At 52.3% G+C, this 70,518-nt stretch overlaps 1 protein-coding gene across 4 annotated transcripts; it reads right to left on the reverse strand.

The window, feature by feature from the left end:
• Positions 1-8,272: 8,272 nt before the first annotated feature.
• Positions 8,273-58,304, reverse strand: TLE3 (TLE family member 3, transcriptional corepressor). 4 transcript variants are annotated; one of them, XM_058541966.1, is made up of 20 exons: positions 57,224-58,304; positions 56,575-56,675; positions 55,997-56,060; positions 54,969-55,013; positions 35,881-35,943; positions 33,903-34,007; positions 25,572-25,776; positions 23,496-23,512; positions 19,767-19,886; positions 18,781-18,831; positions 18,146-18,298; positions 17,570-17,702; positions 16,865-17,049; positions 15,924-16,000; positions 14,865-15,114; positions 14,240-14,487; positions 13,214-13,361; positions 12,300-12,450; positions 11,413-11,489; positions 8,273-10,334 (listed from the first exon to the last, which is right to left on the reverse strand). In XM_058541966.1, exons 1-20 carry the CDS (start codon positions 57,245-57,247, stop codon positions 10,227-10,229), a joined length of 2,325 nt encoding a protein of 774 aa, XP_058397949.1. In that variant the 5' UTR covers positions 57,248-58,304; the 3' UTR covers positions 8,273-10,226. The 4 variants fall into 4 exon arrangements, with proteins under 4 accessions (XP_058397949.1, XP_058397948.1, XP_058397951.1 ...); XM_058541965.1 differs by having other exon boundaries at positions 16,850-17,049; XM_058541968.1 differs by having other exon boundaries at positions 33,933-34,007; positions 57,224-58,303.
• Between the last annotated feature and the right edge of the window lie 12,214 nt (positions 58,305-70,518).

The following is a 70,518-nucleotide window of genomic DNA, read 5'->3' on the forward strand; positions in this document are numbered from 1 at the left end:
TCAATAAATAAATGTGGGGGGGGGGCGGAGAGAGAATGAGATGTGAAAGAGGAACCTAAAAGACATATCAATTATAGTCACTTTGTATGGACCTTATTTGGATCCTAATTCAAACAAACAAATATTTTTTTCAAATTATGAGACAATTGAGGAAATTCGAATACAGATTGGATATTTGATAACACTGGAAATTTTCGTTATTTTCTTAGGTGGGCTAGTAGTATTTTGGTTATATTTTTAAAATAGATCTTACCTTTTAAAGACATGGAAATATTTACTAATTAAATGATGAGATGTTGGGGATTTACTGTATAATACTCCAGTGGTGGTGGCCAGGTAGAAAGAGGTGGGATGTAGATAAAACAAGATTAGCCCTGAGCTGGTAACTGTTGAAGCTGGATGATGGGCACGTGGAGATTCATCATCCTGTTCTCTCTACTTCGTATCATAATGAAAAGCTAAAAAATGTAACCCACGTTGTCTCTGTATATTTGCCCCTGCATACCGACAAAGTCATTAGAATCACAAACTATCTAGGCTGGAGGGGACCCAGAGATGGCTCATCCAGCCTTCAAGCATCACTCCACAGATGAGAAGACTGAGGACTGGAGAGTCCAGTGACATAGCTAAGATGACGTGGTGAACTTTGCTCCTGCCACTGGGCATGGGCACCCCTACCCCTGCCCTGTCTCCCGCCATGCCCAGAGCTCCCCCTCTTAGTCACCAGAAACTATGGTCAGGGTGATTCATTACCAAGTCTTGGTCTTTCTGGCGTGCTTTACTTAATCCTTAATTATGAAATATTTCAAACATGTAGAAAAGAACAGAAAATAACATGAAACGACTAAAGCCACCACACAGACTTTTAAAATGTGAACACTTTAACATTTTCTTCAGTTTTTTTAAGGTAATAAAATGTGATAGGTGTAGCTAGCTCCCACCTTGACCCTCATTTCCCTTCCTTCCCTCCCACAGATAACCATTATCCTGTGGCGTGATGTGTACTTTCCACTCATGTTGTTATAGTTTAATATATATACTCAAATTTAGAATAGTTTGGTGTGGATTTATATTTGCCATAAATAGTATCATATTGTATATTTCCTTTTGCAACTCGCTCTTTTCACACATTGTGTTTTTCAAATTTATCCAAGTTGATACATAAAGATCTAGTGCATGCATTTTAGTGCCTATATACAATTTCATTATAAGAAAATGCATAGATTTTTCTTTATCCATTTCCCCAATAATGGGCAGGTTATTTCCAGTTATTTTTGCTACTTCAAACAGTGGGGCAATGAAACTCTCCGCATATATCTCTGTGTGTACTTGTATCAGAGTTTCTCTAGGGTGCATACCTAGAAGTAGAATTACCAGGTCATAGGATTGTGTGGCTTCTACTTTACCAACTCTTGCCAATGCTCTACAAAGTGGGAGACCCAATTATGCTCCCACAAGCAGTGTTTGACAATACTAATCATTCCCCATCCTCATGGAAGCTTCGTATTATTAAACTCAAAAACTTGCCAATCCAATGGGAATGGGTTGTTCTGTTTCGCTTTGCTTTTCAATTTGCATTTCCTTGATAACTACTGAGATGGGGTATTTTCAGACGTTGACTGCATATTCATGCTTCCTCTCCTGTGAATCGCCTGTTATCCATCCTCTACCCATTTTTCTGGGTTGTTTGCTTTCACCTGATTTGGAAGAATTCATTACATATTCCAGATACCACTTCTTTGTCAGTTATAAGTATTATGTTTATATTTTTTCATGTTTTGTCACTGCATGGCATCTCTTGCTGTACAGGAGTTTTAAATTTTAATGTATTCAAATTGATCTCTCTCTTTTTTTTTTTTTTATAACTTTTGCTTTCTTTGTCTTGTTCAATAATCCTTTCCCTCCTCAGACTGCTAAGGTTGCTCTCCAACATTTTATCCTAAAAGTTTAAAGACTTTAAACCCACTAGAATTTATTTTGGGTATTGTGTGAGGTAGAGATCCATTTCCCACCCATAAAGATGGTCTATTGTCTCAGAAGTATTTGCTGAATAATGCTTTTCTTCATTGACACCTAATTCCACCTGTCATAATCAGATTCTCATCTACCTAGAGGTCTATTTATGAACTCTATTCTGTTCCATTGGTCTATTTGTATATACATGCACCAAGAGCTCTTTCCTGCTGACTGTAGCTTTACAATAAGTCTTGATATCTGGAGGATTAGTCCTCCTTTCTTATTCCTCTTCAAAATTATATTTGCTATTCTTGGTCCTTTACTCCTCAGATTAAGTTTAGCATCAGCTTATCAACTTACATAGAAAACATCCTATTTGGATTTTGTTTAACATTGCATTATAGATTGCTGGGAAAGGCAGCATTTTAAATGAAATTGAATTTTCTCATCAATGAATATGGTATAGCTTATGATCTATATAGATCTTTTAAAAAATTATTTCCTTTAATAAAATTTTATATTTTCCTCCATAAAGGTCTTGTGTAGCTTTACATAGATTTATTCATAGGTAGTTTTTGTTGCTATTGTAAATGCATTCTATTTCTTTACATTACATCTTCTAATTGGATACTGCTTATAAATAGGAATGCTATTGATTAATGAATGTTGATCTTGGATCCAGCAACTTGACTAAGCTCTCTTATTTGTCTTGTGTATTTTCTATGTATACAGTCATATCATCTGCAAATAATTACAACTTTCTTTCATTTCAATCATTGTACCTTGTTTATTTTTTCTTTTATTGTGTCATATTGCATTGGCTACAGCCTCCAGCACTATGTTGAATAAAAGCAGTAATAATGACTATTCCTGTTTTGTTGCTGACTTTAAAACAATGCTTCTAAAACTTAACCTTTATCTATTATTGGCTGCTGGTCTGGTTTAACTGTCCATTGTCAGATTAAAGACATTTTCTTTTATTCCTAGTTTGGTACTTTAATAAAAGTCGTGAATGGGTGTTGAATTCTGTAAAATGTCTTATCTGCTTCTTTTGATTGGTAAAACTAAGTCTTCCAGGTGTGCTGGAAAATAATTTGTGCTCTTCAATAGTTGGTTGTAGGGTTCTATGTCTCAAGCTTGGGAATTGCGTTGTTCAAATCTTCTATATCCTTATAAATTTCTCTCAGCTTGATCTACCATTTTCTGTTAGTGGTATGTTAAAACCTCCCATTCCTCTTTGTGATTCTGTCAATTTTTGCTTTATGTAGTTTTTGCTTATTGTTCTGAGCTAGGGAGCTCTCTACTCTACCTTTAAAATCTTTTATTTATGACATTAAAGGATTGCCCTTTCTTTCAAGGTAGGCTAGTAAAGTTGTTTTATTTTAATTTTATCCAACATGTTTGTCCACATGGTTAAAGGGAATCCTTATTAGCTTGCTGCTCCATTTGCCAGAATTGGAAATTCCAGACCTGCTTTTTTCAAGTCTTGTAACCTATTGTCAGTGAACACTTGCACAGGGCAGCTTCCATCTGTGATGCCCAGAAGAGACAAGGTCACAGCCCCCTCCCACTCTTTCATCTGGCCTCAGCAGTCCAGGAGGTCCCATGGGCCCACTTCTGAGCCATCAGCCCTGCCCTGTCAGATCTGCCTGAGAGGGGAGTTCAGAGTCAGGGTCAGGGTGAGCACACTGTGGAGTGTTCTGGGCATTGGCAAATGTACCTTAATGGATGTGAGGAAGGCCTAAGCTGGACAGGGGACACTTTTGCCTCTTGACTTCCCCTCCTATGCTCTTCATCTTGAGTCAGTGATCTCCTCTACCTATGGGATCAGTTCTTTCCATGCTTCTGAGCCAGTCCTAATGATGCAGCCATCCCACTATCCATTTATTGATTCATCCACCCCCCCCATCCATCCACCCATCCATCCAGCAAGGTCATAGAAACATTACAAGCTGTGTGACCTTGGGCAAGCTGGACTCCAGTTCCCTCATCTATAAAATGAGTATAATAATAGCATTGGCCTCATAGGACAGTTATGAGTATGGAATTAGCTAATATTAGCTATTATCTTCATCACACACTCACTGATTCATTCAACTAACATTTCCTGAGCACCTACTATGTGCTAAGTACTGGAGATACAAGACACAGTCCCTGTTCCTGGAGCTCACTGTCTGGTGGGAGGGTCAGGGGGACTTCAGGAGAGAGGATGATATCACTAACTTCACAGTCGCAATACACCATGCTTAGTATGTGCTACGGAGAGCTGGCAGAGGATGCTCCGAGGGCACAAAGGAGACACACTCAACTCAGACAAGAGGAGTGTGGGTCAGGGAAGGCTTCCTGGAAGAAGTGAAACTGAAGCTGAGTCCTAAACAATGAGCAGGGGTTGAAAAAAGGATGTGGGGCTCTCAGGCTGGAAGACAAGCACATACAAAACCTAAAATTGGAGGACACTGGAGGTGTGTGTGACTGGTGTGTAAAGTGCAGCAGGAGAAGAGGTGAGGGGTGACTCTGGACATGCAGGGCCCAGCCTGGGGACTAGTTAAGGAGTTTAGACACTGTGCTGTGCAGAGGGCCAGTGAGGGGCTCCAAGCAGGGGAGTGATGAGGACAGATGTGCAGTTTACAAAAGTAACTGTGAGGGACTGGGGAGCTGAGAATGGGTGTACCACCCAGAGAGGGACCAACCATGTCCAACGATCCAGTGCACAGATCCCCAGGTCTTCGAATGCCAATTGTGTTGGGGACCTACAGCCCTGGGGGTCATCACAGGCATTCTCTCGGTCCCTGAACTGCAGCCCACCGACTTCATTTCCTGCCCATCCCCCTGCCTCTTCTGGCTCAGGCCGGAACTCTGGCCTCTGCCCAGTTCCCCTCTCCTGAGTTTTACCAACCTGCCCGTCTGAATCCTAGCCTGGCTTCTGCACTGGAGACTGGTCAGGGGGAGGCAGCAGGAACTGGGATTTAAGCCAATTGGATTGGAGCTAGAGCAGGGGAGGAGCGAGAATCAGACAGGCTGGGCGAGGGGTACAGGGTAAGATCACACCCTCTCACCCCAGGCCTTAGCACATGCTCTTCCTCTACCCAGAACACTTCTCACCCACCTCCCTTTGGCATGGCAACTCTATTCCTCAGGTCTCAGCTCACTCCTTCCAGGAATCCCTCGCTGACTCTCCATACCCAGGTTAATGTCTGTCACGTGTTGTGACATCTTCTGGTTTGTGCCTTCACACATCTCATGGAGTGGCAGTTGTCAGTTTACGTTTCTCCCAGCTGGCTCAGAGCTCTGTGAGGGAAGCATTGTGTCTCATTGATCCTTGCATCCCACCACCTAGAACCATGACTGGCACATATTAGATTCTCACCATCCAAATGTTGGTTGGACGGATGGGTGGGTAGATGGATGGCTAGGTAGATGAGTGGATGAGTGGGTGACGGATGGATGGATGGATGGGTGGACGGAAGCATGGGCAAGATGGGTGGGTGAGTTCTAGGATTTTCTCAAGGCAGGAGGCTGGTTTCCATGACTATTGTGGGCCATCTCCCTTCCATGAGGAATTTCTTTTGGAGAAGGAGCAGGAGGCCTCATCCCCTGGATACTAATCCCCCAAACAGAATTATTCAGTCCTGCCCACTGGACAGCTCGCTCCTAGCTTCCTGTCCTCCCTCAAGGAGTGTGCCAGGGGTCCGGGGGAGGCGGAGGTACCAGACGTAATCTCAGCTCTGGCTGTGCGGCTCATGGTAAGCCACTTGCCTTTTCTGGGCCTTAACTGTCCTGTTTATAAAATCAGGGGCTGAGTATAAATGTCTCTTCAAATACAAAAGGTGCAATTTTGGTGTAATGTTTAAAAATGCTTCATGGGTACATTTTATATTGTTAACACAAAAAAATCATGATGCCTAACCATGCAAATAAAAAAGGTTAATCAGGTTTGTTTGCCATACTTTATATTAAAAATAATGTTCAATTTCAAACACTGTGTTCTTGAAAATAACATTTACACTCCATCATCACAGGATATCCCACGGCCAGTTCATAACATTAAACAGTCTTGTTAAGGACCCTTCGAGCTCCAGCATCCAGGTCCCAGTATCTCTGTACCTTCCCGTAAACCCTACCAGTTAGGACAGTCACTGCCGCTGCTGGGGCTGCCTAGGGGTGGGGAACAGGGATGGGCAGTGACTCAGACAGAGGCCAGAAGGGTGGCCTGGTCAGCCGTTGCTAGGAATGACCTGGACACTTGTACACAATCCGACGTGAACTAAAACCATGAAAGCTGGCTTCCGACAGCCACGCCCTCTCCATTTGTTTACACAGATCTCCTGGCTTTGAGCAAAGGCAGCACAACACAGCTGCAAGAACTCAGAAGTCATTTCATTTCTCTGGGCTTCAAGTATGAGCATCCACATGCCTTGCTCACCCTGAGAAATAGGAGGATAATCTCAAGCTAGTGAAAGCTCCTCCTCTATTCACTAGTACTGCCCTGGGTCAGTCCTGCGCACCGCCCTCCCGGGAAACTAGTCTAGCTGGGCAGACAAGCAAATCCAAATCGGTGCAGGGAGATGTTACAAATGTTATGATTGGTACGACCCTGGATTGTTGCAGAAAAAGTTAGGGAGTGACTTTCAAAAAGTCTAGAAAAATGGTGTCAAGGCCTCTGCCACCCTGTAGAGGAGGAGGCAGGGGCAGCCTCGGGGGATTAAGGATGGGAGTCGGAATGTTTACCACGTAGACTAGAAGAGCTTCCAAGTGCAGAGGAACCACCTGCAGATTATTAACATGAAAATTCGGCTTCTAAGAAGCTGAGTGGAAGGTGTTGGGTGGGAGCGGTGGGTGCAGGCCGAGGCAGAGGAGGAAGCATGCGCAGTGAGCATCAGCGTGCAGAGGCCTGGTGAGCAGGTGTAAGCACAGAGGCAGTGAGAACAGGCAGGAGTCGAGGCGCTGGTAGCTGCCGCTAAAGGATATGCCCTGACACCACTTACACAGGCCCAGTTAAGGGGCTGTATTGTCTCTCCCCACCCTCGACTGTGAGCCTCTACGACTGGGACCAAATCTTGGTCACCTGTGCACCCTTGAGTATGCCCAGAAAATGTTGGTATAACAGCCCTTCAGAGATTGCCTCCCCTTCTCGGAAATGGGAATAACGCTGGCCTTCACTCCCGTGGGACAAGACTGGAGGTGAGCATTCACCGAGGGCGATTTTCACCCACTGGGGCCGGCAAGCCCCAACTCCAACCCTATCTCGGCACCGACAGGCAATCCCGGGCAAGTCCTGGGTGCACACAGAATTTCCCGGCCAGAGCCTGCCCTCTGGCCCTCACTCCCGCTGCTGCAATGTGCAGACCTGGACAAATGAGACTAGTGTGGTCCAACGGGGTGACACTTTACCAAAGTCCATGCAACCATAGAAGACAGAGCTGTCAGCTGAACTGCAGCCTCAGATCAGCCTTCTTCCTACCTGCTGGAAGCTTCTCCTCGAGAAGCCTGCGAGGACAACCCCCTCCAGCTACATGACCCCTGTGCGTGCAGTCCAGCTGTCCTTTCTAGGCTTAGAATAAAGACGGTGCTTTATTCTGATTGTCACTCCTTTTTTTAAATGTTAAATTCCCTTTCTTGTATGAAATGACAGCAGGCAATTGTTTGTGCTGATTTATAATGACTTTAACAAAATAAGGAGTTGGAAACTATGTTAGGCCCCAGTTCTGGAGAGATTCTGCGAATGGGAACAAGAAATCCACAAGCCTGGGAACCCAGCCAGGCCCAGCCCTGCCTCTCTGGGGACCATGACCTGCATTGCCTGTCCTGCCCCTTTTGCAAAGCCCTCCTCCCGAAGACTTCAGGAGATTGAGGGTCCCCCCAACATTAAATTTGTTAAGATTAAAAAAAATGATGCGGGTTTTCAGGCCCCGACGTTCATAGACACTTTGCAATTTCACTTGAAGTTCATCACATTTCATTTTTTTCCAGAAAGTTTTGCACTTGACAGCTGTACAAGACTTTAGTGGTAATGGTGGTCTTCCCCTCAGGGAACCCTGTCTGCCCGGAGGACACCACCCCCCCACTCCCTGGTGCTGAGACTGGGGAGGTGGTGTAGAGCCGTATTGTGAACAGCCCCCTCGCTGTCCTGCACAGTCAGACTTAGGGGTGGGGGCAGCATGGGAAGTGATCTGAGACGAGATGAGCTCATGTTTACGGATGACAAAGGAAACCGCCCAGGATCCAGGACATGAGGGTGACAGCAGCCCTGGCTCCCTTCTTGGAGAGGACTGAGAAAATGCGGGGGAGGGGGCAATTAACACACAACAATCAAACCAACCTTTAAATAGTAACTTTTAAAAATATAAAAACAGCTCATTACAATGACTTTTCATTTTTTTCTTCAGGAATCAACTTTCTTCTACCCTCGCCCTCCCTTGTGGCTAGAGCCTTCACAAGAGGGAGCAGACGAACATTTGAGAGCCAGAGAGAGAGAGAGAGAGATTCTAGACACCCTCCACTTCCGAAAAGGTACAGGGCGCCTTGCCAGGCGGTGGCCTCCACGTCCCTGAAGACGGCCGTTTTCACCGGGGCTCCTCCTTCCTTCTCACCAGACAGAATCACACATTATAAAATAATCCATAAAAATGCAGTATAAAAATTATCTTCCATATGCTACATCCACGGAGAGCCCACCACCAGGACTCACAACGGCCTTTAGCTTTTCCTTAAAAGAAGGAAAAAAAAAGACCAAAAGGAAAAAAAAAAAAGCAACCCAAATCCTAATACCTCAGAACATTTTGGTACCAATAAGTGGTACCTGCAGAAGACAATATTCTACCTGTAACCTGTCTGGGCTCCAGAGAGAATGAAAGTGGCCAGAAGTCACCACAGTGTGCCGGGACTTGTGCCCCACCCCCACCCGAGCCCTCAGCCCCCGCCGCCAGCCCAGGTGGGTTGGGGGGTAATCCTTTCAGACCCACAACCCTGCAGGTTAACACACTTTTCCCCTCCAGGGAGCGAGGATGGGGGCACAGGCAGGAAAAGGGGAGAGGCATTTTATAAAAGGACATCACTTCTAATTCTTTTTATTCAAATTAAAAAAAAAAAAAAAAGCACCCACATCAGTTGCTATTTTTCTCTGGTAGCTCCCTGAGCTGAGTTGCTATGCTTTCCTCTAACTTTTTGTCCTTTTTAGGTTGTGTCTGAAGATTAAGGGCCGGAGATGGAGTTCCTGTGAACTTCCATTTCTCATCACGATAACCAAGTGTGCACTACAGAGAGAGACCAACGAAGCCAGGAGGAGAGAGGGGAAGAGGGGGAGAGAAAGGGAAAGGGAGAGTGGGGAGAGAGAGAGAGTCAGACACCTGAGAGAGGGAGAGGACAGAGGGCAAGAGGCAGGCAGACAGAGGAGCTTGAGAGGCCACAGAAGAATCTGACCGTTTCTCTTGATGTCAGCCCAGGCTGGCCCCGTCTCAAGCACTGTCCGTCTGTCTCAAGCACTGTCCATCCATCAGTCTGCATGGCGCTCAATCCTGACGCTTCTCAGACCCAAGTCCCTAAGTCCCCGGGGAGGGAGGCACACTCATTCCAGGGGGTACCTAATGCTCAGTCTGGCAACCAGCTACAGCTCCCTTCCTCCACCCCAAGATTTTCTCCCCATTCTATCCCCTCTCCATTGTGCTCTCCCTCTCTGCCTCCCCTTCCCAGATGGGAGCTTCTGTTTACAAAAAAAAAAAAAAGCCACCACCGCGAGTGGATTACAAATACAGCAGGCGAATACACGGCTCGCGTTTCTGGTGGGAGGGGGCCTCCTCCCCCACTGACCAGTCCGCGATAGGAGTCTATTTACACTTTTCACAAATCTTGTGCGCTGCACAATCGGGAAAATGAGGGCCCCCAGCACAAATGTGTGGTCCACTCCAGCGTCCCCGACCCCGGGCAGGGGGACAGGTCAAAAGAAAGGGGAAGGAAAGACAGAGATTCATGAGGGTGTCTGTGGGGAGCTGGAGCCACGAGCCTCCAAATAAATCTATTGGTAGCATCTGCCAGGATTGTCAACGGGGAGGAAGAGAAGAGAAATCCATCGGAGTCCGTGAGACACATCAATCCATGCCCAGGAGTCCGGACCGTGACGGGGCATGTGCCCCCCAGCCTGCCAGAGCGCAGCCCCGGAACGCTCAGCTGCTCGCCGCCTGTCCTCCGCCATCCTCGGGGCCCCTCGCCGGGGTCTCCCTGTCACAGCCGAGTCTGTTTCTCCCAGAGTTTGACAGCCCTGTTAGAGTCCTTGTTTAATAGATGACCTCATAAACCGTGGCCTTCTTGTCACCAGAGCCTGTTACAATATATTTGTCATCCGCCGAAATGTCACAACTCAAGACAGACGAGGATTCCTTAGACTGGAGGAGGAAGACGAGGAGAAGCAGCGGGGTGCGGGGAGAAAAAAGACAGGAATCACTTTCCCGGTAGTCGATACCATTTCTACGCTCTCGGAATTAAATTGAATTGAATCGCCCTCTACCCGCCCTGGGGCTCTGACCTTCAGCACACAGAGCATGGTCACACAGATCGAGGCCTTAACACCCAGCCCAGAGAGGCGCTCGCAGTTCAAGATGCTCCTCCCACCTGCTCTTCTATAAGGAAGAGCTCATTCACAGGGTCCAAGGTGAACTTTAAGGAAGTTCTAAGGATCACACAGAGCACTTTAGCACAAGCTTCTCTTCTGAGTGTACAAATAGGAGGAAGCATCTCCGAGCTGGGAGCAGGAGTCGGCAGGCCAGCTCTCAGTCTGGTGAGCTAAGAAAAGGATTTGCACCTGAGCTTTGAAGTGTCACTAGAGAGACTCTGAAAGTTACGTGTGTGACACACTGGACACCAGACATTTCCAGCACGGATCCAGAAAGTGGCGTGTTGGCCGTGAAAGCGAGAGTGCGACTGTATGTGTGTGTCTGTGAGCATGTGTGTGAGTGAGAGAGTAGGAGAGGCCCCAGATCTTGAAAAATCATAAAAAGCCTCTCCCCTCTCTCCTGTCTTGTTCTGGACCTTTTTCTCCCGCCCCACCTCTCTCCTTACATGGAAGTGTTGAGATGAGATACAAACTGACTTGAATATTAGGTAACACTGCTCTGAAAGAAGATGCTCAGTTACGCTCGGCAGCCAGCGCCCCTCGGCGAGCACTGAGCATGCGGGCCAGGGCCAGGAGCACACTTTACTTCTCCTTGCTCTAGAAATCCTACAAGGGCCCCTGCTGAAAAGCCCTCGCTCTCAGGGGTCAGATGCCATCAGCAGCAGAGTGTGTGTCCCACGGATGTGCCCAAGTCCTCGTCTCTGGAGAACCCATCATGGACCCCCATCAGGTGGGGGCCGGAAGGCGCCAGGGCAGCTCTTGTTCTGCCTCCTGCTCTCCAGCGCCCATCACCACGGACAGGCCCTGACTCTGGGCGGAATCAAGAGGGGCCCTAGGATGGTGGGCGGTACCTGGAATATGCTGGCTCCATATGGCGTCCTCCAGGCATTGAGAAGGTTATCTTTCCCAGTGCTCACAAACCATTTGCCTGCAGGTGGGAGGCAAAGGAAGTGTCAGGTTGTGGCCTGCTGCCCTCCAAAGCAAGACCCACCCCAGACGTGGCCAGCTGCCATGGAAACGCGAACCGCTAATGAGTGCCTAGCTGACTCTCTGCTTATGAGAGGCACTTTGTAAGCAAGACACATAACAGACACATGGACACCCAGAGAACGCCCTCCTCTGCAAACAAGGGGGAGGGTGGGTGGGGCCGGGACGGAAAAAGGTAGGATTCACAGTTAATCGCAGCAATTACACTTCCCCAAAAGATTCTTTTTAAAGCCACTAAGGTGGACTGGCCCTTCTCAATTCTACTGGAAGACAGCAAGAAGTACTGGAAATGGTGAAGCCCTGAGGGTCTGGAGACCCAGCTGAAGACCGCGGTCAGGGGGCACCCTTACTCTGCCAGGGCTCTGCCCATGTTCATGCACTAATGCTCCCCCAAACCACGTGGCGGGCGCCGTGCTATCCCTGGTCCACAGAGAAAGACCCACGGGGTTCAGAGAGGATGAGAGGTGTCCAAGGCCGCACAGCTGTTCAGTGGAGGAGCAGGTATTCCACTCCAGGGCCACCAGCCGTCAAAGCTGGTCGTTTCAACCACCTGGAGGGATCGCCTGCAGGGCTGCGAGTCCTGTTCCTTTTCCCTAGGCCAGCAAGGACCAGCTCTGGCCTGGTCATGAGTGCTAGGCACCCTCTGGCAGTATCTGCATCCGAGGGACAAGGGTGGGGGGACACTGGTCGGGGTCAGGAGGCCTGGTCTCGGGACCCGGCTCACTTGGGGCTCCCGCCCCCCGAGGCTCACCGCAGTAGGCGAACTTAAGGGAGAGCACGCAGCTCTCATGCAGGTGTAGCTGGTACTTGTCGGGCTTGGTGTGGTGCAGCACCTCCACATTGCTGCTCTCCATGCCCACGGCCAGCCACTCCCCGGTGGGGCAGTAACCCAGCGAGAAGATCTGTGGGCAAGAGGCAGACCCAGCTCAGCATCCTCTGCCTCCAGAGCCCTCGGGTCCTCAAAGGCCCTGCTCAGGGACCCTGAGGGCTCGGAGACCCCCTCCCTCAGCCCAATAGCCCAGGGGTGTGGGATGTCACTTTTCACCCCCATTTTACAGGTGAGAAGTTGAGGCTCAGAGAGCTTGCTGACTCTAGGAAGTAAGTGGGCGAGCCAGAATTCAAACGCAGAGGTGCCACAGGTATTTTACTTTCAAAGTCACTCTCCATCTTTGTGACTTTTGCCTTTCATTAAAAAAAAAGTGAGTAAATAACACTAAAATATTAAACGTGTAAGATTAAAATATTAGAGTAATACAAATAACAACAAAACATAATAACTAGCATTTACAGAATGCTTTCTATGAGCCAGGCTTATGGCTGAGGCTTTTAGAGGGACCCTCTCAGGTGCTCCCGGTAAACCTCTGAGAGATCTACTATGACTGCCAGCCCATGAAGGAGAAAACTGAGGCCACACTGCAACAGGAGGGGAGCTGGGAATCAGATCTGAGCAGTTGGGTCACATGTGTCCAACTCCAAGACCTTGGTGAATCTATTTCATTGCCGCTTCCCCCAGGAAGCCTTTCCACATGGCTCAGGTTGGTCTCAAGTCCATTTGCCATGACCACCTGGGAGGGCCCCTTCGTCCCCTGACCGGGCCACGAGGACCCCGGGAGGGAAGGGAACACGCTGCTCTGGGGGAGGGGAGGAGAGCCTCGGGCCGCACACCTGGGAGGTGAAGTCATGCTGCTGCAGTTGCCGGCCCTCCCGCAGGTCCCAGGAGCGCACAGTGTTGTCCAGGCCCCCAGTCCACAGCTTGGTCCCGTCGTGGGAGATGTCTATGCAGCTGGCCCCATCCGTGTGGCCCTGGAACTGCCTATGAAGGCCAAGCAGGGAGCAGGGGTGAGCCCCAGGGAACCACTGACTGCCAAGCTGGTAGCCATCCCACAGAGCAGGCCAGCTCTGCCTCTAAGCCGAAGAGGAAACCAAGGCCCAGAAGCGGGTGCACTGTCCACCCGCGGTGCCTTAGTGAGCTTGCAGCAGAGCCAGGCCTGGGCCCTCTCCCACTCCACTCAAGGGTCGTGTCCAGGGGCAGGTCCAGGGGGTGGGCGCCTAACAGGGGAACCTCCTTAGCCCCACACTCCATGCCTCCTCAGCTTGCATTCTTAATCCACTTGCCTCACCCTGCACGAACTGGGGGGCTGAGGCCATACACAAGCCGAATGGGAATACAACTAACAAAGACGGCAATGGGTACTGATAGCCGACTCGGCCAGGCACTGCAGCTTCTGCACTGCGGCCCAGCTCTGAGGATGGTGCCTCACCATGCCTGTTCCACACAAGGGAAACTGAGACACAGGGGCTAAGTGACTGCACGAGTTTATAGTGGAGGCAGGATTCAGACCCGGCAGCTCTGTGCCCGACGACACTGCTCCTATATTCCAGTCTCGACGCCTGGCTTCCTCAGCTCTCCCACCCTCCTCGCTGCTTGTCTCCACTCCCCCCAGACCTGCTCTAGCTCTACCTCTCCCAGAGCCTGCTGCACGCTCCTGCACCAAGGAGCCCTCCCTCCTCTGCCCACACCAAGCATCTGGCACACAGCTTCCCCCACACAAGGCAGGCCAAGCTGTCTTCTCACCTGGGTGGCCCTCGCCCGCACTGCTCTGGCCACCCCACAGTCCCAGCAACACTGCCAGGCACGACCAGCACAACCTTCCCGAGGACAGGGCACCCCCACTTGCCGCTTGGCCTCACCTGACCAGCGTCTGGTTGTGCAGGTCCCACACCGCAATGTTCCCATCGCTGCAGCAGGAGAAGCAGACTTTGGCGTCGGGGCTGATGGCCAGGGCATAGCAGGCGGGAGCTGAGGATGTCAGCTCGGCCTTGATGCGGGGCGTGGGCGAGGCCAGGTCCCAGATGGTGAGCGTGCTAGCCTCGCCGCCCACAATGAGCGTGCGCCCGTCAGGGAGCAGCTTGCAGGAGCGGATGTAGTTGTCCCTGTTCTGGAGGGAGGAGGGACAGTGTTGAGAGCTGCCCACCTGCCCTCCCGGGGACCAGCACAGCCACGTCCAGCGCCACCAAGCACCCCCCACACCAACGCTCACAGCCTGCCCTCGTACATGGCAGCTGCCAGGCCGTCCCTTTCCTCACTCACAGCCCTTCGATCTTTCACACATTTCTCCACAAACCCTCTGAGGTCAGTATCATCCCCACTTATAGATGGCAAAACCAGGGCTCACAAAGGTTGGCCAGCCCACCCAAAGTCGCCCAACCAATACAGGGCCGAGCCAGGCCAGGTTGACGGGCTCTCTCCCTGTCCCAGGCTGTCCCACTCTCCCAGGCCAGCTAGAGGAGATGCCCGCAGCCCTGAGACCCTCACCAGGCAGTCCAGCTGGGAGATGGGGCTCTTGCTGCCCGGCTGGCTGATGTCCCAGATCTTCACGCAGCCCTTGCCCCCTGTGTAGACGTGCCGCGTGGGGTTGCTGATCGTCACAGCACATACCACCTCCCCGTGGCTGAGTGTGTTGATCTGCCGGGCATGCCTGGGGATGCCGGGGCCTGCCAGGGCGTCGTGGGGGAAGGGCACGGGCTGCATCTGGCCGTCGGCGCTCACGTGGAAAGAGTATGCTCTGAAAGATCGAGAACCATCACTTCTGCCGTCCCCAGTCCTCTCACGGTGCCCATAGGCCCTGCGCAGTTCAACCCCCATGACCGCCAGACTGGCCTCCCTGACTCCAGGTCCCCCTCCCCAAGTCTTAGGGAACCCAGGAACCCCAACCTCTTTGGCCTGGCTCCACAAGGGTGGGGACTGCTTAATATTCCAATCTTAACTTCTGCTCCCACTTATATATCCTCGCTCCAGAGTAGGCTGCTAGCCCCACAGGGGCCCTGGAATGCCCCTTCCCACCACGTACGAAATCCCTGACGTGCCGACCCTGGAAAGGACCCAGCTAGAATGCCACCCCTCCTTCAAGAGCCAGGGGTATTAGGGAGGGAAATCTGTTCGCCCAAAATGAACCGTGGAGTACACATCAGAGCCAGGGCGTGAGCCAGGGTGGTCTGTTTTAGGCCATTGTGCATGCCAGCTGGGGGTGTCTCCAGTAGGTAAACCCCAAGGAGCCCCAAGGTCAGGGCAGCTCCATGTCGTCTGGTTAGGAGGCACCAATGTCTGAAGTGCTCCTTCTCTCCCAGAGCCCAGTGACCGTACTCTCAACCCCTGTTGGTTCCCCTTTTAGAGGGAGCCTGGGCTGATCAGGAGTGTGGCCAGACAGCCATTTCCCGGGGTTGCAACCTGGCTTCCGAGTGCCTCTAGAGGGGCAGACACCTTCCCCAAGGGGAGGTCCACCAGAGCTGGAGGACGGGGGCGGGAGGAGGTGGGGGTTGTGTGCTCTCCCCTGTCCTCCCCAAGAAGCATACAACGAGTATAGCCAAAGCTTACGGTTTTCCGCCAGGAATGGAGGCGAGGCTTGAAGGCAGGCCTGTGGCCCGCATCGGGGGGTGAGGGTCAAAACCAACCTGTAAGGCAAGACACAGCCAGCCCTTAGTGAGGGAGGCCGTCATACATCCCCCCTCCCCTGCCTCCTCCTCCTCCTCCCCCACTTCCTGGGCTCTGCCCGCACAGCACTGCCTCTTCAGACCCCAGGAAACAGCCAAACAGAGCAGAGCCCATAGTTTCAGAGCATTCACAGGCCCAAGGGGCGCCAAGTGCTTTGCTCAGGACAGTGGCAGGGATAGGGTGACAGTCCAGACCCCCCAACTCTGAGCCAGTATCCTCCACCCCCACGCCCAGGTTCCGCTGCTGCACAAAGCAGAGCCGGCCCCGCCCCATTTTGTTCCCTCCTGGTGTCCCAGGGGGCCTATCACGCGGAGAGGAGGCCACCCCAGGTACAGGAGGTAAAGAGAGAAATCATCTCCTGATAAAGGACCCTTGCTCTGCCAACCCAAATCTGAACTGCCGTCAATAACCACAGACAATTCTTGTCATGACAACCAGCCCCACCTGCAAACCCCTGCTAAGTGGAGATCACCTGACTCGTTCTGGGATTCCCAGCCCACAGAGCCCAGAGGGCAGGGATCGCCCCACTTCCCAGATGTCTGGAAAGGGGCCGCCCAGGGAAGTGGCATTCTGTGAGGTCACATAGTGACCACTGAGCAAGCAGGGCGTGCGACCCAGGTCCCCTGACCCCAGTGTGTGTCCTTTCAGCCAAGTCCATTGGTTTCTGATAAATACTCTCTCCCAAGGGCGGCTGCCTGTCGCGAGACCCCCCAAGGTCCCCTTCGGTGTGCAGGGAGTGCCTCTCCAACCCCCACCAGCTCCCGACTCCTTGCCCAGTCCCCCAAAAAGGAGCCAAAAGGTCTACGTACAGCTCCAAAGCTCACCATTGGTGACCGGCCATAGGCGGCAGCAGCGGCGGCGGCAGCCGCACTCATCTGCGGCGGGATGTTGTGGAGGCCGGCGTAGGCACTGGGGCTGGTGAGGGAGCCGTTCATCTCATGGTGGCTCATCATGGCGAAGGGCGCCGCGTAGGAGCTGGTGATGGAGATGGGCGTGCGCAGGGCCGAGGCTGTGAGGAGGCGGGTGTCAGCCGGGGTGGCCATCAAGGGGAGTGGGCCCCACCCCTCCTTCCGGGACAAAGCTACCTCGCCGCCTGGTGGGAGAGCAATCCCTCCTGCATTCTAAAGCTGCCTGCTCCAAGCAGTCCTCTCAGAGTAAACCCACCCAACTGGGATCGCTGTCTTCATAGCCCAAGAAGGGTCAAGCTGAGATGTGCCCACCTATTTTTACAGAGCAGGACGTGGAGGCCCAGAGAAGGGGGCTGTTCAGTGTCCTGACCTGTCTGAAGCAACTTCCACATGCCTAGCCCAGCGTGGCCCCAGTAAGCCTTGACATCAGTGCTGAAGCACCAGGTGTCCATCTCCTCCTCAAGCCTGACCATGAAGGCCCCCAGGGCAGGCCCTGGGAGAGCCCCAACTCCAACACAGCCCCTGGTGCTCAGCCCATGTGTGTGGCACCAGCCCTGGCTGGGGGCAGACCCGTCCCCTCAAGCCCGGTCAACCCAGCCCCACTGTGCCTACCCATTATACCTATCGGGTCCATGCCTGGGGGTTTGCCCGGCATCGACCGGAGCCCTGGGGTCGTGCTGGTGCCTGGAGTCGGAGCATCGTTCCTGGGAGTTGGCGTGTTGGACTTGAGCCCAGGGGTGGAGGATTTGTCATTCTGAAAAGGCAAGACACAGAGACCAAGGGAAGCCATGAAGACTCCTTTCTCCCCAAAACTGGACGCTGTGTGCTGGCCACAGTGCCCAGCGCCGGTCACCACATGAAGCCCAGTGCCAGCTCCAGTTGGAATCTACTGCCCGACAGCCCCTCAATTCTTGCCCAGCCTTGTTTGGCAGGGACTATGGTGATTGGTCCCATTTTACAGATGCAGAGATCAAGGCTTAGACACCTTAACCAACTAGCACAGGGTCCAGGCAGTAAGTGGTAAAACCAGGATTTGAACCAGGGCCTAACTCCAATGCACGTTCTTTCTACTCCACCCCTCTGCCCTCCAACTGGCACCACCTTAGTTCCAACCCCTTTTCCAGAACCACTTCCCCCACCCCCACGCTCCCCAGCCCTCTCCCAACCTCAGCGACGCCAGGGGCAGACCCCACATACATGACCAAGGTCTTTGGTCTTGGAAGAAGGTGTGCTGCTGGAGGAGGCCACCGAGGCTGGGCTGGTGGGGGCATCCTTTTTCAGGCCACGGGCCTTGTCCAGCCCATTTTCAGGAGGGGAGTGTGCCGGGCTAACCCGAGGCGTCGCTGGGTCCTAAAAACACAAGTGATGTTGAGATGCAGTAAAAGTAACAACTAGCCTAGAGTCTTCCCTGTGCTGGGAATGGAAGGGAGCAGGTATGGGAGATGGGGAGGAGCTTGGCTGAAAGAGACGGGGGCAACTAGGTCTTAACCATTTAGTCTGACCCCTTTGCCCCACGGATGGGGAGACTGAGGCCTGGGGTTGGGGTAAGTGCCTGGAGGACCAAGGGGAATGAGAGCTGGCCCCTTCCCTGGGATCTTGGGGGTCTCTCTCTGGAGATCCAGCCTAGGAACCCCTCAGTGCCCACGGATGCCCAGCCACAATGCAGCAAAGCCCTGACCAGCCTGATGCCCCAACCCAGGGGCCTCGTCGCCCTGCTCAGGCTGCCAGTAAAGTTGGTGCAGCAGCTGTGACACTGCAGCTCCCACCTGGGGAGGAACAATCTCCAGCCACCCCAAACTGAGAGCTGCCCCACAACCTGGGCCTGCCCTTACCTCATTGGAAACATCCACCACCAGATCATCACTCTTGTCCCCGTCACTGTCCTGCAACCAAGGGAGAAGCCGGTAAGAGACCATGCCCTTCCCACCCCAGACTGAGCCCGAACCCCTGCCTGCTTCCACCAGCCAGGATCTGAACCTGGGACAAACCCCAAAGTCCATGCTCTCTCCACTCTCCCCACCCAAGTCGGCCTTCCCCCGAGGCTGTTTCCCAGCCCAGCCCCCCGGCTCTGGGGTCACTCTGCTCCCATGCCCATTGGCAGCCTCACCGACAACTGGCCCCTGCCCATTATAATATTTCTAAGAACTCTTTAACTTGGCTCTCTGAAACCAGACACCTCTTTCCAGCTAATTTTATATCTGCCATCATTCACGAGTAAGCACGCTAGTCTCATTTTGTCATTTCCACCACTCTGCGTGGGATGGGTGATCAGCCTCATCTCCCAGAAATGAAGCTGAGGCTTTGGGTGTGCAACCTGTTCACAGCCACAGAGCAGCCTTGTTCACGTGGCTGAACGAGGCTTGGCTCAAGACCACAAGTCCCAGCACCATGTCGCCCCCTTCCCTCTGTCCCAACCATCACCCCTGCACGGCCTGGCGCAGAGCAGACACCATGGCCATGTGTAGGGTCGGAGTGTGGGGACAAAGGGACAGCCCCCTGGAGCAGACTGGGGATTCTGGGAGGGCCGTGATGGCAGCCAGGGTGGTTGGCCACCTGTGGGAGGAGCCCACAGCTTTCCCGAAAACCCACGGAGGCTGGGACAACCTCCCTATCCACTCCTGCCAGGCTGTGGCCCACATGCTCCCAGCGTGTGTATGGCCCTCTCACTACAGGCCACCCACCCTCCTCTGTGGGGCCGCCTCTCCTGACCCCACCAGTGCCCCTCTGTCCCACTTCCCGACTACCAAGAGGGCTCAAGTCACGACTCAGGCTCTGCGGGGTCTCCACCAGCCCCAGCCCGCCACACTCTCAGACATACGTATCGGCTCAGGCTGTCCTTCTCCTCTGCTTTCCGCTTCTTGGCCTCCATGCTATAGTCTGCGGAGCCTCGGTGCTTCTCACTGGCCCGGAGGCTTTCCGAGGGGGACACTGAGTTATTCTGGAAGCAAGAAGGAGATTCAATGTGAACACTCCACGCACGCAGAGACATAGCTAAGTGCAGGCAACTCAGGCGGTCAGCCGAAGTGTCCTGTGTGTCCTGCAGGTCTCAGCTCCACTGGAGCCTCACCAGGAAGCCCTCCCAACTCCCAGACTAGGTCCCCCAGGAGGCCTTGGGAGCATCCCAATTTTCTTTTGTAGCCATACTGCTGCTAATAAATAATTAATTTGCAATGAGCCATTTGCCTTCAGACAGACTGTACACTCCATGAGGGTAGGGGCATATCTGTCTCCTTCACCACCCATCTCGTGCCTGCCAACAATACTTGCTCAAAGAAGGAATAAGCAGAATTTGCACTGAGTCTCAAGAGATGGATGTGAACTGACAAACTGGGGCCATGAGCAATACTCCATCTGCTGAACTGGACAGGAATGGGAGACTGACAGGGAAGGAGAACGTCGGCTGCCAGCAGGCAGCCTGAGCGTGGATCAACAACCTGGCATTGTGTGTGGATGCCCTACTATCCAGTGCGTGGCCTCTGCAACTTCAGAGAAATACCAGGGTTACAAAGAGACAGAAAATGCAACGCTGTGAAGGCTTTCCCTCTGAAAGCCAGAAAAAGTATAAGAGCAGGTAGAACCGTCCCCTCTGTAATGATGGGAAAGGAGGGGCCCCAAGAGGTTGGGAAACATGCCCAAGGCCCCCTAGCAGGAGGAACATGAAGGAAACCCACATTTTTCAGGCTTGGAGTTGCCTAATGAGTTCTCCTTCCAACTATAAAGCCAATAGGGAGGAGTATAGTTTGGAATTCGAGGCCTGGGAAGAGGGAAAATGGGCCAACAGCCAAGGCAGGAGAAGCACTCACGGGCGGCCTGGGAACAGAGCTGTCCTAGAAGGTGAGAGACTGCCCACAGAGGAGGACCTGCTGGACCATGGTGTTCTTGGTGGCCAGGTTCTTGGGGGGTGTGGCTAGTGTGGCTTACTCCTGTCTAAGTGTCCCACCTACACCCTCCCTCACTCCCTCACCACTCCCCCACCCTTTCTGAGCACCTGCCCTGGATCAGGCCTGGGCTGCATACCAGGGATGGAGGAATAAGCAAGACATAGTCCCTGTCCTCCAGGAGCTTAGAGCCCAGCTGGAGGGAAGGCCAGTCAATCAACATCCCCATGCAGCGCAGAGGTGCATGACGAGGCCACATGGGGACACAGAGGGACGTCTGTCCAGAAAAGAAGGGCATTGAAAGGCAGGCGCGATGAGCCTTCACCTCCCGTCTCCCCACTTTCCTGGACGCCAGTGCCGGCTGGGGGCAAGGGTCACTCGGAGGAAACAGGCATGGATGGCCGGTGGGCAGCATCTGGGGGGCATGGTGTGGGAACCAGCCACAGAACTTAATTTCCTTTCCTAAGCTGGTTTCTGGGCAGCCCTTCCCTGCCAAGTTTCTGCCTGAAGCAAATTAAAATGGCAGAGTTATCAAGCCTTGAAGAAAAAATGGAGGTTATAATGGAACTGCAGCTCAACCTTCCCCACAGCAGAGTGGGAGCAGTGGCGATGCACGCACAGCCGCAATTCAATTAGCTGCTACAAGCGCCGGCAGAAAAATCACCGTCATTTCATTTCCTCCAACGGTGGCCACCCGGCGCTAAGCAGAAATGCTCCCAGCCCCTCTCCTCTCGGGTGGGCGGGGGCGAGGGAGTGGAGGGGAGAGGGAGGTGTGCGGCTGCTCGTGTTTCTCCCTGCACCCCAGTCCGCGGTGCAGAGAACAGCGAGCCCTTTCTTCTCATGCAATCAGGCTGAAAACCCTCGCCGCTACCGGAGAGTCATGTCAGGCATTTAGCGGCATCGATCCAGCCCGCCTCTGGCTGGCAGGCGGCCAAAAAACTAAGTATTTTTTATTGCTTCGGCTAGGCAAGGAAATATGAATGAAGTTACCTCTAATTGGACTCCAGACTAACCCCTCTGGGACAGCTTCCAGCCCGTCCCCCCGGCCCCCCTCCCGCCCTGCCGCAGCCCTGTCCTTCCTGCCGTGGGCCTCATCTGTTGACAACCTGGTTTCCAAAGGGCTGACTACTTCAGTCTACACCCCCTCCGACAGCAGCGCCACATGCACACGGCCCTACCGTCTCTCCCCCGAGCTGCCCACCCGGCCCCGGACGGCATCTTGATTCACCCCCAGTGGACGCTCCAGGGGCCTGACTGTGCTCGCTCTGCTCTGTGAGTCTGCCGTGCATACATGTAGGGCGAGCGTCGCAGAGTGAAGAGCTCCGCCCTCGGGAGTTCCCCACGGGTTTCTTTCAGCAGAAAGCTTTCACAGACTGGGGCACAAAGCCAAAAGCAAACAGCAATGAGGATGAGGACGATGTGAGGACAGGGAGGGTGTTGCACTTGCAACACCCGTTTCGCTCTGCAGCAGGTCCCTGTGAACCAGGCAATCTCCCAGATCCTGGGTCCTGTTCTGACGGGGTCTTCCTAACTAAGCCGAGAGATTGGCTGGGCAGGGATTACGCCTGTGTTACAGATAAAGAAACTGAGGCTCGGACAGGCGAAGAGATCTACCCCATGTCCCACGAAGCTGGGATCGGACATAAGCCTTGAGGGGTCCAGTGCAGCCCTCCTCCTCTCGAGGCAAACCATCGCTCCAAAAACGTCACCTTTGGGGGATCAACACGAAAGCACCCGAAATGGATTTTCAGCTTCAATTATTCCTTCCTTATGTCCCTAGCCATTCCTGGGCCCCAAGATGGACCTGGACATCTGAGCACACAGCAAGCTGAGGGGACGCACGCACTGCTGCTGATGGGAGGTTTAACAAGTCAGCGGGTGGAGGGCTGGGAAGGGAAGGTGGGTCGAGAGGGAGGAGCCGCCCGAGGAAGCTGCTGTCTAGATGGTTAGTTAGCTGCCTGACCTTCCAAGTCCTACTTAACACGAAGTAATAACCAAAGCCATCCTAACAGATTAGATGGCCCCAGATACAAGGATGGCGATGAGGAATAAAATAGCTTTGCTAATCGCTGGAGGATTTTCTTTATTCAGACTCCACTGCGCTTACTTAGAAGGCTTCTTCACTTGAAACAGAACCTCTGAGCCTCAGTGTGATCAGAAAGACTTGCAACAAATCAGAGCTGGCACACACGCAGGCAGCCTGGCCTTAACGCTTGCTTGCTAGCACTTTCTTAGACCGAGTTAAAGCCAAGAATAGGGAGAAACCTCAGGCGTTTGGAGGAAAGGAGGATACAGGATCAGACGGGGTGGGGGGGGGGGTGGAACCTGGGGCAGCACCCTGACCCAGGACGAGGGACACCTGGGTCCTAAGCCCTGGGTTCAGCCCAGGGACTCCACAAAGCCCCTTGGAGGACCCCAGCCTGGCCAGTTGACCGCTGTGGTTAATCACCTCTCATACAAAAGGGAGTCAGAGCTCATTTAGCCCAAGCTCTTCATTTGACAAATGATGGAACTAAAGCCTGGAGAGATGAAGGCTTCCCCAACTGAAGGCCACTCTCAACAGGTGACAGCAGCTCCTATTTCATGACAACAATCGCCCCCCCAACCGGGTCCCCTCCTCCTTCCAGCACCCCAAACACACTCCATGTGTCCAGAGTGCTGACACTTACCGCACTGGATTCTCTCTCTTTGGGGACAGAAGGCCAGGACAGGAGGAAGGTCAGGCCCCCCAGGACAAAAAGACAAAAAAAGAAAGGAAAAAGGTCAGTCTCATCCAGCTGGCTTTTATGCGTTGCTAGTTTACGGGTTTTAAATCGGGCAACAGGCCTGGCTCTCTGAGTCACCGCGGGTCAGCCAAGGCAGGGCCATTAGGTGACGTTACTCAGTTTGGAAATTAACTGCCCGAGTTCCAAAGCTTCCCCCACTTTGGAATTCGGGCAGGTGGGGTAGAGGGAGGCTGTGTCCTAGCTCTCCCTGACAAGTCAAGAAGGGCACCAAGATGATTGGTGAGGAGTTTTTAAAGCGATAAGCTTGGGAAGGATCATGCTATGCAAAATATCCGTAGGATCTGGGAGCTGAGAATATTATTGTTAAAAAAAAAAAAAAGGAAGTATAGGAGTGTTTTTGTTGTTGTTTTTTAATTAACACCATTCTCTGTTTCTTTGCCAAGAAGCCTCTGGAAGCTGAAGCCTCTGATTATCTGCCCAGCCAAGCACTAGCTCCCTGATTCTCCTGTCCTCTGTGGGAAGGCTCTCTTGCCCTGCCAAGAGGACCATCCCACTGCAGGAACAAAATACGTGGCCTCTGGTTCTCACAACCTGCTACAGCCCTATGGCCCAAGCCAGGGCAGGACAGTGACACTCCAGGCTCCCAGTGCCCCAAAGTGTGGTGCCCAGAGAGGCTCAGAGGGCATTGGCTGTATGCCCCGGTAAATATCTAAGGGCAAATCAAATCATCACTTTGTACACCTGAAACTTACATGATCTTATATGTCAATCATATCTCAAGAAAGCTGGGGAAAAAAAACCTAAGGGCAGACCACACAAGGTGGCAACTTTTGAAAAGGGTCTGCCAGGGAGCCAGGATCTTTCCTTTCCCGATCAAACTACGCCTTCCTGAGCCCCTCCCTGGGGCAGCTTCCTGTGTCCTCACTGTGAGCCTGGGGGGAAAGTCTGATTCCAGGTCTTTCCAATCATCTCCCTGTAGTAGTATGATTGCTACCTGAACTTACAGGCAGTCAACTAACAGGTCTTTACTTGAGCGCCGACTGTGTACCTTTTCCAAGGCACATGCGTTGGTGAGACACATGTGAAGTTAAAGGAACTTCACCTAGGAACTTGGCTCCTGTCCTTGGAGGACTAATGATCTTCGTGAGGACAAAACATTGTCCAGGGGTGGGATACAGGAGGCCAGCCCTGGTGGTCTAGTGGTTAAGATTCAGTGCTCTCACTGCTGCAGTGGGGTTCATTTCCCCGTCAGGGAACCACACCACCCGTCTGTCAGTCGTCATACTGTGACAGCTGTGTGTTGCTGTGATGCTGAAAGCTATGTCACTGGTATTTCAAATACCAGCAGGGTCACCCATGGTGGACAGGTTTCAGCAGAGCTTCCAGACTGAGATAGACTAGGAAGAAGGACCTGGCCACCCACTTCCGAAAAAATTGGCCATGAAAACCCTATGAAGAGCAGCAGAGCACTAGCTGATATAGCGCCAGAAGAGAGAGAGAATGGGGCAAAACAGCAACAACAAGAACAGGCAGGGTTCCATTCTGCTGGATGCAGGGTCGCTAGGAGTCGCAATCGACTGGACGGCACTAACGACAAAGGCTACAAGAGGACAGCAACAAAGGGCTCAGTGTTGGGACCTCAACTCTTCAACTCTTATGGAAATTTGAAAAAGACCCCCTACCTGGCCAGCAAGTCATCCCAAAGGCGGGGGATGGGGCTGGCCCTTGAAGGACGGGCAGGGGGTAGCTGGGAAGATGGGAGGGTTCTGTGGGATGAAGGGACAGGATGTCCTCAGGGCAGAGAACAGCGGGTACACATCAGGAGTTAGGAGTTGGGGGATGGGGGATGGGACGCTGGGTTTCTATGGACCAGGGATTCAACCGATGGCTCCAAATCTTATGCTAACTCCTGGTCCTAGGGTGACAGCATTTGCTGTGTCCACTCTTGGTGGGGCCCACAGGACCCTTGCCCCCAGCCCACCCCTGCCCTCTGCCCCAAGCCCCAGCTCCAGGCCGCACCTCTGTGGTCCAGCTCATGGTGGTTCTTCTCGTCCTTCACCGTCAGGTGGGCCTGGCTGCCCAGGGCACCAAGCGCCAGCAGCCCCGAGCTGCTTCCCGTCACCGGGGGGATCCCTGGAGGCTGGAGGCCTGACGGGTGGGGTGGCAACTGGACCGGGGGACCGTGCGTGGCGTGGGAGAGGTGCTGCGCCTGGAGCTGCTGTTGCTGCAATGAAGGTGGGGGTGAACACGGCTGAGCTGGAGAGGGCAGGGGAGGCCCCAGGCCATCCCTCTTACCCCTTCTTCGGGCGGCAGGGGTAAAATGCCCCTAAAACCTTTGCCCCCAGCTCAGTGTCCAAATGCTGTCTTGCTGAAGGAAGTCTGTTAATGGCCCACAATTTAGATACAAGATTTATGGCTTCAAACACTCCACCCATCCCCCCCACCCAGCTCAGGACGGACTTTCTCAGTGTACATTTCCAAGCCCAAGATAAATACAGCATGCATTTAAAAACCAGCTGGTCATGGGGGCGGGGGGGGGGCCCTCCCTCTCAGCAGGGGGTCCATTTTTAAGCAGTCACACCTTTGCTCATGCTTACATGCCTTCACACGTGAGCAGCCAGCGTTTCCCCCTGGGAAGGACTCCTTAATTGTGGGGAAGGAAGAATTCCTCAGAAGACTCCCCATTCTGAGGAACTCCACGCCTGTCTTACAGAGCCAAGGCAGGCCACGGTAGAGAAAAACTCACAACAGGAGGAGCCTGGGGCCAGTGGAGTAAGAGCCAGCATCACTAGACATCAGAGTGGACAAAGGGTAACAAGACCAGTCGAGGATCAGGAACCAGACAGATCAGGATTCAAATCCCAGCTCTGGCGCTTACTAGCTGTGTGACCTTAGGTTACTTCAACTCTCTGGGCCTCAAATTTCTTTATCTGTAAAAGGGGGGATGTAGCACCCACCTCAGAGCATCGCTGTAAGATAACATATGTAGCAGCCACAGTATAGCACCCACTCATTCTGTGATCATGACAGTAGCTAACATTTACCCAGGGCTTACAACGGGCCCCCCACTGTTCCAGCATCAACTCAGTATCACCATCAACAGCAACTAGTATTAACAATCCTCCTGCCTTGCTCCACCCCCAAGCAAAGATTCTGCTCCACTACTCCAGGGGCCCCAGACCTCCCTACCTAACAAGAGCCTCAGGGTCTTCTCTTTTCCTCTCCCTTTCCCACTCCCAAGTGACTGGCTTGGGCAGCCTTAGGTCTCCCCGGAGCAGCCACGACAGAACACCCTTTATCATTCCTAAGACTGTGCCCAGAACCTTGGGCAACGTGGGGCAGGCTTCACCACAGCCAAATATCTCCTAGGGATTGAAATATTCTTAGCAGTGGCTCGGGCCTTGGATACGCGGATATCCACTTACACATACATCTTTCTTCTCACCTAGCACAATAAAAGGGAACCAGCATTTACTGAATGCCTCAGTGAACGCCCAGGCACTTCCCAAACATTATCTGTGACCTTTGCGACCACCTGGCAAAGGAGAGGTTGTGCCCATTTTATAGACAGCAAACTAACGCTTGGGGAGCTGCAGTGGGCAGCCAGTAACTAGCCAAGACGCCCCATGAGTGAGTGAGATCTAGACTCATCTGTCAACCACCAACTTCATCCAAAAAATGTTCCAAAGGAGACCCCCAAATCAAGAAGAGCTAGTGGAAGGTGCCAGAGAACAAAGATCTGACAGGCTTCCAGATTTCACTCCTGACTAAGGGAACTCAGCTTGCCTGGCAGTGTGAACGGGCTTTCTGGCCACTGCTGACAGATGACAGAACATGGTAAGGGCCCACAGCCCTGTTGGGAGGCGAGGCCCTTGAGGCAGTGAATGTTTGAGGTCAGGGGTCAAGGGCCACAGTCTCTCCCAACAAAGGTACACACTGCCACCCCAGCCCACCCCAAAGTTAATGGCAGCCACAGCCACTCCTATGCTCCTGGTCCTGGAGGACTTGTTTCTCAGCTCTGGGTGAAAGGCTGGGACCCGCCACCATCACTCAAGACCATCAGTGCAATAAACAAACGCATAGAGACAGATTGGATTGGTGGTTACCAGAGGGGAAGGGGGGAGGAAGGAGGGCGACAGGGATAATTCGGCACATGTGTTGGTGATGGGTTGTAATTAGTATTTGGGTGGTGAACATGAAGTAATCTATGCAGAAATAGAAGTATAATGATGTACACCTGAAATTTATACAATGTTATAAACCAATGTTACTGCAATAAACAAAAAATTAAAAAAAAACAAAAAAAAGACCATCAGTGCAGCTCTGGGACTTCTGTTGCTAGGCAGTTTACAGAAGCTGCTGGTGGGCATTAATCCCAGTGTGGCCTGACCCCAGATCCTCCTGAGACACCAGAGCAGAAACAAAGCCCGGGAGCCCCTGCAACTGGCATCACAGGAGCCCAATGCAGAGATCCAGCCCACCCCAGCCGGGGGCCTCAGGCTCTTCTCAAGACAGCTCACACCTGAGCTCCCTCACCTTTTCTTTTCAAAGAAAATATAATTTTTATATCTTATTACAAAAATAATACATGCTCATTATCAGAAAATACTAAAAATAAGTATGGATTTAAAAGTTTTTCTGAAAAATTACCCTTCAATCCCACTCCCTAGAAGATTCCACTGTTAATCTATCTAGATTTTCCTTCACAGAAATCTATAAATTGTAAATGTATTCTATACAAATGGGCTCTTGTTCACCTTACAGCTATACAACTGGATTTTAATTTGAGAGTGTTCTGAACAAATCAATGTGTCCTTTTTAACGGCTACATAATATTCCCTGGTGTGGCTGACCAGTCCAACTTTATCTAGGTGCCCAATTTTAAAATGAGCCTCTGCCAGGGGCCCTGTGGGTTTAGACCAGTTGCTGGTAGGTGCTTTAATTCTGCCAGAATTAACTGTTTAGTAAAATTCCAGAAGGCAAGGACTGTGGTATTTAATCCAGTTTTTATAGTGAACAGCCAACAAGATGACTGCAGGAAGAGAAGAGAAAGAGGAGGAAGAGGATGGCTTCAAAAGAGGTAGCTTTGCTGCCTGGGTTCAAGGCTAACCCCTTCCACGGCCAATTCTGTTTCTAGAGAAAGAGCTGAGTAAAGATTTGTGCCCGCGGAAAGACAGAGCTGAATAGTTCCAAACACCCCGATTCTGACCTTACCAGGGAAGGTCTGCCCCTCCCCCAGCCTTCCAGGCTCAGCCTCGCCCAGGTCACATGCCCGCTCCTCTGGAAGCCCTCCCCATCATCCTGGTCAGAAAGGGTTTCTCCCTTCTAAGAGTTCCATCAGCTCAGACTCTGGAGCCAGACAGACTAAGGTGGGCACCTAGCTCTATCCTTTATCAGCTATGAGACCTTAGATGAGTCAGCTGTCTTCTCTGGACCTCAGTTTCCTTAACTGCAAAATGGAGAATAGAATGCAGCCCGTCTCTTTGGGTTGTGCAAGGATCACATGCATTACTACACGTCAAGGCAAAGTAGGAGCTCAGTTAACATTAGCAAAAACGATGAATGGCGGGGCCAGCCTGGTGGGTGTAGCAGTTAAGTTCGCGTACTCCACTTCAGCGGCCCGGGATTCACAAGTCTGGATCCTGGGCACAGACCTACACACCGCTTATCAAAGCCATGCTGTGGCAGGCGTCCCACATATAAAATAGAGGAAAATGGGCACAGATGTTAGTTCAAGGCCAATCTTCCTCAGCAAAAAGAGAAGAGGATTGGCAATGGATGTTAGCTCAGGGCTAATCTTCCTCACCAAAAAAAAAAAGAAAGAAAAAGAAAAAAAAAGATGAACAGACTGCAAATACAACCATTTCCTTCATCTTTACGTGCTGCTGAGCAACTCATGAGCTCCAGGAAGACAGGACCTTGTCTTATCCATCCCAGCACCTCGAACAGCGCCTGGCACGTTGCTCAGTACACATTTGCTGGGTAAGTAAGTGAAAATGTTGGAAAAGGTATATGTGGGGAGACTGGGAAGTAAGTCAGTGGGGTGGCTCTGTCCAAAAGTGACCATCTGCCTCCCATTTCCATGCCTCCTCTCTAAGTCCTGCTGAGATACAGCCAGTTGGGACAAGGAGCATCAGTGGGGCGTCCTGCTTTCCCAAAACTTGAACCAGTGAACCAGCATCAGAAACTTGGGACAAAGGCTGGAGTGGCTGTTTGCAAAACAATGGCTTTCAAGGCTTTTGAGCTTCTGAGATGGAGAGGGTGGTTTTCTGCCATAGTGTGTCAAGCAGGAGTGTCTTCTTTGCAATAGAGGAAACTTCCGTGTACTTCTCCTCTTCAAGTACAAGAGCACCCCCGCACAGCCAGAAACTGGCCCGAGGTCTCCTTGGGTGGTTTGAAGGCTCAGTGGGGGTGGCCCAGCAGGCTCCGGGAAGCAGGGACCGACGAAGGAGTCAAGCTGCAAGGCTTCACTCTGGGGTGACAGCAGATGCCGGGGCTCCTCGGGCAGAGGATCTGCTGACAACAGTCTTGGGTGTAATAGAGTGAAACCAAGTTTTCTCCCTGGCAGGGCAGGAGGAGCTGGCTGGCAATGAGCCACCAGTCCCGCAGCCCCAGCCACTCTGAAGGCAGAGCATGGCCTTCCTCAGGCTGCTTTTCTGTCCCCTGTGACATATGCCTGACTTCAAAGGATGATGTATTGAAACACAGTGACATCTGAGTGGGAGGGTGACAGTGTTTTCAACTGGAGAGAAATGGAATCAAGTCCACAGTCGGAGGAGAGCCCTGAGCTCATCGCTTTGCAGTCCTGTCTCCAGCTTCTACGATTCCTTCCAATACCAGGACTTCTCCATCCGTGATATGAAAGGAAATCAACAATCCCCACTTCAACCCCAAAAGAGACGCTAGGAGGCTGGAACCAACTCCACTCATGAGCTCTCACTTGTCCTTCTAACATTCCATGCCAGAACACAAGCATGTCAAAGAATGTGTCCCGTGGGGCATACATGTCCCCCGTCTTCCACACGTGTGCCAAGTGCCCGTGTCCAGGCTCAGAAGGTCTGGCCACTTACAGGAGAGGCTGTGGGGCAGATCTTGTTGGCAGAGTACATGTAATTGGATTATGCACACCTCAAGCTTTCTGCCTTTGCTAGCTGACTTAATGCTTTACTTCTCAGGTTCATGATTTGGGTTAAACTTAGTGAAGTTGTCTAAGCATTTCCAGAGCCACGCCTAGGCTCCCTCTACCTGCCCCTCTTCCTCTCTCCCCACACACCAACCTGAGGCTGGATCCTGGCCTTTCTCACCAGGAGGGAGACCCTAGAAATACTCTAATCCATGCAATAAATGGGCCACTAGCCACAGGCAGGCCCATGCCAGATACACCCAACTGAGCTCTCTCTGAGGTGAGCCAAGACACGACCTCAGAATTCTTCCACTCCATGCCCGAGAGCCTTAAACAACCGACTGAAGTGGGCACATCACATGGAACCTGCCTAGCCCTTCTCCATCTTGTCACAAATGGAGAAACTGAGGCCTGGAGCAATGAAGTGACTTCCCCCAAAGCCCTCTTAACTCTCAGACCAGAGGACCAGGCGACTTCTCCCTCCATAGTGGTGACTGCAAGGCACCATGGGGGCAGCCACTAGTTGCTAAGAGCCTCCCGGGACCTTCTCTTCACTGCTCTTTACTGCTGGGACCAAGACTCCTACCCTTTCGTCACCGGCCCATGGCCCTCCCGGCGCCTGCCACCCTTCTAACCTCGCTCTCCCGAGGCGGCTCCCGACCAGAGGAGCCGCCCCCTCACCGAGTGCCGCCAAGCCCGGCTCCCCGGCGCCAGCGCCTCGGCCGTCCCTAATTCCTGCCTCGCGAGCCTCCGTCAGGCACTGCGATTAGAGGCCGCCTGCCTAATGACGGGGCGACGGCAGCATTCACTCAGAGCCGCAGAAGCAATTACCTTGAAAATGGGGGTCACAGGCCCCACTCGTTGGCTTTAATTGAATTCCAATATCTGCCGCGAGCTGCCTTCACCTAACTTGTAGCTTCCTAAATACTACTCACAGGAAGTGGAGCTAATCCAAGCAGTGCTTCTTCCCCAGTTTCTCTCCTTCCTTAGAGCTTAAAACAATTATTTTCAGAAGAGGATTTTAATTCCAAAGAGGGAGGCAGACGGGGAGAGGGGACCCCACTGTGGCCACTGCAGCGATGGGAGGGCTTGGCCTGGAAACTCAGGAGCTGCCTGGAAGGGGATGGGGACAAGGAGCTGGAAGAGGAGAAATTTCAGAGGACAGAACTCGGCACACTTCCCACCCTGCGTCCCCCTTCTGCCACTATCAGCAGAGCCACCAAGCTGTGAACCGGTCACTGAGGCAGAGGACACAGGCCCCACCCTAGGGCTGGACAGGTGGGGTGGGGGAAGAGCCCTGGGCTGGGAGTTGGCCCCTGAGCTTTGGCCTGGCTTTGCTGCTGGTGCATGTGACTATCTATGAACCACTTCCCCTCTCCGTGAAATAAGGGCATTGCCTAAGATCAGTGGTTCTCCACTAGGAGCCATTTCACGCCCCCTCAGGACATCTGACAGTGTCTGGAGACATTTTTGGGGATCACAACTACGTGTGGGGGGTGCCATTGGCATCCAGTGGGAAGAAGGCTGCGCCGAACATCCCACAATGCCCAGGACAGCCCCTCAACAAAGGATCTGGCCCCAAATTTCACCAGTGACGAGCCTAAAGAACGCTGGGCTAGATGACCTCCGAGGAGACTTTAAACTTATGATATTATGACTTCCCCTGGGGGGAGTGCCTCCCAGCTCAACGGCTAAAAACTCTGACCACTTACTAATGCTCCCCTTTCCGGACTCCTCTCTGCTCCTCCCACACAGCAGGTGAGGGTCTGTTCCTCCCCCAACACTGCCAGGATTCAGACCAGGCGAATGCTTCCACGCCCCCCACACACCCCAGCAGCTGCCACGGGGCTCAGGCCAGAAGGGCAGAACCACGTAACCATCACGGATCCCAGTGGCGTGATGGAGGGTCAGGACCCACCAGCATCACTCTGTCACTCCGACCCCGCCTCCCAGCATTCCCGGCCCAGAGAGATGAGCTGGTCCACCCCTCATTTAACAGAGGCAGAAACTGAGGCCTGAGGAAGAGATGGGACTTGCCCAAGGTCACACGGCAAGAACCATAACTAGAACACATCACTTATCCCACCAAGCAGAACATTCTGGGGCCTTCAGTTCCACCTAGAAATAATGACCTCAAATAACAAAAAAAGGACTGAAGACCACCCAGGGTCCCATAATATTAGAGCTGAAGGGACCTCAGTCAACCAGTCCACTGCTCCCCAGCCTGACTACCCTTCAGAGGGATCTGGAAAACTTCAGAAACACAGATTCCCAGTCCCACCCCCAGATCTATGGAAAGAACACTGGGGCGAGTGCCCTGGGATCTATATTGTTCAGAGGCCCCCTGGGGGACTGTGACCTCCACCGTCTGTGGATGGGAAGCAGTGATTCCTTCATTTTAGGGACTGAGGTAGACGGGACACCCTGAGGCTAAGAGCCTTGCCCAAAGTCACATGAAAAAATGATTTTTCCCCAGATGCTTATCTTAACTATCCTCAGCCTCCCAACAAAGCAGCGAGCAGGAGAAAGAAGCTATGTGAATCCAAGAAATGCACTAAAGATGCAAGCCAGGTACGGCTGCTAAAGGGGAGAAACCTGGCCTCCTCCCTTCCCTGAGGGCTCAGACCAGAAGTGGGCCTCACAAAGCACTCTTGGATATTTTTTCCTGTTCCAGGATGAGACAGGGCTTCTAGAAGGTCAGGAAGACCTGTCCAGGGACCCGACTAGAATTCACACATGACGAATGCTCAGCCAGGCAGCTCAGCGCGTGAGACAGCACGGCCCAAACCCAAATTCACAGCGCCATTCACATCAACAGTACAGCAGAGACAGTTCTGATCTCAGGTGGCCAAAGAAAGGCAGACCTTTGCCAGGCAGGGGACACAGGGCAGACAGGCACCCGAGGAGGTATGAGGAGGCTGGGTACCCTCATCAGTCAGCACGGCCCTGAAGGTGATGCCGGAGCCCACCCCCTCAACGGTGGGGACACCAAAAGCCAGGAGAGAAGAAGGCTGGTGAGTTTAGAGGTGATTTGAGGCATCGGGCACCCCTTTAATTAGGGACTGGGAGGCAACTGGGGAGCCAATGGGGAGAGAGCCCCAAATGGGTCCAAGCCCATGAGATGTTCAGGGAAGCTGGAGGCCTGGGGCCGCCATTCTTTGAGGCCAGCTAAGGTCAGGTCAATCTCTGGTTATGGTAAACGAGAGGAATAAAAGGGCTATACACACGGTGAGAGGCAGATTGGGGAGTCCACGTACCCCGATGATGGTGTTCAGCTCTGTCATGGTGACCTGCTTGGCACGTTCCACCGCCTGCGCCACCTGCTGCTGGTGCTGGGGGGAACAGGGCGAGGGTTAGATGCGGCCCCTTCCCCAACAGGGAGGGCCGCTGGGGACAGGCAGTCAGAGCCCCTCAGAGAAGGCAGAGGAAGTCCACTAAACCGGAGCAGGACACGGGTGGGATGGGGGACAGGGCATTTTTACTTTCTTCTTTAAACGCTTTTCAATGAGCATGTATTACTTTCGTAATCAAAACTTCCTTTGAATTAAGTTAAAATATAAATGAGCCAAAAGATGGCTATTAGTCATCACTCACACAAAGAAACCTCTTTCTATGCATCTGAATGAGCTGAACATTAGTTGACACTAGTGACTGATTATGAATTTTCTGAATGCGGTAACGGCACTGTGGTCACGCGGGAGAGTGGCCGTTTTTAGGAGACGGGCTGGAGCAGTGAGTGGTGGGTTGTCTGGATGTCTGCAACTGACGTTCAGAGGGTTCAGAATAAAAGTACGTGTGTCTATATACACTCATCTATGTCTATCTAAATAGAGAGCAAACAACAAAAAAGTATGTGTCAGATTAGGAAGAGACAGATTAGGAAGAGAAAGAAAAAGTGGCAAAATGAACCCTAATTAATATAAACTATGGACTTTGGGTGACAATGGTGTGTCCATGTAGGTTCACCAATTGTAACAAATGTACCACTCTGGTGCGCGATGTTGATAGTGGGGTAGGCTGTGGGAAATCTCTCCATCTTCCACTCAATTTTGCTGTGAACCTAAAGTTACGCCAAAAAATAGTCTATTTAGGGGCCAGCCTGGTGGTGTAGTGGTTAAGTTTGTGCGCTCCACTTTGGTGGCCCAGGGTTTGCATGTTCAGATCCCAGGCGCAGACCTACACACCGCTCATCAAGCCACGCTGTGGCAGGCGTCCCGTGTATAAAACAGAAGAAGATGGGCGTTGGATGCTAGCTCAGTGACAATCTTCCTCAAGCAAAAAGAGGAAGTTTGGCAATATATGTTAGCTCAGGACCAACCTTCCTCCCAAAAATAAACAAATAAATAAATAAATAAAAGTCTCCTAATGTCCAAAAATTCCTCTAAAAAAAAAAAGTCTACTTAAAAAAAAATTTTTTTTTTGGTGTCTTCATTCCCTTCAGCCTCGAGGTAGCACCTGCTCCGTGTACAGCTGTCTCCCCACTGGACTGTAAGCTGGGAGGACATCCCTCTGTCCTGTTCTTCCATGAATTCACGACTACTACTTATTGGTCACTTCTCTGACTCAGAGATGCCCGGACTCCAGGAGGGAGCTGTTGCTGGAGTGAGCTCTGCTGGGTGGCAACAGGCCCCTTTCAGTCGGCCCGCCTGTCTCCCCTGCACCAAGGAGCCTCCTTGGAGATGCTTCCCTCATATCACCTGTCAGCCCAGCCCCTGCCTCAGGGGGGGTCCCTTGGAAAGTGTGCTGAGAAGGTGATGTGACTGACCGGGCATGCCTCCGCTGAGGGCACTCTGTCCTGCGGGCTGGGGTCTCCTTTGGGTATTGGTTCCCCTCAGGGGGTCTGGCCCATGGCACTGACTGGCAGGCTTCCTTGCTCCTAGACGCTTCCAGGTGTGGAAGTTGGGGCACGGAGAAGCCAAGGCTGGGAATGCTGGTTTGATGGGGCATGGGGGGCACAGAGGCACCCCCTGCCCATTGTTAGCCTCGTCACAGACCAGGACCCTCCTCTCTGGTCTCAGGCAGTGGCAGAGAACCAGTTCCGCCAGAAGAACGAGCAAATGGTCCCTCTGGTGAGCTGGAGAAGGTGCTGTAAATCCCAGGCCATCCACCTCAGTAAGTATGAACGGACAGGAGTGGGCTCCGTGGGACCCCGCCAGCCGCTGGGCTGCTTTGGAAAGAAAAGGAGGACACAGCAAAAGGCCTTACCTCTTGTGACAGGAAAGGCATGATCTGTGCTAAAATCGTGTTCAGTCTCTTCGCAATCTCTGTCTGCAAAAGAAGAGAGTCCGCGTGAAGCTCAGGCACATCAATCAGGCCGCGGAAATGTCCGACAAGTGCAAGTGCGAACTGCCCCCAAACCACAGACCCTGCGACGGGCTCCATCCTGTCCACCCTCCGGCGGCCTCCTGCCAGGAGGCCTCGCTAAACCCACAGCATCGAGAAATCTCTTCCAACTCCCCCAACCAGGCTGCCTACACTTTGGGGAGCTCCGACTTCCTATCAGAGGTTGTCTATGTGTTTGGTTCAGTATATAGTTTGCCTCCTCTGGATGGAAGCCCCAATTAAAAATACAGCAAAACAAAACAAGAACAACCCCCATACTGCACACCCCAGTAAAACCTCTTACAAGAGTGAAACGCAGTGTGGTGCCCGACGGTGCCCAATGGCGATAGCAAGACAGGCTCTCAGACGAATCAGGAGGTTAATGGGAAGCCCCCAGGGCACATACGCCAAAGGGTTCCCTGGGGCCACGTAGAGGGTCTCCCTCACCCCCCACTTTTCTCTGCTGCCTCTCCCCAACCAGACCAATCCCTCCCCCATGTGTGTGCTGCCCAGCCTGAAATCCACCATTAATGCTTCATTTTTTACTGTAAAGCACTGCCTTCTCTAAGATGCTGCTCGGGAGCTAACTCACTGCATTCCTAACCCTTCACGTAAGTTGATCATAGAAAGGCTGATCAATTCTCTGCCCCACCTCAACACTCCTGAAAAGATCACATTTAGAAAAACATCAGGGCCAGCCCCGTGGCTTAGCGGTTAAGTGCGTGCGCTCCGCTACTGGCGGCCCAGGTTCCGATCCCAGGCGCGCACTGACGCACCGCTTCTCAGGCCATGCTGAAGCCGCGTCCCACATACAGTAACCAGAAGGATGTGCAACTGTGACATACAACTATCTACTGGGGCTTTGGGGGAAAAAAAAGAGAAAAGAAAAACATCAACTGTTTTTGCCACTTGCGTCCTACATGAATCCCAGGATCTCAGACTAAGAGGGGCTGAAAAAAAGAAAAGAAAAAAACAGTTGTGCTAAATGGTTAACTGAGTCCAGACAGGAAGGCCCAGAACCACTGATAGACAAGGCTCAGAATTGCTTTTCTTATCTCATTCTGAATCCCGAGGCCGCCAGGACCGAGGTCCCAGAGCTGGCTTCAAAGCTCTCACCAGCACAGAGCAATCTTTCAGAGACAAAACCATGACAACAGGCTCAAAAAGTCTGTGATCATCTGCATGTCAAATGATTCTGGATGAGAAATCCTTGTGCACTTAAAATAAAAACAATGCTGTCTGAAGGCTTACCAACAGACCCTAGACCTCAGGAGAATTCCTGGGGCCGGCACCCCCACCTCCCTCCAACCACAAGCCACTGATGAGGACGCCTCTGGTTTGTGAAGATAGGCCATCGACTAGGAATCTGAAGGGCCCTTGTGGCCTGCCATCCTGAGGCTGCTGGCTGCAGTGGTGAGCTCCAACTCAGATGGCCTGTCCACTACATCGGGGGCTCCTGGGTGGGGATGAGGGATAGCTTCTTCCTCCTGGAACACTCCAGATCCTCAGGAACAGGGCTAGCGTCTCCCACCGTGGCATTTGGGGTAGAACAAGTCTTTGTTGCCTAAGACTGTCCCTCGTATCCCAGACCAACTGACTGTCAATAATGGTCCCCACTTCCAAACTTGCAGGAAGGAGGGGAGTATCACCCCTAGCTGAGACCCACAGCCACATGTTCACATCTGGGGGATACTCCAGCAAAGACATAGTACATCCAGGTTTGTCAGCCTCAGTGCTATTGACATTTGGGGCCAGATAATTCTTCATTGTGTGGGCTGTTCTGTGCATTGTAGGGTTTTAGCAGCATCCCTGGTTCCACCCACTAGATGCCCGTCATTCACACTGGAAGGAACCTGGGAAGATTACTAAGTAATTATTGTATAAATTACTAATCTAGGTAAGCGGGAAGAGTTCTACTCCAAAATAGGGTTTTTTCTCATTTCTGTTCATTTTTCCCTCCTCCAAATTGATTGATAGTGGGGAAGGGGAATGAAATATGAGTCAGGGTTGTATATGGCAGGAGTCCTAGAAACAATCAGCTACTCTTCATCCTAGTCCAAACCTGTATAGAGCAACACGGTCACTCAACTGTCACGTTTTTGTGCTAAATAATAGAAAGATACATTAAAAACAAAAAAACAGAAATAAAATAAGCCAGCCTCACTGCTTAGGAAGCTCACTGGTCCAAGGTCTCTTACCTCAAATGCCTAGCACAGCAGAGCCTGGCACATAGTAGATGGTCAAGAAATGTTTGGCCAAAAGAATCTCACCAGCCTCCCTGCATCTATTTTGTGGGACTTAATAATGTGGTATCCCCCTGGCCACGGATCTGGGCCTGCCCCAGTGTGGGCAGCATCTATGGGAGGGGCCGTGGTGGACAGAGTGTTGACAAACAACGGGGAGGTGGGGTGGGCAGCAGCCCAGGCCCTTGCCAACAGAGTGAGGTAGTGTGGTCAAGCCAGACCAACTGCAAGCCACCTCGGTGGGTCTCTGGCTGCTGCCCCCTCTCCACAGCCAGAAAGGCAGGAGGCAGGCTCTGCACCTTCCCAGTCACTCTGGCCTACTCAGCAACTACAATTCTCTCAATTTCTGGCGTGGGTGGTTACAAAAGGGTTCCCAGCTGTTGCCTACTTCCTCTAGCAAATAGGTCAAATGTCAGGGTCTTGGTAGTTAAAGGAAAAAAATGAAAAGTAGCTGACCTTCTCCTTCCCCACACCCTTTAGCAGACGTGGCCACAGGCTTCCCCTAGGTGGGATCTTCCTGCAAGGCCTGGTCCAGAGCCCAGCATCCTCTGCTTATGAGGAAAAGGGAGCTGCCAGGATTTCACGTAGCCATGCCCAGTTCAAGGCTTGGCATTCGGGCCACCAGGCAACCACGGGCTGGGCTGCTCAGAGCAAGTTCCCTCTCATTCTCACCCCTCCACCCCACCCCAGTTCCTGCCTCCTTCACCAACCTCCCAAGACCAGAAACATCAACCAACGGCCATTAGAACAGCTCCATACAGATATGGAACATTCCAGAGGCGTGGGTACTGGCATTCAGGCTCTCTCCTGGGGCCCAAAGGCAATGAAGAGACGCCTCGCTGAGTGGCAGGAAGGACTCTGGCATACCACGAGATGCGACTGTACAGAGTTGGGGGGCGGGCAGAGGCAAGGCAGAGAAGGGAAGAGGTTGGTTTTACACTTGAGGAGCTTTTATAATAAACCAGGGCTTCTCTGTCTTTGGGTCTGGTGTTTTTTCTGGGGGAAAGGGGGTAGAGAGAGCACGCAAATTCCACCTCTCCCAGCTGCAACTGGGCTATCAGCTGCTGCTGAGTAGAACGCCCCTCAACAGTGGAAGCAGGGACTGAGCGCTACCCACCTCTACACAGGCCACCAACCCTGAGGACAGGCCCAGTATGATGGTGAGTCAAAGAATGAACAGGAAAACTGTTCACTAAACGGTTGTTTCTAATGTTTATTTTTTTGAGGGTGGTGATTGCGGGAGGGGAAGCTCCTGGAAATAGAAAGTTGGCCGGACAGAACCACTCTTAACAACAACAGTAATAATAATGGCTAACATCCGCTGACCCAGCTGTTCCAAGCATTTAACATGTGTGAGCTCTCAGTAACCCCATAGGGAAGGCACTTATTAAAATCTCCATTTTTCAGATCGAGAAACTGATGCTCAGCAATTAAGCAACTTCACTAAACGACTTCCTACCAAAAAGCCAAATTTTGACATTTTGAGCAAGCTTGGAGAAGTATTTTTGAAAGAAAAACGACTGTCAGGGTTAATAATTGACAGCATTTCCGATTAGAACAGCTGTTACAACAGCATTTGATCCAATTCAAACAAGCTCTAAACATCAGTTCCAAGAAAGGAAGGAAAAAAAAATCAAGACGTGTGACTTCAACCATCGGGACAGGTCACAACTCACAAATTGGAACTAGATCATACGTTGGAAAACTCCTTTTGGCGATTCAGGGCACTGTTATCAATAAGGCAGCTGTGGTTCACAAGGCAGACCTCCATCCTTCCCTCCATCTTGGTCCCGCAGAGCCACCTCCTTTGAGCCAGATCCTCCGATGCAAACCTGAGAGGTGGGGGGCGCCGGGCAGCAGGAAGACGGCTTCCTTTGGAAAAAAGGTGTTTGGGGAGCCTGTTGCTGCCTTTGAAAGTTTCTTTTCAAGTGTGGTTCAAAGAAGGCAAGGCTTTGCTGGTGCAAAAACATTGTTCCTTGGAAGGAACTAATCTACTAGACACGGACAGAGAAGCAGTTCAAAGAAACGTGCACAGAGATTCTGCGAAATTCAGAATGTGCGCTCCCAACTGGGCGCTGGGAGTAACATGTGCCCTGCGTCTCTATCAAGACTGTTAGGCAAATAAATGATGGAAAACAAGATAGTGGGGGGGCAAGGGTAATTTCCCAAAGAGCAAGCTGCTCAGTGTGCCTTAGTAGCTCCCATTTGCACGATCATCTCCTCATTAAAGCAGGACCTCTAAACATCTTGCTGTAAACTGAGGGTACTTGAGCATTCTAAGAAGTGTATTTCTCTAAATACATTCTAGCACTCACATTTGCTGCGGCTCACCATCCTCGGGCCTCTGACCCAGGACACTGAATTAAGGGAGATGCAATCTGCTCTCGGCCGTCACCCCCAGCAACCTCTTGCTCCTGGCCTTCAGCACCCAGCCAGTAGTTGGCCTTTTTTTTTTAATTTAGCTGACTACTCAAGAAGCAGTTGACAGCCACTTCCACCAGACGGTCTCTCCGCTATTTAGTTTTAAACCGCCCAGCCGTCTGTACCCGTCAGCTCTCGAGAACCCACACTTCATTTTAACCTCAGCCAAATACAAACAAGGAGAGGGAGAAACTTGCCACTTTAAAGAGCATGTTATGACCCAAAGCCACACAGAAAAGCCCCAGCTTCTATTCCCAGCTCTGACTCCATCTAGCTGCGGGGCTTTAGGCAAATCACTTTCCTCATCTGAGCTTCAATTTTGTTGTCTGCAAAACGGAGGGATGAACTGGATCACTAATAAGATCCAGGAGCCATCATTTAGAGTTTCAGAATGTTCAACATTCCTGAGTTGCTCTGTGACATATCATTTCCTCCATAAAGCTCAGTGAAATAGAGCCTGGCATGAGCTTCAAGGACAAGCAAAGAGGCAAGCCATCTCCAGACATGGATGGACACCGGGTGAGACGGGCTAGGCTGGCGCTGGCTGGGGCTCGGTCCCGAGGACCAGTCTTAACACCACGAACCATTCAAATGTGTCCATCGGCAAAACTGCACACAACTGTCACAGAGCAGGCAATAGCAGTGATGTCCTATCTGTAAGTGTCAAGCAGCTACTGTCCAGGTTCTGTGATTCACAAGGAAAGGCTCGCTGTGAGCTAAAGACAGGCAGGCAGGGGCCGGCCCAGTGGCTTAGCCGTTAAGTGCGCGCGCTCCGCTATTGGCAGCCCGGGTTTGGATCCCGGGCGCGCACCGACGCACCACTTGTCCAGCCATGCTGAGGCCACGTCCCACATACAGCAACTAGAAGGACGTGCAACTATGACATACAACTATCTACTGGGGCTTTGGGGGGAAAAAAAAAGGAGGAGGATTGGCAATAGATGTTAGCTCAGAGCCGGTCTTCCTCAGCAAAAAGAAGAGGATTAGCATAGGTGTTAGCTCAGGGCTGATCTTCCTCACACACACACAAAAAAAGACAGCCAGGCAAGGGCTCTTCGAGACACTTCGTTTAGTGGGAAGTAACAGCAACTCCACATCTGTCAGACAGCCAAGGGGCCGCTGCTAGGCTCCTGGTTTCATATCTAAAACCAGGATTTCTTCCTGGGACAATCAGGGCAGTGTCTTGGAAAGAGCAGTGTGTTGGGAATCTGAAGACCCATTTGTGGAAGTGAGCGAGAAAATGACACGAGGGAAAGACGCCTGCTTGGGCAGGCCCCGTGGCTTAGCGGTTGGGTGCTTGCACTCCGTTGCTGGCGGCCCGGGTTCAGATTCCGGGCGCACACTGACGCACCGCTTCTCCGGCCATGCTGAGGCCGCGCCCCACATACAGCAGCTAGAAGGATGTGCAGCTATGACATACAACTACCTACTGGGGCTTTGGGGGAAAAAAAAAATTAAAAAAAAAAGACGCCTGCCTATGTGAAACACGAGTTACACCCCCAAACCATGAGAAAATGGTGGTGCTCAATCCAGCTCTGTCTGGCATGCCATGTGGCCTCTAGAAAGACATCCCAGTGGCTGGGCCTCACGTTACTAATCCTCTAGAACCATGTATGTTTGGGGTGGGGACTGGGTTGCTCCGGAGTTCTTGAATTTTATTCAGGTTTTACCTGGTTCTCTGACTCAAGCCCTGGGGTATTCAAAGTGAATCTGCTTCATCTTGAATTAAAATCACAGGAGCACAGGGAGAGGTTGGGGGGTGTGCAGAAGGAGGCGGCTCCAGCAGCCGGGTGCCACAGTCACCCCGCAATCAAATATTGCAAGATTCCGGAACAATGTGTCCGGGCAATTTTAACTTAAAATATCCCATTGCATTTCCTAGGCAATTCTAAATTGATAGGCCCTCAATTACTGGACTACAAGATGAAATTCCTTGCCAGGCAGTTTCTCCTTGGACCAAGCTCAGGGAGCACTGAAATAAAGTGGGTATTTTATCGCTGGTGGGAGGGAAGTCCAGGGACAGAGACCTCCAGTACAAGGCAGCATGGGGTTCCCAGGCCCCACTCCATGCCCCCAAGGGCTCTAGGGGAAAGCAGCGCCACAGTGTCTTCAAGAAGGGGGCAAATAAATGATCCACTTAGCAGCCAAGGGAGATAATGACCCCTGCTCCTGGTGGAGCTGGGGAGGTTTACATCACAGATCACTCAATGATAGCCGAGCCTCCTTAAAGGCCCTTTTAGCGCTGACATATTGATCAAATTATATATAACTACAACGCCATAAAATATTTATGCTTCCGAGGAAGCCTACTGAATTCTTTATGCCGGGAGGGCTGGGTACAAGAAAAGGCCCAGCCCTGGCATGACCCTGAGGATCTGTCTCCCGGAGGACGGAATGGGATGCTGGCTGGGGCCGGCCTGTGATGGACGTTCTATGCACCAGCCCCCATGCCCTTCTCACAGGCTAAGGATGGCAGGGAGGATACAACACATGCACCCTTACCCAGCTAGGAAGGATGAAAGGCAAGGGAGTCTGAGAACTGAGGCTGTGACATGACCCTTCCCTGTGCTTCCCTGAAAGGAATTCTGCCTTCCCTTTCTCTGCCCTCCAGAAATCTCAGACATTTTCTGCCAAGAGTCTAGGAGTGAGGGAATTGGGAATGGTGAGGCTGAGTGCGGAAGCGGAGAGTGGCAGGGGAGGGGGAGAGAGGAAGCATCCAGGCCACTGACCCTGGAAAGAGCTGGCAACTCAAACTCTAGAGACCTGCACTCCAGGCCCAGGTACGTCCTGCACTTGGGCTTCAGTTGCCGTTGCACGACGGAGGCAGATCTGGGTCCAGTATAATAGTCAGGGCTCTCAAAAATGAATTAGGTCTGTATGCAAGGGAGTGCCCCGTCCTCAGGAGCATTCAACGGCAACCCAACAGGGACACGGGGGGAGACCCCACTCCATGGGAGGGACCTGGGCCTAGATGACAGCCAAGTCCCTGCCTGGCTCTAAGATTCTAAGACTTTCATTTCTCAGACTCGCAGTGTCCATCCACCAGGCTTCCTGTTAACAAGATCCAATAATCTTTAAATATTTGTTCACTTTAATTTCTTGGTTCCCAAAAACATTAAACTCTGCTTGCCTCCCACCCACACTCCAGGGGATGGCCCTCAAAGAGCTTGCTTGTGTAGACAGAACAGGGAAAGCCTTTTCAGATTACACCTCCCCCAACAGTGCCCATTCATCCCAGGCTCAGCCACCCTCCCATCCCTCCCTCCCCTCAGATAACCCCCTGCCCCCCTCCCCAACCTTCCCAGACTCCACTGGCCAGCTCTCACCAGGAGGGAAAATTCTCAATTCATCCCTGTGGGGTTGCCATGGCAACCCCCAGCCACCTAATCCCCCTTGGAATATTATGCAAATCTCCCCTCACCCCTCAACAGGCTGTAAAAGTCACATTACCCTTGCAGAGGCAGCTGGTTAAATTTTGGGGGTCTCCCCATAAAGGTCAGTGCTACAAATGAAATACTGGCTATGACTTAAGGACAGGGGTGCTCTGGGAAACCTAGGTGGCAGGGAGGGAAATGAGGTGTCAAAGAGGGGAAAGACTGACTGTGGGCAGAACAGAGCCCCATTTTATCCACCCACCACCAAGTTCACAACCAAAGAGCATGTCCCTTCCTGAGATTAAAAGGGTCAGAGTCCTCTCTCCCCAGACAAGGATGGCAGGAGTGGTGGCATTTCACAGGCCATAAAAATCAAGATCAGTTGTTTCTAGGATCGGCTCCCCCTCAAACCGACCTCCTCCCAAACCACCACCGAGTTCAACCTCTCAGTTTACAGAGGAGGAAATGAGGCCCAGTGAGGGAAAGGGGCAAGACAGTGGCAACCAAGTCTCCCAGCTCTAGAGCCAGAATTTTCCTCCCCACATCAAGGCTTCTCAGCCAGGGGCGATATTGCTCCCGAGGGGACGTTTGGCAATGTGTGGAGACATTTTGGGGTGTCACGACGGGAGTGGCGCTACTGACAGCTAGGGGACAGAGGCCAGGGGTGCTGTTAAACATCCTGGGATGCACAGGCCAGCCTCACCACAAAGAACTACCCAGCCCCAAACGTCAGTAGTGCCCGGGCGGAAAAACCCTGATCTACAGATCGCTGACGCTTGTGTTTGACGGAATTCTTGAAGGCTTTGTCTGGGGACTTCCCAGCACTGGAATCAAAGCCCTGCGGGTGCAGGCAGGTCTGGGGGTGGGCTTGTGGGGAGACCACGAAAGACCACACCTCCATATGGCCTATAGATAAAGACCACTGGTCCACAAGTGAAACAGACCTGGTTTCCAGTTCCGAACCTGCCCCAGTCCCCTGAGAGACCACGAGTGAGTCACTAACCTCGTTACACGTCAGCGTCCCTATCTATCAGGTGGTGCTCGTGAGGCCCCCACTGCAGGGCTGGCACGTGGAGACAGCGAGTAAAATGAGACAGGGCTCTGGGAAGCACACGCAACACCAAGATCTTGTCCTCGCTCTCTGAGGCCCCGGCAACTTTGGGGACTCCGTCCCACCGTGAAAATACCTTGTCGAGGTCTCCCGATGTGCACGGTGGGTGCTGTGCCAACAGTTAATGTGCATCATCTCGTATAATCCTTGAAACGCTCCTTATAACCACACAGTCCAACATGTGAACCCACCAGCCATGTGTGGCTAGCTAACGTTAATTAAAATTCAATTTAAAACTCAGTTCCTCAGTCATAGTAGCCACATTTCAAGTGCTCAATAGCTACATGCAGCTGGCGGCCACCATACTGGACAATAAGACATACATTTCCATGATGGCAGTAAGTTCTATTGGACAGCACGGCTCTAATACGTGAGTGTTATCATCGTCCCCGTTACAAACTGAAGTTCACAGAGCTCAGTCTGCCCTGAGTCACCAGTCCCTGAGTCTTGACCTAGGACTCACACCCAGGTTTGTCTGACCTCAAAGCCTGTCTCTTAGCCATCAGACACACCACCTGCCAGCTCCTGGTGCTCTGACCTAACCTCCCAGGATCCCCCTGAGAACCAGTTGACTTCTGATGGAGAAACTCTGAATCTACTGGCACACAGGTGCCAGTAAAAACAGGCTTACCAGGGACCCACCCTACCCGCCACCAGGAGGTCTGGGAAATGCCCAATGCTCCAGCAGCATCATGGGAGTCTAAAAAAGGGGCTTGGTCAGGGGTAGAGGGAGGGAGAACAAGGTGGAGGTCCCTTGAGAAGTGGGGTAAGAACCAGGCAAGAGAACAGACCGAAACCCAACGAGCTAAGAGAGAGGAGGAGTATCTACTTGGTCCCCCTTAAGAAGTTCCTGCAGGCTGGGCTCCTTGGGGCCACACACAAGTGCCAGGGACATGGAGGCCAGTGCCAAGCCAACAGTGGGAGGACCCTGGCAGGGCAGGGCAGCTCCTGGAGGGCCCTAACGCTTCTCCCCATTCCAAGCTGGCTTCATAAGTGTGAGGTCTTAAGGACTGAGGCTGGGAGACAGGGCAGCACTGTCAACCTCACTTCCTCCAGAGTCTTTCCCTAGGACTTCTGCTCTTAGGTAAAGCAAGGTAAGAACCAGACTGCAGCCCTCTCCACTGGTGAGGGAGCTCAGAGGAAGGGCCCCCTTCTCTTCTCAGAGTGAGGGCCTAAGGAGAAGCTAAAGACCCCAACGACCCGTCAGTCCTGGCCAGCTCACCGCCTGTCTGCCCGATCTCACCCTTACTCTTTCTCACCAGGCCGTTTACCCCCTGGCTCTAGACCATGTGGCATCGCCTGTGGCATCTCCTCGGCCCAGTGAGTCTGCCCTACCTCTCCCCGGACAGAAGTCTGATAGTTCCTGTACCCCACCCCACCCCTGGATCAAGGACTGACTCCCACCCCCGCCTACTAGTCTACACCGAACCGCATGCCCTTCCCCAGCAGAAATCACCACTGTTCACAAAGCATGCCCGACAGGATTCTCCGTTTCAGACATGGGGTTAGGACTGCTCTGCCAAGGGCTCTCCCCAGGGAAGTATTTGGGGAGTGAGTAGAGGGCCTCCTCCTCCAACTCTTCGCTCACACACTGGCTGAGTGGTGGAGGAGTCTAAAACCAAAGCCTTCAGGCCAACCAAGAAGGGAGAGGCCCCTCCCTGCCCCAAGCTGCTCTTGGTGTTCCCAGTGCTGCAGGACTGGTGGGAAAAACTCTGGCTGCATTTGAGGGAAGATGTGGCATTCCAGTGCCAACTAAAAAGGAACTTCTCCCATTGGGCTAGCAGAGTTCTTATTCAGAATTAGAAAAAAAAAAAAAAAAAAAAAAAACAGTTGAAGAGCTGTGAACAATGGTTATCAAGGATTTAAAGGGCAAAGAGATAAGGCCATAACACTTGGAACTCCAGGCCCAGACAGACAGCCAGGGCATGACAAGCACCGTTTACTAGGGCATGACAAGCACCGTTTACTAATTTACCTCTGAGCCATTGACACTGCTTCCTGATACGCAGTTCCTTCCCGTAATCCAAACTCAGCACGTTTTACCCATCTCTTCCCCATTCCTCACTCCCCCATACCTCTGCTTTATCATCTCTCCTCCCAGCTAGCTCTTTCCTCGTGCCTCTCCTTTCTTCGTCTCACAAAAAAATGCTTAGGCTATATTAAAGACACTTTAAAACAAAGGTTTATGACACGTTTACATTTCGTTCTACAATCACGACTTTCGCAGCCAACCCGAGAAAGCCTTGTAACCTTCCCAGAAAGTCCATAATGCTATACTGGGTCAGAGAGAACCCCAACCTGGAGCGTAACCTGAGTCCCCCACAAAGTGCACAGGGTGCACCCAGTATGGGCCAAGCCCCGTGCTGGGCTCAGGGGCCTCAGTGAACACAAACTGGTCCTGTCCCTCAGGAACTCACGGCCCAGTCATTCCAAGCCCCTCCGCCCCAGCCCACCCCCAATTTAAGAACACAGCCCTCCAGTGCCCTGGAAGGATGCGCGTCATCTTCATACCCCAGGCCTTTCATGCCATGCTCTGAGGCTTTCATCCTGATGTTTGTTGCTCCTGGACCCCAGTGCCCCTCATTGTAGGTTCTTCAGAAGAAAATGTCTAATCTGCTTTGCAAACAGTTAAGGGCTCTATTATTATCATCCATAATAGTTGGAAGATCAAAATTTTCACTCTTTATTCTCAGTAAAGGCCTTCTCTTGGGATTATCTGGTGGTGGTGGCAGCTGCCTCAGGACCCCGGACCCCCATCTGTGTCACTCACATGGTGGGTAAATGGAGGACCACCTCCCACACACAAGCCAAGCCCATCCACGCTCCCAGCCTTTGCCACGACAGCTGGCCTCTGAGAGAACAGGGCAACAGCCACAGCCAGACTCCAGGCCCCGAGACAGCTTCCCCAGCCTCTCAGCCCCACTCCTCGTTTTTCTCAACAATGGGAACTCGGTTCTTTCTTCATCCTTCGAAGGACGCAAAGGGTAAAGGGAAGCTTTGGTGACAGCGGGTGAAGGGAGCCTCTTCCTGAAAGCGTGTTGTTGTTTGAAGTCGGCTGGGGTGAAGGGGAGGGAGGTATTCCTTCTCAGGGAAAATCTTCAAGGCTGAGTAGATGGGACCCCTGGTTAACCCCCTAAGCCTGGGATGAAGTTCCACTTAAGACTGTAAGTCCCTGCCCCACCCACCCTCACGGTTTCAGAGGAACCTCTGCCCAAGAAGAGCCTCCTGGAATCTCATCTGAAAGGGGCTTAGGGGTCCCTGATCTGAGTCTCCAACAGGTGGACCCCTCCCCCAAGTCCCCCACTGAGGTGGCCTGTGCCTAAACCCTCACAGGGACAGCTCAGAGGAAGCCTGCCTGCCCCATCCTCACGCCGACTGTGCAACATCCCTGGCAAACAAAAGAACTCAAAATCACTGTTAGTTGCAATTGCAACTCCCCCAGTACCTCCTTGAGAACACCAGGTCCTAACCACCCTCAGGGGGGAGGCCCAGGGAGGAGGTGCTGGGCCTCAGTGTGCTGTCTGCAATGGAGGATGCCTCAAAGCAACAAACCCACCAATAGTCCCTATTCACGCAGAGGCAGGAAATTTCCCCTTCCCTAAGTTTCTCCTTAGCCCCAACTCGAGAGGGAACATTTATTTTGAAAGGCAAGAGAAAGAAAAGAAAAAGCCAAGGGAGAAAAGCAAAGAGAGAAGGGAAGAAAGCATCGCGGCTGTGAGTTGCAGAGAGCATTTGTTGAAAACAAGATATTGTCCCTTTAAGCATATAAAAACAAGGCCCTTGAGCACACAGTTCTCACTCTGGTACACAATTATGGGTGCTTTCAGCTGTCTAGCACTACTTCAAGTGCTCTCTTAAACCAGACTGTCAATGGCATGTTGAAAGCTATTTTGCTGGCTGCTATCATTAATAGCAAAGTGGAGAGCTGGGCTGATGAGAATTAAATATGGGGGAGGGGGAGGGTCATAACCAGTCATTACAGAATTACCAATATGAGAAAGGAGACAATTCCACTTTGGGGAATAAAGTTCAAACCAGCATATTACAGTGGGGAAGCAGGCAGGCGAGGCTGCAGACTGCACAGAGCGTCCCCTACCCCCACCCCAGCAGATGGACTCTGGCCAGCCCTGGAGAGCCACATGGGGACAGAGGAGCCGGCGAGTCGGGAGTGCGAGAGCAGAGAGGCCTTGGAGATCACTTTGCTGCAAAATGTCACCACCTCGCCTCACTCCCCACGTGGAGCCCCCTCCGTACCATTCCAAAGACCTGTGGACTTGTGGCTTCTGGAACACACCTCACTGCCTTTCCAAGAGCTGTTGCCACTCCTAGAGGAGCCTCCACTGCCGGCTTCTGCCTACAAACCCCTGCTTGCCCTTTAAGACGCGGCTCAAGTACCAGCCCTTCGGTGTCATCTTCTCTGACCCGGCTCCCCTTTCCCAGGAAGAAGAAGCCGCCCTGTCCCGGGTGCTCCTCCTGTGACACTCAGCCACATTAGCACTTACCTCACGGCATCGCAATGACTTATTTAAATGCCCGACTCCCCCGTGGAGGGAATGGTGTCTTATTCATCTGGGTAACCAGCCCCAGCCCACACCCAGCACATCCCAGGCCCCTAATAACCGTTTTGGGAATGAATCCAACCCCCTCATTTTACTGATGAAGAAACTGGATGCTGAGCTGCAGGAGGAAGCCTGCAGAGCCGGCAGCCAGCCCACAATTAACCCCCCACTTCCTACTCACAGGGCTCAGGGAATCAGAATCCCACCCTCTGACAACCCGGATAATTCTGAGTAAAGAAAAACCAACATGTTTACTGGGCACCTACTATGTGCTGAGTGCAGGTAAGAAACCCCAGCAGAGGGGCGTCCTCCGTATCTACAACAACAAGGACATGGCGCACGCCAGATCACAGGGGAAACCCCACTGAGATTTGGCCTTTTTGTCCTGGCGTCCCAGTATTTTGTACAAACAAATGGGATAGAAAAACATTTTCCTGTGCAGGAAGGAAAGGGGAATTTATTCCTTGACTGACTCATTCCTACAACAAAATGGAAATGAAGGGCCTCTGACATAGATTAGACACTTCCTGTGCTTGGGGGCGGGGGGGGGGGGGGTGCGCCAGAGAGAATCCAGAGAGAGAAAGAAGAGCTCTGTGCCCTCTGGGGGTCCTGGTCCAGGGAGTTCATGGAAGAGTCTTAAATGAATCCCCACCCAGGCTCAGTCTCCTTGATCCGTAAAGTAAGGACAAGGGACCATGTGCCCATCTCCCAGGTCACTTCAGTGATCAAGTGTATGAGAAGGAAGAGACCTGGAGATGCACACAGCCCTCCACTCTGTCAACTCCATCGGCAATAAAGAAGAGGGGTCCAGAGAAGGCTGGGGTGGAAGGCAGTCCTGAAGGACGGGGGGCTCCTCCTGGGTGGACAGGACACAGTAAAGGGAGCTCTGAGCTCAGCAGACCCCAAAGCTGAGCGAGGCCAGCACCTGGGACAGTGAAAGGCACTGGGTGACTAGAGAGCCTGCTCCAGGGGAGAGTGACAGCGCAGGAAAAGTTACATGGAAACCAGGGCGCAGAGGGAGCTCTAGGCGTCAGCACTCTGGCCAAAAAACGATACTTGAAGGAATTTCTCCTTAGCTCAACCCAGACGCCACACAAATAGGCACTGCCTTAGTCTAAGGACGAGTGTCCCCTTCCACTTTGAGAGTGGTCCCATCTTCTCCCTTCCAAGACAGACTCAACTCCCGGGCAGGGTCGCTGTGACCTCGCCACCTGCTGGCTCCCTCTGGCCACCCGTACCTTCAGGATGGTCACACAACTTCAAGCGGTTGTACCCAGAGATCGTCCAGCCCAAGACCCTTATCACACAGGTGAGAAGACCAGGGTGTCTGTGTGTATGAGTGTACACGCGCGCGTGTGTATGACAAATGGAGATGTCCCATCTCCCTCTTCAGTCCTGTGTTCATGGCCACCCCCATGGCTTTCTGTATCCTCAGGGGAAAAGGTGACAGGTTTTACCACTTTTCCTCACCTTGACCCTACCTCTGGGATTGCTAGTCATGTAATTCTGTCTGCTACTACGCAGATCAAATCAGTAGTTATGCAAATAGCTGGCAATTAGGAAGAAGACTGTGGGCAAAGAGGGCTTAGAGGATATGGTTCGGGGGACTTTGGCCTCTGGTGGAGCCAAGTGTGTAGCCTCAGCCTCCTGAGATGATAACCCAGAAAGAAGCAATCGTCATTAAAGACACAGAGCGCTATTCGTTAGTAAACAAGCACTCTTCATGCCTTGAGTCTTGCTAAAAAGAGAGCTGGGGCTGGGAGGAAAGGCTGGCAGCAGCTCTACCACCAACATGGGACTGGATGCCTCTGGATCCATCAGCTCCCCTCTCTGGGCCTCGGTGTCCTCGTATGTAATTTGAAAGGTTTGGATGAGAAGCCAAAGGGCTCTCCCAGTTCCAGGAAGAAGGATTGCTTCATTTACAGAAAAAGGTGATGGTAAAGTGCTGGCATGACGCTGTCCCCAAAACAAAATGCTCAATTCCTCTTTCAAAACCTCAGCACTCATGGCGTAAGGGTGAAAAGAGGGCCTGAGCCAGCTTCTCACAGCATCAGTGCCTCAAATCCATGCACAACCGTTGCTCTGAAGCACTTGCCTCTAAGCTGGCTTTGTGATTTGTGGCTGACACTGGAAAGCCTCTGCAGGAACAAGATGGGGACTGATGAGCTGGCCAGCCATCACGGCCAGGGTGGCCTCGCTGAATCACCCTGACATTCTGCCTGGAAGCAGGGGCTGGGAGAGGTGGGTGACCTCTGAAGTCTCGGGCCAGGCCCGTGATTCTGTCATCTTTGCTTTACCATAATTAGGGAGGGAGGCAGAAGAGGAGGAGGAGAAACCATTTATTACTTCTCCAGGATTTGACAGCTTGGAAAAAGAATGAGAGGGAGACAGAGAAACAGCCAGGAAGAGAGCCAGCCACAGTGAGTTTAACCTCTTGGTAAAATATAAAAAGGCTGGACGCACCTCATCGGCTGCCCTCTGTCAACCCTTGGGCCCATCTGGCAGAACCTGAGGTTCCTGCCTAATAGGCATTTCCCAGAGAGCCAGCAAAGAAGAGCTTTTAAAGAAATATATGGTGGTGGTGATGGTAAGAAGGTGTGCATGTGTGTCTATGTGTAGGGGTGTGTGTGTGTGTGTGTGTGTGTGTGTGTGTGTACAGGCTGAGGACTGCCACACTTCCCAATGTGCTGGCTCTGGAGATCCTCTATTATATAAAAGTACAGACAGCCCCCACCCCCACCCTTGAGCTTAAAGATGAAGAATCCAGCCTGTTTGTTCCAGGCAGATGTAATCACACGAACAGTCAAGTCTAGAGGGCAGGACACTGCATGAATAATTCAAGCACTCCAGTCACTTGATTGTGTGTGCAGATAAAACACCAGTCAACCGCTAAACAGGTCAGCTGATAAACTTGTTTGCTCAGGCCTAACCACCATCCGCCAAATGCACCCAAGACCCACACTACAATTAGTGGCCGGGTTTTCTGCTGCAGAACCCTCGCAAGCCTAGGGTGTGGACAGCCCCATTAGATCAGGGTTGCATTTCTCAGCGAAGGTTTCTTCACCTCCTTGCCTCTTTGTTCCTACACAGCCACAGGGCGATTTCACCCAACTCAGAGATTGCCATAAACCCTGCAAAGGAACTGCATTCAGAGCACACACATTCATGCTGGGAAGCAAATGGGAGCTGAGGATGGAAGGCAAAGGTGAGCAGCAGGTGGGGTAAAGCGCCCAGTTTGGGAATCCAGAGGCCCGGGCTTGAGTTCCAGCTCCGCCCTCCTGGCCTCCCTGAAGCCTCAGTTTCCTCGCCTATAAAAAGGGGGCAAAAAATCCATTTATCTGCCTCTGGCAGCTGAAAGGATTAAATGAGACGGTGTAGCCAAACCTCAGGCATTCTCCCCCTAAGAACCCTGTTTGGGGAACGGCCAGAAGTCCCAGATGCACACAGCTGCTCTTGATGCAAACCCCACCACCAAATGCGTTAAGACGGTTAACTCTTCCTGGGTTCAGAGCGCCCCCAGGACTCCGGGAACAGCTTTGCTCCACCAGCCAAGGTGCATTCTTTGTGCCACAGAACCATACATTTACAGACATGGTGAACACCACCCATGCAGACCTCAACATGCAACGACATATTACACCTTAATTATGAAGCTCTTAGAATAACTGCTGCTATAAATTGTCAACCTAGGTGCAATTACCCTCTTTAAACACACCCAAGATACTAAGGGCTGAGGAAAAAAAGGTGGGGCGGAGAAAGGAAGGGGGTGGCACCTTGCATGACACCCCAAGGTCCTTGAACACCTGGGACCCCAGTTCCACTTCACGCATTCTTACTGGACGAGTCAGATCTGGTCAGTTCCGCTGAAAGTTGGGCAGAGCCTGTCTCTAGCCCATTCTCCCAAGGAGAAGCATCTTTACGTACAAAGCAGTGTCTGTTCGTGATTTCTGTGGGTCAAGCAGTAAAAACCTGGTAGCCTTCATGTGCCTCCCTAAGAAGCTAATCCCTCAGGAAGCCACAAGCTGGCTTCCCACATTGCTCAATAAACTCAGGCCCCTTTCTGGCTGCCCTTCGTCCAACACTGGGGCTAGGAGGGCAAAGGAAACTACACGTTCAAAAGGCTCTATACGAAGCCACTGGAGCGGGCAGGAATCTACAAGCATTCCAGAGGTCACCTGCCCTTCTCACCTGCCCTGGGTCCTGCCCCCTTAAAGAGCAAAATTTAAACCTTGTAAACGACTGTTAATTTAGAGCAGAAAATCCATTCAAGTCACGGTCACCAAAGGCTAGAATGAGTCAACAGCCTTCTGAGATTTCAAGAACACCAATTGTTAAAAAGAACAACCGGCCTGCACCATTTATCCGTGCCAAATCAACTCTAACCGCCGGCCAAGCCAAATTATAGGCAGCCTCTCCTCGGAACACAAATACACAAACAGGCCTCTCCCACAGCCCAGCCCAGCACCCGGACTAGTTACTGATAGGCACTGAGATAAAGGGTGTTTGTATTTGCTCGGTTTGAGGTATACTGTTATTAGAAGACTGACAATAGGAGGTAGTTTACATATCCATCAAACACTACCACACCAGCTAAACTGGTTTGACTTCAGGATTTCAACGCTGAGCTCAACTCCCAGCCATCTCAGAAGTCCTGGATAGGCTGCCCCTGGGCAAGTTCCTTCAGCTTCCTTCCCTGTAAAATGGGAATGCAGATGCCTACAGATTAAGACAGCGACGAGAAAGCAGCCTCAGAAATGGAAGCCATGACGGCTGTACTTCATTCCGACTTTCTATTTTTAAGCAGTTAGTGCCTTGTTCCCTTAAATTTTGACAGCTCAGCGTGGCTTTTAAGACGCTTGAAGTTTAATCTTATCAAGGCAGAACATCACATTTTTGCGTGAGCACAACACACACACACACACACACACACACACTCCTCCTGCATTTCCTCTTGAGAATTTTACATTGAAACAAATAAAAGCAGCCCACCACCTCTGGGTTTCAGGAGTTTGTAAAGATCCTGAAGGTACAACTTTGCCTTTGCTCCTTTTGACTAACTTCACAAGCTCAATGCTGAAAGCTCACCATGTCCGAGAAACCAGCAAAGCCTCAGACCCTGCATTCCAAGGACGTGATCCATTCACTCCTCAAGAAGTAAGAGGAACAGAACTAGGCTCATTTTTAAACAGGAGGGGCCATACGAAATCCACGTATTATACAAGTTTTAAAAATTAGTTCTCTCTTTAAAGAGAAAAGCACTTACCTGCTTGTGCATTTCAATGTTCAAGCCATAGGACATCTCATAGTACTAAAAGTAAAAAAGAATTGCCATTAACAGACAACACAGAAACCTGTTCGTTTTCCAAAATCAGCTATTGGGAAGATTTTCACCAAATCGTACTTTTGTGAACCGTTTGCTCAAGTTTAAACCAAATCCCAAAGCCAGCTATTGAGGAGTTTAAGAGCTGACAACGGGCAAGTGTTCTTCTCATCTCAACAGAACATTCTATATACAGGAGGAAGAATAGCTGGGTCCTCCCTCCCACAAGCACCACATGTGCCATGTATCCTGTTTATACAAGGTTTGGGTTCAACAGGGAATCATGTGTACACTGGGACCCTCTTGTCCTGAGAGTTATTTAGCAATGTGTCGAAGGCCTCTTATGTGGAAAGCAGTGTAGGAGCTGCACTTAAGTGCCTCCCATGCCCTCTCACAGACGCAAGATTTAAACTTGCAAGAACAGACATTGGAAAAGGGGAGATGGTCTACCTACTGCCCCAAGGTGACAAGATTCTCAGTTGGGGGATCCCTGAGGAGAGCAACGGAGGCAGAAGACTTTAAAAGGCTCCTCCACTCTCAGAAAACCCTGGAGAAGGAAAGGGGTGGTGGAGAGGGCTCGTCCCACTCTGCCTAGATCCAGGGCTGCAAAGCAGTGAAGTTTCCGAACACTCCCAGGAGGTCTCTAAAAGAGATTTTTATCCAGTCCCGACGTGGGCTGATCCAATCCTATCTAGCTAACCAAGACAGGCAACCAATCCTCTGGGAAACCTTCAAAACACAAATCAGAGGGTCACAAAGGCAGTGCAGAAGGGCTGGCCTGGGGTTTGGTTTCTCCTTCTGTTCCTCCTTTCATCCACCCTCCTCCAAGTGATCAAGGCTAAGGGAGGCTGGTGCAGAGTCGGAGGGCAATCAGATTCACCCGCTCCCAGGGCTGCTCTGGGGCGGGCCGAGGTGGGGACCCGGCTCCAGTCTCCCCAGACCCCCGCCGGCCCCGCGGGGCCGCATCTCACCATGACATAATGGCGCTGCATCTCCGTCTTCTCGTTCGCCAGCTTGTCGTACTCCACTTTGAGGCTGCGAGGGCAGAAGGAGCCGGCTCAGGCCTGGCGCCTGCACAGCCTCCTCCGAGGCCTCAACCCAAAGGCCTCTGAGAGCCGTTTTCCACTTTCCTGACAGCCTCCGGGGGTTACCCCATTATCCCGCAGCCTCGGCGCAGAGGGGGCCTTGGGTCCTCGCCACCGGAAAAGGAGTGAAACAACTTGAAACTTCCAGCGGCCGAGCGAGTGGATCTATCACGGCCGCGGGGGCGGCACCCCGGCGCAGGCTCCCGACCTCCAGCCCCACAGCGAGCCAGCTGGCGACCCCGACCCTCACCCCGGGGGCCCCGGGGGCGGCGCGAGGAGCCGGGAGGCTGCAGGCAGCAAAGGGTTAAGGCGCCGCGCACGGAAAGGGGAAACAAAAGGCGGAGGCCCTGGCTGCCCCGCCGCCCCGGGGTCGGGAGCCCCCTCCGTCCCCGCAGGGGATGGCATGAGCCGCGGCGGGGACGCCCCCTCCCCGCCAGCCCCGGGGCGGCCCCCACCGACCTTACCTGTGATATTGAGCTTGGAGAAACTGGAATTCGTCTTTGATCCTGTCACAAGACTCAGCCACCGTGAATTTAAATCCCGGCTGCCCGGGTTGATGGGGAGCCTGGAGCCCGCGAAGACAAGACAGGGGAGGGAGCGGGGGCGTTAGACGCGGCTCCAAGCTGCCCGGGCCCCTCGGCGGCTTCCCCCGGCCTCCCCCCACCCCTGCCCAACCAGAGAGGCCACCCTCACAGCCCAGAACCTTCCCAGCAAGTTTCTCAGCTCCCCGATGGGGCGGGGGAAGGGGGGCGCCCCAATCGCTCCCTATTGGCCACGGGTCTCCCATCTCTTTCACCAAGGGGCTCCCATTCCCAAGTAAGGCGGGGCGGGGGAGACCCGCCGGGTGAGTTGTGAGACTTAGGAGAGGGGGCGGGGGGCAGCGTGAAAACAAACAGTTCCCCTGGAACACAGGCAGCCCCCCACGCCGCTCGGGCGGAATTAACCTCCTCTCTCAACGGCGCCCGCCCCATCCCCATCCCCTTTGTGTGAGTGCGCGCACACACACCACACACACCGTAAAGGTAGCAACAAGCAAAATGGAGGTGCCAGATAAACTGCCTTGTTCACCCTGCCATGATAGATGCTTAAATAAACCGAGTTGCAATTACTCACCGGATGTCTGCCTTGCGGATACATGGCAGGGAGGGGTCGTGATTCCAAGAGCGTGGAAGCGCCGAGAGCCCGGGCCGGGGAGGTGCGGGGGAGGGGGGAGCCAAGCCCGAGCGGGGGGCGGCCGGGAAACCGAGAGCTCGCCCCCGGCCCCCCCAGCCCGCTCTCGCAGCGAAATCCCAGAGTCGGGCGCCCGCCCCAAGTGGAGACAAAGAGCCGTGGAGCAGGCGGCAAAGTCGTCGGCGGGCGCCGAGGCCGGGCGGCGGGCGCGGGCTTTGTGCGCCTAGGGCTCGGCGGGCTGCGGCCGGCCGCCTTCCCCCGGCTGCGTGGAGCGCGTCAGAGCCGGGGGCTGCGCGGACATCGTCGTCTCCCCGGCGGGTCCGGCGCGGGGTCCCGAGGCCGGGGGCCCCTCCTAGGGCGAGCGCTGGCCCCCGCCGGATCACTCAGCGCGTCGCGCCGGGAGGGGGGCGCGCCGGGGCAGCCCCAGCATCCGGAGCGCCCGGGTCCGATCCCAGAGGCGGCTCTCGGCGAGAAGAGGAAGGAGGCAGGCACCGAGGTGGCGGCTTGGGGCCGCAGGAGCGCCGGAGGGTAAGGGCGGGAGCCTGGCGCGGGCGCTTCGACGCCCCCCCTCGGAGAGGAGAGCCTGCTGTTCCGTCTGCTACTGCCGCCGCTGCCGCCGCTGCAAGCCTTCCCAGGGCCGAGGAGGAAACTCCGGGCTCAGTAGGTGCAAATCAACCTTCCAGGCATCCTAACTCCAGTGGGCACAGGAAGCCTCCGCAAAGGGGTCCTCGCTGCTCCCAGCTCGAACGCCGCGTCCCCAGCGAGGAGCGCTCGGCGCCGCCGCCGCCTCGGAGCGCGCAGGAGGAGAGCGCTGGAGAGGAGACGCAGCCCGAGACCGAGGAGCTCTGCAGCTTCCTTCCTTCCCCTCAGCCCGGCTCTCCTCTCCGCGCCCCGACAAACCCCCTAAACACACACCCAACACACACACATACACACACACCAAAAAAAGTGCCCCGGACCTGCGGATACCACACACAGACAGGCGAGGGGGACGAGCACGAGGTCTGAACTGCCGCGAGAGCAGTTCCAAATAGGGACTGAAAAGTAACAAAATAATGTGGCAGCTTCGCCCGGCGCTGGCCAATGGGAACGCGGGGTCCCCACGTGGGGCTGCCGGACTCGGCCTGCGACTGGGCGCCGCCGGGCGCGACGTCACAATGCCCTCTTGTGTCTAAAACTATGCATGAAAAGTAGCAATCAGGCCCTACCCGCTGGTGACTTTCGCATGGGAGTGAAAAACAGCGCTCCTCAGATCGGGAATTAACCGAAAGACATATAATAAATAGATATATATTATAGTCCTGGGCTGCTAGAGTTTTTTCTGCCCCTTTTTTTTCCCACGATCTACTACCAAATAATTATTTGGCAGGAGGGGGAAAGAGAGAAGACAGAGGAATAACAACAAAAGAAAAAAAACCAAGCGGTACAGTCCTCAAAACCTGTGGCTGGTAGTAATGTATCAGTTTATTCTGCAGTGGCGGCGAACGATTCCTCCCTCTAATCTCATTAGGTCTGCAAAGCAGCCCAATTAGATACTATAAAACAAACAGAATCACTTTGTCACTTTAATGTTTTCACTTCACAAGATTTAGGACCGATAAAATGGAGGCTCCCAAAGTTGCCTCCCACCTTAAAAAATTTGCTCGGAACTGAGGGTGCCCTTTTCTTTACCCCTTCTCCTGCCGAGCCCGCCCCCACCCCCCACTGGCCCCCAGCTTTTCTTCTTTGTTCATTCGTCCTTCTTTTCAGAAAGCCAAATAAACAGCGTCTTTGATGTGCGGCGGCTGCCTGCGAGAAGTCTGAGGCACTCTTGCTCGGCGGGCAGCGCAGACGGAAGGGCCCGGCTGCCCGCGGACGACCGGCTCAGTTCGCGCTGTCCCCACTCGGGGCTCCTTCCCGGTGGGGACAGCGACGCCCTTGCGGCAACTGCGCGCTGGGGCCGGGGGAGCCGCGTGGGGGATGGGGTGGCGGCCCGGCGCTCCGAGTTCCGACCCGGTTTACTCGGCCTGCCTGCGGCAGTGTCACAGCGTCGGCGGAAGCCTGTGGAGGGGCACGTGTGCGAGTCTGTGGGTGTCTCGGCCGCTAGCCTCGACGCCCCGGGAAGCGCAGACTCTCGCCCACCCCCGCCGTCGCCTCCAGGGCTCCCGCGCGGTCGCACAGGCCACTTGACTCCGGGGGCCGGTTTGCCCGCAAACCGATAGCCTAGATCTCCTGCGCTCGAGGTTACATCAGGGCACCCGGGCCACAGGGACGCGGCCCTCGAGCTGCTCAGAAGCTGCAGCGGCCGCACCCCAGACCCCGCAGCCACCGCAGGTAGGCGGGCCCAGGTGGACCCCCGGGTCCCTCCCGGGCATGTCCGCGAAGCAGCACACACCCCGCGGCGACGGAGGGCGCGCGCGAGCCGGCCGCGCGCCCCCGGATCTATATTTTCCCCTCATTAGGAGCCGGAGTTCGCTTTTGCATCTTAATGAGGAGCTGAGAGCGAGCGGGCGCTCGGAGGCCGGTGCGCAGGGAGTTACACGTGAGTGCCCGCCTCGGAGTTGCACCTCCCCTCGCCCGCTCCGGCCGCCAGCCCCGAACCGCGCTCCTCTCTTCATTTATTTATTCTCCTAAATAAAAACATAAATCGTGTGCGGCGCGCACCGAAGAGCGGGGTGGGGAGAAGCTGGGCTCGACAGATGCGAGCATCTGGCCGCAGCATTCATTAGACACAAAATGGCTCCTCTTTGGAGCTTCCTTTTCCCCCTCCCCCTTCTCTGCCCTCCCCCTTACGTCACGGGTGGGCGCACCCGCTTCCTACCCGCCCCGCCCCTTTCTCGCTCCCGCTCCCACGTGGGGGCCGCTGACCCCGCCCCCGAGCGAGGCCCGGCAGACCAATCAGAGACCGCTGATGGGACTCTCCGTTACTGATTGGTGAAACTGCCGGGAGCTGTCAGTCCGCGGCCAGAGCTGTCAGTCAAAACCACGCGGGATGGGGGAGCGCTGACAAATGCCGAGGCTTCTGAGCCTCCCGCTTGCAAATAGTGCTTGGAATGGCTGCTTAATTAGCTTTGAATGGCTTTTCCTTCCAGCTCAAACAATCTGTCACTACCATGTGGTATAAAGGAGCCATGCATAAAAAAGTAAGCAGAGGCTAAATATCAATTTGATTTTGTGTATCAAAGGAATATTTTATTTTTCTCCCTAGTAATGAAACGTATCAATTTAAATAATAAAAGGTAAAAAAACACACACACAAACCACAAAAAAAAAAAAGAAAGAAAGAAAAAAGAAAAGAAAAAACAGAAAGAAGAAAAAAAAAGCAGACTCCACGGTTCTCCGGCTCCTGCGCACGCCTGAAACAGGTAATTTCTACGGCCCACGTTCAAGAGGAAGCCTTAAGATCCCCCCCGCCCCCTTAAACTTGCATTAAGTGTTTTGTTGTTGTCATCCAGAAGTCTAGAAGGAGTCATGGGGGAGGGGTGGTCTGTAAAAGGGGAGGGGGGGGGCGGGGAGGGGGGCGAACTTTAAAGGGAGCTCTTTGAAGCTGCTAATCAAAGTGGAGGGGGTTTTAAGATCCCCCATAAACTGGGGGTCCCACAGCAGGTCTCGATTTAGGAGCTGAGAGGAGAGGGGGGAGAGCAGAGCGGGTGTGCTCTCGCCCGGATTTATTAAACACAATGCCTTCAAGATGCCCGGGACTCGGCGCCTCGTCCGGCCTCCCTCTCCCCGTCTCACTCCGGACTGGCTCCGACGGCGCCCGCCCGCAGTCGGCCGACGAGCCCGGGGGCCCCAGGTCGGGTCTACGCGGACTGTGGACCGAAGAGCACAGCTCTTGCTCCTACCCCGGCGTCCGCGCTCCTGGGGGCCCCACGAGCCAGGGCGCTCCAGCAGGGCAAACACGCCGAGCTCACCTGTTTACCCCAGCCCCAGCACCCGGCCCGGCACGTTGGAGGAGCGGGCGGCCGCGCGTGATGGACGTGGTTTGGCAGAGCGCCGCCTCCTGTGCCCGGCCGGGCTGGAGGACCCTGTCACGCAGTCAGCAATGACAACGGCTCTAGAACGCTTACTAAGTACAAGGCAGGGCACTGCTACCCAGGAGAGAACTCTGCATCCTCACCTCACTCCGGAGAGAAGCAGCCTGGCTGGTAGCCCCATTTTATAGAGTGAAAAAGAGAGGCTGAGAAACTCAGTAATTTGCCCCAAGCTGGGCAGAGATGCAGGATTCGAATCCAGGGCAGCTGACTCGACAGCCTACCCCAGCGCCCCCTTTGCTTGCAGGAGCTGGATTATGCGAGCACTAGCTGAAGGAAAGGCATTCATGCATTCGTATTCACTCATTCATTCATTGCAGCCATTCCTGAGGGTCTGGCTGTAGGGTCACAGGCCCAGCTCGGCTGCCTCTGGCTCCCACTCACTGCGCACCCAGCGTCTCTCCCAGCTCTCCGGGGCTGCCTGAGCTCAGGGCCAGAAGGGGGGTGGGGAGGTAAGTAACGAGGCTAGCACCCCTTTAAGGTCACCGTCGCCCTACCCCACCCCCATGCCACCCCACAAATTAGGAAAAACAAGGACAAAACTAAATTTCTTTTATGATCAAGAAAGAGAAAAGAAAATAAAAAACATGTATACAACACCCTGTCCAAAGCGCCTGACAATTATTTTTAAAGGAGGGGAGTGGAGAGAGAGTTCAAACGTCTCTGTCTCCAGTTCTAATTGGAAACGTTTCAACTGTTTATGTTACAAGAAGTGTCAGGGTCATTTGCTACCGGAGAGCTGACTTTTCATTGGCTGCTTAATTGAGTACCTCGGAGTCCACCCCACGTGGGAGAGGAATTCCTGGCACATTAAAAAAAAAAAAAAAAGTCACCCGGGTGAGACAGAAAGCCCGGCCTGGATTTACAGAGTGGAGGCCTGGGGAGCCCTCATTTGGGGTTCAGGGTGGTTGGTGGGCAGCTGTTTGCCAGCTCTGAGAGCTGCTCCTCTGGTTCTTTAAAAAGCATTGTCAAACACTTTAGAGAGAGTGTTCATACATGTTTTCTCCTTTTCTCAGGAATTGAAGGGTCTGGCTTGGGTCAGCCTGAGCTGTGGCCTCCTATTTGAGGAAGTGACCCCAGTGCCTTGGGTGGGGTTGTGAGCCTCTCCCTGTCATCCCTTCCCCTACAGCCTCCGCTGGCTTTGATTTTTTAGAGGCCTCCCCTTAGGACTGCCCAAAGAGAAGAGAAATCTGCGTTGCCCACCCTGCTGTGGGTGATTCTGTAAGGCTCCTCTGATTGTGGGCCCTTAACTCCATTGCTAGGGCAGTTCTGTCCCTCTACCCTCACCCCTGCTGCCCACCAGTCATCCCAGGCCTTCCTCCACAAGTGAGCACAGCACCACAGAGCAAGAGGAAAAGGAACTTTGATTTATTTAATAAACTCTTACACAGTGCTTGCTCTATGCCAGACACTGTTCTAAGCACTTGTCAAATATTAACACACTTAATCCTCTCACAATGAATGAATTGGGTGCTGTCAGTATCACCCGTATTTTACAGAGGAGGCAATTGGTGACCAGTGGTACAATGACTTGCCCAAGGTCACTTCAGTGGCTGACGGCCTTGAACCCAGGCAATTCGGCTCCAGAGTGTTTGCCACCACGCCTCACTGTCTCTACAAGCTTGGCTTTCCTGGGAATACAGATCAGGGCTGTAGGACAGACCGCAGCAAACTGGAGGGCCCCAGGAAGTCCCAGAGGGTCCCCCTATTGACCTCATCCTGGAGCCACCTCATTTCAGGGAAGGGGACAGAGCTCTGAGAAGTCAAGGGATTTCCCAGGGTCTCCCAACCCCTCTTTCCAGTTCTCTGGCTGGTCCAAGCTGTGTGACCTTGTGAGACTTATTTAATCTTGCTAAGCCTCCATTTCCTCATCTGTAAAGTGGAGATAACAATCCTGTCCACCTCAGAGGAGTGTTTGGAGGATCGATGGAGATAATGCATGCAATGTGCTTAGTACAGAACATGGCACATTAAGCGATCAATAACAGTTAGCTATGGTGGCTGTGATAATGATGGAGAGCCATCCGGTGATTCAATTTTCTGGGTGCCTGCAGGAGACAGGAAGGTCTAATGTCCCAGCCCGTAGGGGAGCAAACCAGGCAGTAGCCCCAACCTTATTCTATACATACAGGTAATCGAGCCCAGGTGGGAAGGCCCAGCTCCCCTCCCCTGAGCTCCCGCAAGGCTCTCCTGGGGTCATTGGGCCTTGCCCTCCCTCTCTGGAATTCCCATTCTTTATCAAGGTCCTCAGATGACCTTGGACATCCCTACCGCCCAAGGACCCCTGAGGTGTGTGGGAGAGGGGGAGGAAAGAATCCAAAGCAATTCAAAGCTAAGCCCTGGGGAGGTGTGGGGGGATGGAGCCAGAGGAATCTGACTACGACAGCAGTGGAGTCCACAGCATTTCTGAGAAGCCACAAACATGAAGTATATGAGTATAAAGTAGTCTGGTTCTGAGGGAGAACAGGAATTGTGAAGCAGGGTTCTCGGAGGACTTCCTGGAAGGCTGGAGCTTGAGTGCAGCCCAGAAGGATGGACAGAAGTTCCATGGGTACAGGGTGCCAGGATGAGCAAATACTTCCAGCAGAAACCCTTCCCTGCCCCTCAGCTTGCACCAAGGTGTTTTTTGGTTCCTTGGATCCTGTCTTTGTTTCACCACCTGACAAGGCGTTTAGCTTGCTTTCCTAAGGCCCCTGCCCTCATCCCCACTTCCATTTCAGGCTCCAATGAATCTGTCTCTGAAGGCCACTAAGGTCAGGAGAGAGGAGTCCACTCATCGGTACTATGTGGCAGCCCCAGTCTGGGCATCAGTAGGGCTGAGGATGTGCAAGACCCTGAAATTCCCAGCATCTCACTTTCCACGTCTGTATAATGGGAATAGTGGCACCTGATTGCTTACTTGGTGACACTTTACAGAAAGCCTACTCTATGCAAGACCCCTTTGGAAGTACCAAAATCTAAGGGAAGCCCTTGCCTTTGGGACGTACACAAGCCCAGATAGCCCCTAATTCCAGGCTGTATGTAGGCCCTAAGAGCTAAATACAGCCTATGCAGGGAAGCAGTATTGGGTAGAAGGATGGGGGTTGATGATCAGGGAAGCTGCCTGTAGAGGGTGGCCCTTGGTGTGGCTAAGTGGAGACGAAAGGGGAGAGTTCCAGAGAGGGGCAAAGGTGCCCAGCCAGGACACTCTAGAGAATGCTGGGGATGGTTTGGTAGCCCAACTGACAGAAGAGGTCACCACCTCTGTCCAGAAAGCTCTAGAAGCCAGGCAACGATTTACAATAAGCCTCTTGCATCCACCTAGGACTTTGTGGGGGCAGGTGTGCAGAAGAGGCATGGAATGAGTTTGCTCACCTGTCTTTAGCAGAAGCATCAGACTGGAAATATTCTCCCCGCACTCCATCCAAAGCCAAGCTGAACTGCATCCTGCCGTTCTCAAGGTGCACTTTGCTGACCTCTATTGACTGATGGCGCAGGGTTTCCATGCCTCATGCGGGACCGGGTAAATATTTATCGAAGTGATTGGGTGTCCTAATTAAGAGATTTGTGCCATTTCTTTCTTCCCTTTTTAAGGATTCAAAGCTGAGGCTTAGGAGATTAAGAAATATTTTGCTGGTATTAATGCTTCCAACTTCACAAGAGTGAGGCCCATGCTGCAGGAATTAGCGAGGCCAGTGCAAGGGAGCGCTCTGGGTCAGCCCGGATGATTAAGGCGGGACTCATACCCAGCACTCCTGGTCTTTGGTGGTCGGAGGAAGGAGAGAGGAGAGGGTATCTGCCTGACAGCTCTGATTCTCACTTCCAAGTCTGCTCTCAGCTTTATATCCTTCAGTAAATGAATTTACAAATGTGTCACATGCTTGCAATAATAGTGAAGAGTTTGTTTATCAAGTGTGTTCGCATATACTAGTGGTTCTCAAGTGGCGGCAATTTTGCTGCCACAGGGACATTGGGCAATATCTGGAGACATTTTTGGTTGTCACAACTCACGGTAGGGGTGCTACTGGTGTCTAGTGGGTACAGGCCTGGGATGCCTCTAAACATCCTACAGTGCACAAAACAGCCCCCACAACACAGGATTATCTGGTCCCAAATGCCGATAGTGCTGAGGTTGAGGAACCTTGACATAAGCCATCTCATCTAATCTTAACACATTGAGTCATTCTCTATGTCCCTCTTGTGCAGATGAGCAAACTGAGATACAAGAAAGGAAGTATCACGTGTGCAGGGAGAGAAGGAGTGGTTGTTGCACTCAGACCCTCTGTCTTCAAACCCTTTATCAGGGTCTTCAGACCCCTTTCCTTCTCTTCTCTCTATTCTCAGTGCTTTCTCTACTAGAAAGTAATAAAAACCAACTCTGGGATCCTACCTTGTGTAGAGTTTAAGCCATTTTAAAGGTCACCCTACAAATGAGCAATTATGTAGTCATTCAAATAAAGTCTCTCTGTGAAGGGCTGGCTCTGGACAGGTCCTGGGATGCCCTGTGAGGACAACAGGCCTCGGCCCTCCGGGCGCCTGTGTTACACTGGAAGATAGTCACAAAAGTAGCTGTTGGCCCACTCTGAAAGAGGTCAAGGTGGAAGGCTAAATAGAATTAGGTTGTGTGGAGTTTGGGGGGAGGGCTGGCCCAATAGTGGGGTAGAGTTTGCCTTCATTGGGGGTGCCCTTGCTGGAACTGAGGTTCTGCAGGAAGGAGACTGGGGTAACCAGAGAAGGGGCTGAGGCAGGAGTAGGGGGCAGAGAGAAGAGGTAGATGGAGACTCCAAAGGTCCGGGCTGCAGGTAGACCCTGGAATTCTGGGAACATGGAGAGATGGGGACATGAGAAGGAGGAGGGAGACTTCAGTTGTAAGAAAGGAGGAAATAAGGCAGATAGCCCATTTCAGAGTTTGATGTTGGAATAGAATTGCAAAAAAGACTCTTTTTGAAAGTCTGGAAATGCAACTGATCATTTGCCCATTAACCCACCGCAAAAGGTACAAACAAGACCAACACCACCTTATTTTTGTGTTTTCCGCTTAAAGCACTGTCTTATGTATGGACTCATAGACAAGACACAACGTGAAGAGCAGGGAAATTATCCCCATTTGGTAGATGAAGAAACCGAAGACTAGAGAGAGTTAAGTGGTTTGTCCACCACCACACAAGTTGGTAATGGTGAGTTATGACCAGAATTAGGCCTTCTGGCATTGGAATAAACTCTTTCCATAAACCAATCAGGTTTTCAAATTGTGCTCTAAGGAGGTCCCGGGATTTGCAGAAGTTAATGAGGTGGGCAGACGTTGGGAAGTGGGGTGGCTGCAGGGATCCTCTCCCTCACTTTAACCAGAAGAGCCCCAGTTTTTATCTGTTTTATAGGCTAGGTTCTACAAAATATTTTGTTTGGGGGAAAAAAAAGGAGAGGTTTAGGGGCTTTTTTAGAATCACTAGTTTTAGAATCACTAAACTGCCTAATATCTGTCCAGACATTCTCAGCCGTGACTATAGACTTTTCTCCTCCTGAGAGAGAAGGGCTGAAGTTCCATGGGCTGGGAGGGGTCCTGATGATGCCTCGTAGCAGAAGACCTTGTGTGGTCTTCATGCTTAGGGAGCCCCTTGGCTCTGATTCAGCCTCCCATTTGCTCTTGTGAAACGGCCTAAGAGGAAAGGGAGATTCTGAGAGGCTGAAAGCCCATACTCACTCCCCCTGAGCAGGTTGAATGGCCAGGTAGCCCAGAAGGGGAGAGCTATAGATTATTCTAGGCTCCCTCCCCACCCTCCTTTTACAGAGGAGAAAAGGGAGACCCAGAGAGACCCAGTGACCCACTCAAGTCACACAGCTCCTATTTGATAGACTTTGGATTCCACACCAGCCCTGTCTAGCTGCAGAGTCGCTGCCCATAACCATTGCACTACCCTACCCAATACCACCCTTCATCATCGACCCACCATTCTTTCATGCCTGGAAGGTCACAGTATATAATTATGCTTCGCCCTCTGCTAGGCAGAGGCCTGACACTTTCTGATACGTCAACTAATTTATTACCTTGGCCCCCAGCACTCGTCATCCATTCCAGCCTCCTTACTGGGCACCTTCCTGCACTTCAGAGGCTGACTGCTAAACATCACACTTCTAGACTCTTTCGTTGCTAGGGCCCTGAATGAAAATATGGTCCCATAGTTAGATGCCCTCAAGGAAGATTGGAAAGCAGCAGTATGGCAGAGACCTTTCTCGGGCTACCCCAGTCATTTCTGGCTGGTGATGTGTTTGTGGAGATGGTAGGTTTTTCTGAACCCCTGTCCCAGTGTGTAGTCACTAGTTTCATAAATGTCAAGGGTTGTGGTGGGGGGGTAGGGGTGGTGCAGCTTTCTAAGCTCTGAATCTTGGTGACAGAAGGTATTCCTCAAGTTAGAGGTTCTAGAGGTGGCTGTCTATTTCCCCATCCTCCTACTGTGCCAGAAGAGACAGCTTTCCCCCCAAGACTCCTTGAAGAAAACAAAGGGGAAAAGCTTTGTGAAATTGGATTTGGCAATGATTTATTGGATATGACACCAAAAACACAGGCAATAAAGGCAAAAATAGACAAGTGGGTTTACATCAAACTTAACTTCTGCGCATCAAAGAAAACAATCGACAGAGTGAAAAGGCAACCTACGGAATGGGAGAAAATATTTGCAAATCATATATCTGATGAGGGGATAATATCTAGAATATATAAAGAATTCCTACAACTCAACAACAAAAAAACAAATAGCTGGATTAAAAAATGGGCAAAGGACTTGAATAGACGTTTCTCTAAAGAAAATATACAAATGGCCAACAAGCATATAAAAAGATGCACAACATCACTAATCATTAGAGAAATGGAAATCAAAACCACAATAAGGTATCACCTCAACCCCATTAAGATGGCCACTATCCTAAAAAAAAAGAAAAGAACAAGTATCAGTGATAATGTGGAAAAAATTCAAACTCTTGTGCACTGTTGGTGGGAGTATAAAATGGTATAGCCACTATGGAAAACAGTATGGAGTTTCCTCAAAATTTAAAAATAGAATTATCATATGATCCAGCAATTCCACTTCTGGGTATATACCAAGAAACATTGAAAGCAAGATCTCAAAGAGATGTTTGCACACCCATGTTCATTGCAGTATTATTCACAATAGCCAAGAGGTGGAAGTAACCCAAGTGTCTATCCATGGATGAACAGATAAATAAAATATATACATACAACGGAATGTTACTCAGTTTTAAGAAAGAAGAAAATCCTGTCACATGCTACAATATGGATGAACCTTGAGGACATTATGCTAAGTGAAATAAGCCAGTCACAAAATGACAAATATTGTGTGATTCCACCTAAATGAGGTATGTAAAGTAGTCAAACTCATAGAAACAGAAAGTAGAATGGTGGTTGCCAGGGGCTGAGGGGAAGGGAAATGAGGAGTCGTTGTTCAGTGGGTACTGAGTTTCAGTTTTGCAAGATGAAAAAGCTCTAGAGCTCTATTGCACAACAATATGAATATAGTTAACACTACTGAACTGTACACTTAAAAACGGTTAAGATGGTAAATTTTATGTTATGTGTTTTTGCCATAATTTAAAAAAAAAAAAAAAAAAAGAGGAGGCCCCTCTGGCAGGTGAGTTCTGCAGAGTTCTAGGCATGGTTCCTGGAGGCCCAGCCCCCAGCCCTCTCCTCTGGCCCTTGCAGTGGTGTCTCAGATGCTAATTCCTTCCACTGAATGCTGTCTCTGTCACATAGCTAGGGTGGCCCCTTTCCCTGCACCTGACTCCTGACTAGTACAGTCCTGCCTCTTCCAGCAAACCTCCCGACTGTGCCTACCTCAGCCTGACTTGGGCTTTTGGGGTGTTTGTCTTTCATTGCTGTTTACCTGTTTCACAAGAATAGTAATATTGAAAATAACAATGACTCATGGCCACCAAGCCTGAGCGTAAACAGATGAATCCGTGCAACCTAGTGGAGGGCAACCCCCATTCAGAGCTCAAGTGCTGCTGGTAGACAGACGTGGGTTGGAGTCCTGACTCGTGCTTCTTCTGCTGTGGAACCTTGGGCAAGACAGTTGTTTTTGCTGCACCTCAGTTTCCTCATCTGTAAAATGGGGATATTATCAGTGCCTTCCTGACAGGGTGGTTGTGAGAATTAGTGGGATAACTCAGGCTGGCAGCAAGCTTTCACTGACTGTCAGTGATTCTGAATGAGTGAGGGCACATCAACCCCTTTGTCTCAGTGTGTCAGACCCCTCAGCCTCTTGATCTAAATCCACACTTAGACACTTTTATACCAGAGCCGGATTCTCTGCTCCCGGGACGTGCATATGTCTCACGCGAGTGGGAGACCTGAAAAGAAGGGAAGCTGGGGACTCAGAGGCCTACATGCTGGAGGTCAGGGTTAATCAGAGGGCCCTTGGAGTTCTTGACAAAGGGGAATGCAAGCGGGGTGGGTTTTCAGTGGGTCACAGGTGGGTGTGGGTGTGTGGGATGGGGTTGGGGACCAGCTTATCCAGAGCCAGCAAAGGCCTGACATGGAGGCAGCCCCTGCCCTCGTGCCTGCAGCCTCCTACTCTACAGAGGCCAGACCCAGAGAGACACTGGGAACCAGAGCGAGGCTGCCCCCACAACTAGCAATGTAGGGATCCCCGTTTAGCCAGTAACCAGCATGCCCCCTCCAACCCAATTAACTGCAGCCTCATAACTTCCAACTAAGACAAGAATGAGGCCAGACCCAGACAGAGGACGGTCAAGCCCCTACGACTGGGACTAGGGGTTTGGACTTGAGACAGAGTCTTTAGGAGACTTACGTTATGCTGTTGGTTGGGATCTGCACAATCGAAGGCTGGCGTGGATTCTGTCATCAACACCTCCCAGATGTTAAATCAGCAGGCCTGATTTGGGAAAGGACTCCCCAGAAGGAGCTGAGGGAGATCAGGCAAGCAGGTAACTTGGACCTGGATGGTTGATGGCCTTGAAGGCCGGGCTAAGTGACCTGGCCTTTATTTGGGGGGTGCTAAAATCACTGACTACTAGGAGTCAGGCTCATGCTAAGCTGTTGACACAATTATCTCATTACTGTACAAAAACGCGTCCTGGTTGCTGTGGCGTGTGTGTGTGGGGCTGCTGCCCAGACTCCCCTCAGGACGGAAGCCCCATGCCCAGCTGCAGGGAGTATTGGGAGCTGACGGTGCTGAGCTCCTAGAACTGCCCTCAGCAGGGGAGAGCCACCTC

This window comes from Diceros bicornis, chromosome 5, assembly GCF_020826845.1.
Source record: "Diceros bicornis minor isolate mBicDic1 chromosome 5, mDicBic1.mat.cur, whole genome shotgun sequence".
In the NCBI taxonomy this organism is placed as follows: domain Eukaryota; kingdom Metazoa; phylum Chordata; class Mammalia; order Perissodactyla; family Rhinocerotidae; genus Diceros; species Diceros bicornis.

Excerpts from the sequence above, each read along its gene's own strand:
- TLE3 (XM_058541965.1), bottom strand. The coding sequence starts at position 57,247 with ATGTATCCGCAAGGCAGACATCCG. Across the intron at positions 35,944-54,968 it reads ACATTGAAATGCACAAGCAG|ACAGAGATTGCGAAGAGACT; the intron begins GTAAGTGCTTTT and ends CTTCTTTTGCAG. Across the intron at positions 15,115-15,923 it reads TCCATTCCTGGCGGAAAACC|AGCATACTCTTTCCACGTGA; the intron begins GTAAGCTTTGGC and ends TCGATCTTTCAG.